Source organism: Diabrotica virgifera, chromosome 1, assembly GCF_917563875.1.
Source record: "Diabrotica virgifera virgifera chromosome 1, PGI_DIABVI_V3a".
Classification (NCBI taxonomy): Eukaryota; Metazoa; Arthropoda; class Insecta; order Coleoptera; family Chrysomelidae; genus Diabrotica; species Diabrotica virgifera.
In genome coordinates, this window is record NC_065443.1 from 123,172,440 (window position 1) to 123,242,572 (window position 70,133).

General features: G+C 33.6%; 1 protein-coding gene, 2 long non-coding RNA genes and 1 other non-coding gene across 4 annotated transcripts in view; 3 read left to right on the top strand and 1 right to left on the bottom strand.

The window, feature by feature from the left end:
- The window catches only part of LOC126880310 (uncharacterized), a 7,290-nt gene extending 6,903 nt beyond the window's left edge, over positions 1–387 (top strand). The window contains exon 2 of the long non-coding RNA XR_007696554.1: positions 62–387. This is a non-coding gene — a long non-coding RNA (uncharacterized LOC126880310). The remainder of the gene's footprint in view (positions 1–61) is intronic.
- A 20,602-nt stretch (positions 388–20,989) lies between these two features.
- LOC114327049 (60S ribosomal protein L4) lies at positions 20,990–39,013 on the top strand. The gene is made up of 7 exons (XM_050644120.1): positions 20,990–21,157; positions 21,443–21,623; positions 30,948–31,318; positions 32,029–32,128; positions 34,306–34,576; positions 38,359–38,518; positions 38,728–39,013. Exons 1-7 carry the CDS (start codon positions 21,155–21,157, stop codon positions 38,863–38,865), a joined length of 1,224 nt encoding a protein of 407 aa, XP_050500077.1. The 5' UTR covers positions 20,990–21,154; the 3' UTR covers positions 38,866–39,013.
- Positions 36,677–38,040, bottom strand: LOC126880321 (uncharacterized). Its single transcript, XR_007696558.1, has 2 exons — positions 37,828–38,040; positions 36,677–37,757 (listed from the first exon to the last, which is right to left on the bottom strand). It is a non-coding gene; the product is annotated as an uncharacterized LOC126880321 (long non-coding RNA).
- On the top strand, positions 38,590–38,659 carry LOC114327051 (small nucleolar RNA SNORD18). Its single transcript, XR_003651942.1, has one exon. It is a non-coding gene; the product is annotated as a small nucleolar RNA SNORD18 (small nucleolar RNA).
- Positions 39,014–70,133: the final 31,120 nt, after the last annotated feature.

Genomic DNA, 70,133 nt, shown 5'->3' on the forward strand with positions numbered 1-70,133 from the left:
ACATTTTTATGATTTTTTTATGGTACACAATGTAGAATTTTTATTTATGTCTTTGTTTTAGGAACAACCACCAGATATTTAAAAGGTATAAAAAGAAGAAACTGCTGGAATTTCAAAACAAATGTGTTTGACTAGTAAAGATTTGGATAAATAACAGGAGTTACTTTGGGCTATAGCTACGTGCAGATTTATTTCCTTGTGGCTTCCTATGTTAATTCTTATTAATTATACACTTAAATATGTTTTTAGTCTCAGGAAGATTTTATATTTGATTATTTTTGAATAAACATTATTATTATTATTACCTTAATTTCCATTAAATAAATTTACTGTAATCAATAAAGTAATCGTTTAATTGTTAATAAATTATCAAGTATGATTCCCAAATATTTTATTTGTTTGACACCTTCTATGGGCTGATTGTGAGATTATAGTTAAGGTACCAAAGGTATTATAAGGATAATAACACTTGAGGTCAATGGTGTATATACCGAGGGCCTTTGGCCTGAGGGATATAAGTTGACTGAAAGCGATATTATCGTTAATACCTGTGGTGCCTTCAACATTTAATGTCCGACTAAATTATTCTTTATAGGCAAAAAATTGAAGGAATTTTGAATTAATTAGTTTTCAAATAAGTACATTTACCAGCAATAGTTGTAACGTAATTGTGGTAACCATAGTTTTACTTGGGTTGTTATTTGTCAACTTGACAGTATTTAACTAGTTATTTAAATTTAATACCCTAGGGCGTAATTTTTCAAAATAATGCCCTAGAGCCTAGGGCATTATGTCATACTTAACTGACTTCGAAATCATGTCATTATTTATCAAACTGACTTCAAAATCATGTCATTATTTGTCAAATAATATACCAGTCGGACATTAATATTATTACAGTAGAACCTCGATTATCTGTCAGGGCACCGGACCAAGGGTATGACGGATAATCGAAAAGACGGTTAACAGAACATTAAAAAAAATAAAAATTCATAGTACAACTCTCAAATTTCATTTGTATGGTTTGTTTGACAATATAAGAGGGATTTATGTTCATACAATCGAATCAATTTAAAATATTCTGAAATTTGTGTTTTACTGCTGCTTCATATTTTGCGACGGCTGAATTTCTTAATCGGCATAAGGCATAAGATCATGCAATCTACTTTATTGGCTTCTTCTTGTTGAGAATACCACTCGATGAATTATTGCATATGCGATGCAGCTTCTCTAGATTATTTACGCAAATCTTTGTCAGTTACAATAGGTTCATCAGTATAGCTACAGTCAAGCTTCCTTGTGTCCAAGCATCAATATAGCTACTGTGTCAGCTTCCGAATAGGTTTGGTCCGCCTTTGTTGCCATTTCAATGAGTTCTTTATCTGTCAGCAATGGATAGCCGTTTGTGTCCTCATCACAAATCAAATTACCTTTTTTTTTATTTTTTTGCATTTAAATGATTGCTAATGTATAACTCAATACAACTTCTGTATGTACCCTGACGGTTAACAGAGGTGACGGTTAATGGAGAGACGGATAATCGAGGTTCCACTGTACATGATTTCGAAGTCAGTTATATTATAATGCCCTAGGGCGTTATTTTTCAATATTTATTTTGAAAAATAATGCCCTAGCTAGGGTATTAAATTCAAATAACTAGTTAAATACTGTCGAGTTGACACAATTACGTTACAACTGTTGCTGGTAAATGTACTTATTTAAAAACTAATTAATTCAAAATTCCTTAAATTTTTTTGCCTATAAAGAATAATTTAGTCAGACATTAAATGTTGAAGGCACCACGGGTATTAAAGATAATATCGCTTTCAGTGAATGTTTATCCCTTTAGACCCTTTTAACCCTTAAGATTGTTATCTAAAAAAAATACCAAGAAACTTTACAGAATCAATGATACTGATCTGACTGTAATTAACACATTCACAGACACACTTTAGATGTAGACACATCTTATGGAGTAAGTGGCTTCATATGCAGTTGTGTCTGTGAATGTGTTAAGAGGTAAAGATTGACGAGCTCCTGTATAGGATAATGCTACTGTTTTATGTTAAAAAAAGGTAAATTAGAATCGGACCAGGTTTTTATCGTGAGTAGATCAGAAGGTATAGTAGCAATATTTGAGTTGCTCCAAGTAATACTGGTATCATCAGCAAAAAGAAAATTTTTTCCATCAATTTTTAAACTAGGGATGTCATTAATAAACGTAAGGAAAAGTAGACGACCTGATACTGAACCTTGTGGTTTGTAGAGGACCCCACATACAATATTTTGGAGACTAGAGTCTGTATTATTTGCTCTAACCAGTTGTTTCCATCTATCCAAGTAAGATTGAAACCAATTCAAAGAAATTCTTCGAATTCCATAGAAATTTAGTTATTTTTATCAAAATTTCATGATTTACACAATCAAAAGCTTTGGCATAGTCACAAAAAACAGTGGCAGTGTGAAGATTATTGCTCAGTGCTTGATAAACCTCATGTAGTACAGAAAACATGGCATCAGCAGTACATTTATTATTTAAAAAGCCGAACTTTTGTAATAAAATGTTGTTTTCAACAAGAAAGGACATAAGTCATGCTTTTATGAGTCTCTCAATAATTTTGGAGTACCGGTAGTAATGCAATAGGTATATACTTGCAGGAATTAGATTTTTCACCACCCTTATGAAGAGGAATAATGATAGCTGTCTTTAGGTACTCTGGAAATTTACCTTTCTCAAAAGAATCATTAATTGGCGAGATGAGGGAGGACACAAGGATCTACAGATCGAGCGAGTCTCGTAAATTGCACAGCTTCGAGCCACGCTTCACGCAACCGTATTTGCGTACTTGTGTTTTGGGTTGTGTGGTCATGCTCTGGTCGATTGGAGTTATAATTTACCAAATTTAAATATAGTCGTTTCTACTGATTCATAATATGTATACTATAATATAATATATTGAAGTTTTTAAATATTGCTAATATTATTAAAGTTTTTAACATTGTATTTTAATATACTTTGTTTTATTAATAATAATATTACCTAAGTATTGCACCTTGTTCAAAAAAAGTTCAAGATAAATACCGCGGTTTTTTCATATGAAAATGCAAAGAAAAAATATACAATTTGCAGAGTATGTAAATGCTTGTTTTTTGATAAAACAATACAAATTGTATGTAGGTAGGTAGAGTAGCAAAGCATTGAGTAGTTATAGCAAAAGTAGCTACGCCATCTGAGAGACAATAAGGATGAAATTAGTTTTATATTTTCTTTTCTCATGGAGCATGCATGATGGAGAGTTTTTTAAAATACGTAACAAAGCATGTTGTTTTGTTATCTATGTTGCAAATATGTTGTTTTTTTTTTCAAATTACAAAATATGTTGTTTTCAATACAAGTACCTAATTGTTGTTATTATTTAATGAGCATTTAGAATTTTGACTAACGCTCGATTTCATAATAAAGTTAAAGTGTGTGTTACCTTAAAAAAAGCAATTGTTACAGTTAAAGAAAACTTTAAATTTAAAGTCCACTTTAACTTTATTAATATAAAATCGAGCGTAAGAAATTTTATAAACTTTGGAAAATAGCATTTCAAAAAAAGTACTGTAAGTATGCTGTATTTTTAATTTTTTCTCAAAAAATAAAACAAAACTCATTTTAAAACATATATTAAATTATAAACAAAACACTAAATAAATAATTTTTCTCAACGGTTAAAAACCACACTTAAAAGTTTTAGAAATTCACATCCCAGAATCAAGTTACTCAAATTTTCAAACACCTCACCTGACACAGTGTCTCAAGTATGATTGCACGAAGCTGTTGATGTTATATTTTTACTCACATTAACAAAGTATTCATTTAGATTTCCAGGGTCTGAAAGGAAAAATGTTTAAGCTGGGTGAATTTTATTTCGAAGATCGTTTATTATGGACTAAGTTTCTTTTGCAACACTTTTAGAGCTTCTCAGACAATTTTGATAGTACGATTTTTTAGCTGATTTTATAAGTTTTAAATAGGTTTTCCTATACTTGCTGATATATTCAGTGACAGAGCCATTGGAAAGTAAATTTCTTGATGTAGAGTAGTGAACGCATATTCATGGCTGATATGCGGATACCGGATACCTTTAGTAGTCCAGGGCCCAGAATTTGCGATGTTTTGGCTTAATTGTAATTAAAGGAAATGCTTTGTTGAACATAAGGACATGAAAGCATATTAAAAAAATCACTGAAAAGTGATAATTTTAAAATTACAGGAAAGTGCCACTCGGAGGTTAAGCAAAATTAAATTAAAACTTGTAGCTACTTTAGTTTTTTCAATTTATAAATCTAGTTTAAATTAAACTAAAAAGAAATATATCTTTTTTGTAAACAAACAAACAAACACATTTAACGGCTAAACAGCTGGCGCCGGTTGGATGATACTGCGCAGGACGAGTGTAATATCCACCACCGTCTCGGAGGTAGGTGTAGAAAAGTGTTACACTTTTTTTCCTACAGCATTTCAAAGAAACGAGTTGTACGCGTTCTACGACAGAAGTTGAGTGTATCGTGAAAAAAAGTGTAAACACTAGAAAAACAAAGAAACAAGAAAGTGTAACACTTTTACACTTTTCTTACACTTTTCAAGAACTAGTGTTACACTTAAAACAAAGGAACAGACCTATTTATTTACATCAAAATAAAAATTCCATCACATACATCACATAATTATGTCTAACAGCTGATTGTCACTCTGACCAATACGAACACAGATATCACGTGGGTAGTTCTAACCAATAAAATCGTGGAATTCATAGCGGTATTTAACCAAGGTTAATAGATTAGGGCGTAGGTTGTCTCATAACTGTAGACCAATCAAAGGCTGGCTTTTTAAAGGCGGGAATACGTCATCCGTACGACAATTTTGTGTGTGTGTGTTTATGTTTTATTGGCACTGGTTTAATCAACCAACTGGCCAGTCAATGTGTTTTGAATTCTCTCTTTTACAAAATATATGCTTAGTATCTAAATTTAAAACTATTAGTACTACTGTTTTTTTTACTCTGTTTTTTTTATTATTTTTTTTATCATATTTTTTAACATTTTTTTTATTACATTTTTTATTTTTTTTTTATTTTTTTTTTTTTTTTTTTTTTTTTTTTTTGTATATTTTTTTATCGCGCTAAGACCTAAACCCGATTCAACCTCGCGGAGGTTTAGATCTTAGTATCTTTTTATTTTATTTAATTATTTTTTTTTTTTTAATTTTTTTTTTCTTTTTTTTCTCAGAGCTTTAATTTTAAACAATTAACATGGTTGTACAAAATTTTATAAACATCTAGATTGTTTGATTGTAAAAGGTATATAAGATTAAAAGGAAATTGTACATTAACTTGAACTAGATTGGCAAAAAAGTTTGATATTTCAATAAAATGTAAAGGACATTCTAATAGCATATGTTGTAGATCAGCTAGCTCTCCACATAAACATTCATCATTATCTACAAGTCCTATTTCTCTTTTGTAGACTGGAGTCAAACAGTGATTACTTCTTATTCGACAAATAGTTTTGATAAAGCCTTTGTTGGAAACTTGATTAAACCATGTCTTGATGGGAAGTGTAGGCTGGATTTTTTTGTAATAATTTCCTTTGTCTGAATTATTGTAGGTTCCTGCCATTTCGTCCGTTTGATAGATCTCATAATAGAAATTATGTCTCCCATAGGAAGTTGATAAGTATGCAGAGTGGATTCCTTCGTTGTTGCTTTTTTAGCCAGATCATCTACTATTTCGTTGTTTTTTATACCAATGTGTGCTTTTATCCAACACAATATTATATTTTTGCCCGATTTCAAAGCTTCACTGTTCATTGCTATGATGTCACTGATGATATAATTTTCTGCAAAATTATGTACATTATATTTCAATGTCTTTACAATGCTTTGGCAGTCTGTAAATATAACATAATTGAGTTCTTTTTGATTAATACATATTTTGTATGCTTCTTTGATTGCAATGAGTTCAGCTGTGAAAATTGTCATTTTATCAGGTAATCTGTTGTTTATTTTTATACTTTTTTGTGGGTAATATATAGCATATCCAACTTTTCCTTCCATTTTTGAACCATCCGTGTATAATTTCTGATAACTCCCCCAGTTTTTTTGTACACACTGAAGGTGGTCTATTTTAGTAAGGAAGTCTGTCGCACGAATATTACTTAAATGACAGTTAACTGGAGATAAATAATCTTCATAGTTTAGCTTTCGAGACGAGCTTTGTTCAATTTGGTGTATGTCGCCAATGGAATTAGAAACGTTGAGGAAGCTTTCCACAACTAAAAGCAGTTTCTTTTTTTCCCAGTAATAATGAGTTAGGTATGAGGTGGTTAAATGAACAATTTTATTTAATAGCAGTTTATCGTTTACCGCTGTTTTAACTATAAATTTCTCACTTAGGTATTCCCTGCGTAATGAAAGTGGAGGTTCATTAATCTCACATTCCATGACCAATATAGGTGTGCTACGAAGATAACCAGTGCATAACCTAAGTGCCTTATTTTTGATCCTCTCGATTTTTTGGAGTACAGAGTTTGATGCTGAGCCATAAAAAATAGATCCATAGTCTAAGATTGATCTTATCAAATTTCTGTATAGTAATATTGATATGTTTGGATCAGCTCCCCAGTTACTGACACTTACAGTCTTCATGATATTCATTGCATTTTCCATTCTTCGTAATATGTAATTTGTGTGTTCTTTCCAATTTAATTTGGAGTCTAAAAATACGCCAAGAAATTTTATTGAAGTTTTATAAGGAATACTAGTATTATCAAATTGTAGATGGCTTTGAGGAACATATCGTTTTTTAGTAAAGGTAACAATGGTTGATTTACTCTCTGATATTGTTAAGTTATTATCGGCAGCCCATTTTTTTATAATATTCAATGTCGATTTAAGGTAGTTATTACATCTATCTATTGACTTATTTTCTGCATATATCGCAACATCATCAGCGTACTGTAGGATTTTTATGTGTTGAGGAAGTTTAGTTTCTAAGTCAGCAGTATACAGTATATATAATATAGGACTTAGGATGCTACCCTGAGGTAGTCCCAAAGATGTGTATCGGGAGTTAGATTGATCTCCATTTAATCTAACGTGAACTGCTCGATTAATGTATAAGTTAATGATGTTCCATGTTACTATCTCGGGTATTCCTATTTCCAACATTTTCGCGTATAGTATGTGAAGATTAACGTTGTCGTAAGCCCCTTTTATATCTAAGAACAAAGCACTAACTGCTTTCTTATAAGTAAAGGAACTATAAATGTCTATTAAAAAGTGGCAGAGGCTATCTTGTGTGGATTTACCTTTTCTAAAACCAAACTGACTTCTTGGTAATAGGTCGTTCTTTTCTAGCCAAAATTCCAGACGGTTTTTAATAAGTCTCTCATATGTTTTTAGTATACAGGAAGCCAGACCGATTGGACGGTAAGAATCCCAATTCTTTGATGATTTCCCTGGTTTTAAAACCGGGATAATAGTGTAAACGTGCCAATCGTCAGGAATCTTTATGCGGCGCATCCAAATTTCATTATATATATTTAGTAGTGCAGCCTTACCAATTCTTGAAAGATTTGATAGCATCGAGTAATGGATATTATCGGCACCTGGTACTGAATTTGAGTTTTTCTTCAACGCAAAGTTTAGTTCAGTGGCAGAAAATGGTTTGACTAGGAAACGGATTGGTTCTGGATAGTCGTACAGAGCATTTAGTTGTAAATCAGGAATTACTAATTCTGCAGACGGCGGTGTGATATTTTGATGGAACTCTTCTATCCACGAAGCTTCCGACAGAATAACAGGGACTTTGTTCTTTGTTTTTCTATTTTTTATTCGGTTAACTTTTGACCATACATCTTTAATAGGGACTGACCTATTTAGGGATCCGACATAATCTCTCCAGCTATTTCTTTTAGTTTGTTTAGTGATCTTCTTGACATGTGCATCATCTTTTTTATACTTAAGTAGGTTTTCATGGTTTGGATTTTCTTTGAATATACAAAAACTTTCCTGTCTTCTTCTGACTGCTTCTTCACATTCTAAATCCCACCAGTATTTTCCTCTGGAAGTCGGTTTTTTTATTTTAAATTTGGGGATGCAGTAGGATGCAGTTGTATTTATATTGTGCAAAATTTGTTCATAAGAATTTATATCTTTAAATTGAGAGAATACATCTTCCGAATACTGTTCATATAATTTCCAGTCGGCATTCTTTAAATTCCACTTTTGTGAATATGGATTATATGTATGAGTTGGTTGATCCTCTAACTCTACTCTTATAGGTGTATGGTCTGAACCAAATAGGTCTTGAAGTGTTTTCCAAGTGATCAGGTGGTTTAAGTCAGGAGTACAAATGGTCAGGTCTATTGCCGATTTCGAGAAGTTCCTAAAGAAAGTAGGAGAGCCATCATTTTTGAATATTAAATTATTATCGTCTATACAGTCCATCAAGATTTTACCTTTCATATCTGTTAGGTTGTCTAGGCCCCAGGCAATGTGGTGAGCATTAAGGTCACCTCCTATTATAAATGGTCTTTCTATAGATGTTATGAAATTGTTCCATTGTTGTAACAATAACTTGGTTCCTGGGGGAACATACATAGATATAAATGTGACAGTATATGACTTAAACTTTATTTTTATTGCTACTTTATTGACGTTTATTAAATCTACTTTCATGGTGACTTCCTCGTAATATAGGTTTGAATTTATTAAAATTGCTGAGCCACCGCCAACAGTTACTGAAAAGCGGTCGTCTCTGACAATATTGTACCCGTGAAAGTTATAATACTTTTCTGGTTTAAATCTAGTTTCTGACAATAATGCGATATCAACTTTCTGGTCTTCTAATAGGTGGATAAGGTTTTCTCTATTAGAGTTAGCCGATCTACAATTCCATTGACAAATTACCAATCTATTCATTATTATATAAGAGAGAACTTAAAACTGATTGAATTGAATTTACTAGAACTGATTTTTCTGGAATTTCAAAATTTTTGTGATTTATATTAGAGATAATACTTGTAACTATATTTGATATTAATTCTGTTAATTCTTTTGATGGTTCATGTATTTTAGATCCTTGTTCTGGATTAAATGTAGATTGATACGAAGAAGAGGTGATAATACCACCAGGTCTGTTGGACATGGGGTTTAACTTTATTATTTTTTGATGTTCCATTGTTACTTGGTCTGGTGAGGAAGAGATAGGTCGTTTGTATTTTGGTGGTTTTATTATTGTATATCTATTTGAAACTGAAGGTAGAGCGAACTGATTGGAAGATGTTTGAGACGTGGACAATTGAGTAAAGGAATATGAAGAGGATGGTGCATTCATATTTGGAGTTTGATGAGAATTTATTGAGGAATTATTGGCTGCTATAGATGCATAAGTTATCTTAGGAAAGAGTTTAATTGTTTCCTTAAAAGATAAGCTGTTTTCAGACATATAATGTTTTATTTTCTTTTGGCGATCAAATTCTGGGCATATCTCCCATTCATTAGTGAAGTGTTCACCTTCACAGGATAGACATTTTTTGTTAAACGATGATAAAGGACAAGAATCGGAAAGGTGAGATTCATGACACTTAAAACAGCGAGGATTACTTTTACACTGCTTACTCATGTGCCCATACCTATAGCAGTGGTAACAGATAATTACCTTTTGCTGGTATTTTTCAACAGTGTGTAAGACATGATTAATTACTACATACTTTGGTATATTCTGGCATTTAAAAGACACAATAACTGATTTTGTTGGATTAAATATTACTTTGTCATCTGCTACTATTTTTCTTGTTATTCGTTTCACATACTCAACCGAGAATTTGCAATGGTGATCAAATTCCTTTATTCTATTTTTAAGATATTCTTCCGATATATCTGAATCTATATCCCTTACTACACCTAGTTTAAACAATTGAAATTTTGGAATGTATGCGGTCAGATTTTTTTGAATAAGGAATTTGGAAGTAACTAAAGCATTTGCGCTACTATAATTTTTAAATGAGACCCTAACTCGGTTGCGTCCGATTGAGTCAATTTTTTTTATATAATTGTCAATTTCTGGATGTAACGTAAATAGGATCTCGCCTATTTTAACAGCGTTTAATTTTCCTGTAAAATTTAAACTGGAGTTTTCAATGAAAATGTAAAAAGATCCTAAATCAATTTTTTCGTATAAATAAACAGGCCTGGTTTTTTCTGGTTGATCTGAGTTTACTAAAGTATTTTGTTTTTCATTAATATTGTTAAGATTAATACTACTACTTATCTTATTTTGAGGCTGGTTGGGTAGAAATCCATTTAAATCTTGTAAATCACAGCTACTATCCATCGAATTCTCAATATCAGGCGGTTCGCCTCCACTAGATGACTCCATAGAGGAGTTTTCAAGTAACGTTTAACTTATGAACACTTTCAAAATGTAAACTAAATAAGGAAAAGTTTAACAAAACTAAACAAACTAAATTAGAACGGTATAAATCAAATAATCCGCCAAAAATTAATATTTTTCGGAGAGATTTCCAAATTTAAATTAACTTTGACAATTATTTTGACGTGTACGACAATTTTAAAATTGTCATAAGAGTCAATGCTAATAAAAGGTTCAAAAACTTAGGTTTGGCAATATATTTTGAGATTTTCTTGGGTATAGGTATATTAAGTGGTTCTTATATTGGTAATTATATCAATTTTTCCCTTAAAAATCAATAGTCTGCTAACAAAAAACTAGAATTCATTTAACACTTATTATGTGTGTTTTAAATGGAGAAAACAATTTAATTAGCACAAAAATCCAAAAAAATAGAAGAAAAAGTTTAAAATCAAAAATACTAATATGTAGGTACTTACTTATTATGTTTAGGTAACCTTAGGTAACTTTATTATATGTAGGTAACCCCTATCTATGAACCTTGGTATTTAACGGCTCGTGTTGACCGTCGCTAGCATTAGTAGTCAGTTGTCAGTTGTCAGTTGTAATATAAAGTAATAAAGGAATATTAAGTATTACTAATTAATTATTAATTTAACATTACACATTACATAGAAGATGTAATAATATCGAGAATGAACCCGAAGTAGAACCTTATAAACTATCCGAAATATTTTCGATCGTACCCGAATTTGAAGGCGATCAAATATTCTTACAAACTTTTCTAAATGCTTGTGATTATGCCTATAATATGTCTATGCGTGATCAAAAACAGCTATTAGTGATTCACATAAAAAATAAACTTCGCGGAAGAGCAGCGCAGCTCATAAGCTCTAGAAATCCATTATCGTATCTTGAAATCAAACAACTTCTTAATTCCCACTTTGGAGACACTAGAGACCTATCTTCTCTCATACAAGATTTACAGAGAGTCAAACAACTTCCAAATGAATCGGCTCTTACATTCCTCAATCGTGTCCAAGTCCTTAATGCAAAAATGCATGCCAATATCCAGAAATCTGGCCTCACTCCTGAAGAGAAACAAGCCCAAATCGTACTAATCGAATCAATGGCGCTCAATACATTATTGACCGGCCTCGATCCAAAAATTGCACATATTGTTCGTGCTAGTAATCCAAAAGACCTTCTTCAAGCTCAGATCCGCATCAGACGAGAGCTACAATTATCCTATTTCGAAATACAGAAAACCAATCGCCCCAATCCTCCCAGACCCAATCAAAATAATCAACCCATTAGAAGACCAAACTTTCAACCACCAAGATGCACCTTTTGTGGACGCATCCCAAGTAGCAATTTTACGACCTGCAACCAATTTTGTCCTAATGGGACGTTAAATTTGAGGACAAAATTGGTTCACAATAAGCCTTAACCAAGGACAACGTCTGTTTTTCCTATGGACCAACGTTGCTGCTAATAAGTAATATAATCTGATGATCAACCGACATCGGGAATAACGACGTCAATTATTAGGATAAGGTTTGACGTCAAGCTGACGTCGGTCTTAAACTATCTGTAGTATAAGTGCAATTAAGTGGCATACATCAACGACTACTCAACGTCGGGAATTACAACGTATTTTTTAGGATAGATGCCAACGTTTAGAGGACGTTGGTGTTTTATCGAGTATGGTAGACGTATTTTTCGGGAAGACGACAACGACAATCCAACGTTGAGAATGCCAACGTTAATTATTAGGTTAAGGTTTAACGTTAAGCTGACGTCGGGTATAACCTCTATACTACAATGTAATTTACTGGAAGACATTTAACGACTGCTCAACGTCGGGGATTACAGAGTATTTATTAGTATCGAACCCAACGTTCAGGAGACTTCGGGTGTTTTTTTCAGTAGGTATATGGTAGATTGCTGCGTGTACTTGCGGGAAGGTGAGAGCGACAATACAACGTAGGTAATTAACAATGTAGTACTTAGGTAAAGTTGTATACGTTAACCTGACGTCAAAGTTTTTTTATAAGATACCTGTAATTTACTAAAAAACGTCGACGACTATCCAACGTCGTAAAGTAAATTTAGGACGTATAAGGTATACCAATAGGTAAATTCGAGGTGTGCAAGGTAAAAATAGGTTATACTAAAGGTCGGCAGGGGTGTCCTTGTCCAAATCAGTTAAAATGTAGTGCAATTTAGGTCGCTAGTCAAATCTGCCATTAATGAAAAATCGCCATGGTTCAGCCATTTTTTGAAACATAATGTTTGGCAATTTTCTTGCTAGATTTAATGAATATTTTATTTTAATTAACGAATTTTGTTTATATATAAATCAAGGATAATTTTGTATGGGTCTAGACATAATAATATGTTTTATTAATTACGATGGTTATTTCTATTATTACCGTTTTGTTCGATTTAACCTGTAAATTTCTGAGGCGCTTTCAGTTTTTAGCAATTTTTATACCTAGTTTAACAGTACACTTCCTTGCGTTTGTAAATTTTCGACCGCATTATGCAATGAGGCAGATGATTAATAACATAATTATACAAGTCACTTAGGTTATATTCTGAATAGAGTAGGAACCTACTTAAATAAGTATCAACAGGCCGTCATGCATCTTAGTTTCTGATGATTTAATATCCTCCAAGATTATTAACCTATTTGGTAAAAATGAAGTGTGTCGGCCGTACTTCTGTGGTAGAGAATTTTATACTATTATTTTACAAGACCAAAGTCCTAAAAACTAACGTAATTTGACGATAAAATATCTCGAGCTGAGAAGTCGAGAGGGGGACGTCGAAGCAACCCGTATTTCTATTCCCCACTTAGGTGCAAATAGCGGTTTTCTGACCGTCGTCGCAACGTCGCGTATTAACGTTGGGGCATTTAATCCAACGTTAAGACGTCGTAATATTACGTCCAATTGCTTCTTGGGATTGGCCACTCAAATAACGAATGTCGCTCTAGACAAAATTCCCAAAATAATTCCCAGAATTTTAACGATACTCGAAATTTCAGTAGCTATGAAAACTTCAATAATGCCCAAAATAATGGCTTTCAGAGGCAAAACTTCAGCCCGAATAATAACTATCAAAACGCTAGATCTAACGACCAACAAAGACCTCAATTCAATCAAAATAACTCACAAATACGCCCTTCTGTAATTCATAAGAACCCAAATTTTTCGAACGATAGACAGAGAGCTCATTTCGTTAACTACGAACATGACTATGTTCATGATTATACCCCAGTTCCAATTGAAAACTATCATTACGAAGATTTCTCCGATAATAATTATTATTCACCTCCTGATTATTACAATTCATTCGATGAACAGACCGATTTAATTGATAGCCAAGACTATCAGGATTTTCTCACAGTTTCAAATCAGAACCACCCACCAGACAATGCCATTTCAATAAACGAACCTTTGTCTCAAATAAAAAATCAGATCCAAACTCTAAATTTGGACGACATGAACCCGTCTCTAAATTTTCCAGAACAGAAATTTCTCTAAGCCCTCCTCTTGCTGTAAACTCTAAAAATCCTTATTATATAACAGACGCATCAAACAAGTTTAAACTACTTATCGATACCGGTGTTTGTATCTCTATCTTTAATGAAAATACCGCGAAAAATTTCAAACCACGTTTTCCCGAAAATATGATCATACAGTTTAATACAGACCAAACAATTCATATCAACGAATCTACTTTATTCCCTTTCTAAATGGGAAACCCCCATAAAGTATTTATCTATAAGCTAGATACAGATTTTGATGGAATCTTAGGCCTCGATTTTTTTGAACATTACGAATGTGCAATAGATTTCAAGAAAAAACAACTAATCACAAATTTTCAAACATTACCTCTCTACAAAGTAGAAACTAATTCGCTTAACAATGAATCTCCTAATCAAATTAAAATAAATCCCAGATCCGAGCAAATATTTAATCTAACATGCCATCTCTCGAATACAGATGCAATTTTGCACAAAAATGAAAATGATAAAGTCCATACCCCCAACGCATTAGTACACGTGAATGAAAAAGAAAAATTTCTGACATCTATTATAGTAAACTCAAACACAATCCCCAAAATTACCGATTTTTCCGATACCGCAATAATTGAACCCTATTCAAACTACCCGATTCTAAATTTCCAGTCAAACGATATCTTAATAAATTATTGCTCTGATAAAATATACCGAAACGACAACATCAAGTCTCGACTTCCAATACAACATATTAACAAGGAAGAACGAGAACTAGTAAAAAATCTTTGCTTAAAATATAAAAACAAAAGAGCTAATCAATCTGAAAATTTCGATTAACATCCTTTCAATATCCTGCCTTACGCAATTATTTGTCCTAATAACACAAAAAACAAAACTAACGAATTTATACCGTACAAACTTATTTTTGGATATACTTCTATTAGACCACCCGAAATATTTTATAATGCGAAAACTCACGGATTTATGCCCTACGAACTCATTTTTGGATATACTTCCAATAGACCACCCGAAATATTTTATAATGCTAAAACTCACGGATTTATACCGTACGAACTCATGTTTGGGTATACTTCTGTTAGACCACCCGAAACATTTTATAATGTAAATTTGCTTATATCAAAGTACTGCTTTAGGAACTTAGGTAATCCTAAAGGAAAACCCAAATTAAAATTATTGTCCCTTTCGAAACCCAAGAAACCCGCGAAAATTCTGTTACTTTATTAAATACCAAATCCAATAGAACAATCAAAGTAAATTTTGATAAATTCATCTATCATGAATTCTCTTTCAAATTCCTTAGACTCATTTCAGTCATCCACTCCCAGTATATGTTAACCCTAATCAACAACACCATTGGAATCTACTTTTATGAAGAATTTATTTTATTTATTAAGCTCAAGAACCCTTGAATGCATAGAGCTGAGAAATTTAATTTTCCCCACAATTAGTATTAAGTTATTAAGTACATAATAATATTACATTGTACTACTATAATATAGACTATAGACAATATTACATTTATTTTTATTAAATACTTAATATTAAATATTTACAATGTACAAATTTTATTATAGTCTTTCCATACATTTTTTCTTAACTACTTGTTTCCATTGTTTTCTGTCTAAAGCTTTTTCTTTCCAATTCTCGATATTTATTACTTTTTCACAAGTCTTCATATACTCTGACATTTAATATCCTTCCTGGTCTATCTTTTCTTCTTGATGTATTGATTTTCGTGATAGTACTGTAATAAAACGAGCGATTTCGTATTTATATACGACTTTATTTATATAACTGTACAGACGAATTTATATTATACACTGAACTCATTTACAAAAACAGTTCCAATTTATAGCCCATCGTTATTTCTCGAAAATCCTGCCCATCTCTAGTTATCGTCCAGACGTTCTTAGAATTGCTCGTCTTTCCGTCCCGCTACATCGGGTCATATCTAGAAACATCGTCGTGGAATGCCTGCGTGGAGATGAGACCTGTTATACGACGGTCGGTCAAAAGTAATATTTTGTTACACTGCTCCCCTCTTAAGATCTGAGCGTCCCGATCAGCAACTCTAGATGGCCCAGGATGGCGGAACCTACAGGATTCTCCAGCTCTGCATACACCCCTAGAAAAGAAGTAACAGTCTACTGTCTTTGAAGGGTATGACATCTTCGGGTTCATGCAACACACAGTAATTCGTACGCCAGTTTCTCTGAAGATCACTTCAAGCATGCTTCTCACAATCTTCCAATCCAGATTTTCTACTGCATGGCCTATTTTTGGTAAAGCCAAATCTCTGATGTCATAATTACACACGATTTTCTTCAAATTAGTTAGAGCACGCCATATGTTCTCGTAGCTTGGCGTGTCCGTATAAGACTTCCTGGTCACCATATACAGCAAAGATCGAGGACCATCTTCCAATCGCAATACTCTTCCAATTTTATACATATTACAACACCAAACAGATCTTGCTGAACTTCTGTGGTCACGCCGAATCTAGCACTCTTTCTTTCTGCGTAATTTGACATAAATTCCTTAAAACTTGGCTGTGGTGCATCTTTCATCTCCTGTTGGAGGACTCGGGCTTCCTCTGTTTCATTTGAGCCAGCATATGGTGCAAGACGATTTATGTTAATAACTTTTGGTTTACCGTTTGGTAACTTCTTAATTCTGTATATTACGTCATTTATTTTCTTCTTAACTTCATACGGACCTTCCCATTGTCTTTGCAGTTTAGGACACAGGCCTCGACGACGTTGTGGATTATAAAGCCAGACAAGATCACCTACTTCGAAGCTTTCATTCTTGCAGCGAGAATCATATTGATCTTTCATTCTGTCACTGGCTATCTGGATGTGTTGTCGGGCAAGTTCGTGAATGTTGTTCATTCGTAACTTCAGGCGGTCTACGAATTCTTCGCCTGCAACATATTCCTCGGAAGGTCTGCAGCCAAACTCTAGGTCGCAGGGCAAACGAACTTCACGACCCAACATCAGGCAGGTTGGTGTTTGACCTGTATCATTCACGGCCGAGCGGTAGGCCATCAGGAATAAATGAATGTGTTGGTCCCAATCTCGCTGATGTTCAGATACAACTTTGGACAAGTGTTTACCCATCGTTCAGTTCATCGACCATTCCATCTGATTGAGGATGCAGGGGTGTTGTTCTGGTCTTATTGGCACCAATCAATTTACAAACGTTTTGGAAAAGAGCTGACTCAAAGTTTCGCCCTTGGTCGGAGTGGATCTCCAAGGGAACACCAAATCGGCTGAAGAATTCTTTAACAAGTACCTCTGCAACGGTAGCAGCTTCTTGATTCGGTAATGCATAGGCCTCGGTCCATTTCGTAAAATAGTCCATGGTTACCAGAATGTATTTATTTCCAGCATCGGTTTCTGGAAATGGACCTGCAATGTCGATTGCTACTCTTTCCATAGGACTTCCAACATTGTACTGTCTCATGGGTGCTCTCTTTTTACCAACTGGACCATTACCGGATGCACACAGTTCACATTTCTGGCACCATCTTCTTACATCATCTTTACAGTTCACCCAATAGAACCGTTCTCGAACCTTTTGCAGAGTCTTCGTAATACCAAAGTGTCCACCTGATGTACCGTCATGCAACTGACGCAATACTTCTGACACTTTACTTTTAGGTACAATCAACTGCAGCTTAGATTCTGTACCATCATCGTTCTCAAAGGTTCTGTACAGAAGATCATCTTTTAGTACCAGGCAATTCCATTGGCTCCAGTAGGCCTTGACTTCTGGACTACATGCACCAATGTTCTGCCAACTAGGTCTCTCACCTTGCTGCATCCAATCCAATACTCTTTTTATACATGGATCATCTTCTTGGGCGTTTTGTAACTGTTGGGGCTGCCATTGCGCATTAACTACGGTGGTTCGTCTCACGGGGCAAAATCGTTCCTCTAATTTGGCACAGTGATTACAATTTGCACTGCATGGTCGTCTCGAAAGGGCATCAGCATTTGAATGAACTCTTCCGGCCCTGTGTTCTATCTCATAATCATATTCTTGCAGTCGTTCTAACCATCTTGCCATCTGGCCCTCTGGATTACGGAATTGTATGAGCCATTTTAGAGCAGCGTGATCTGTTCGAAGAAGGAACTTTCTGCCGTACAAGTATTTATGGAAATGTTCGCAAGCCTTCACTACACCCAGCAGTTCTCTTCTCAAAATTTCAAACGACAAATGGACCCTCCTGGTATACAAAGACATGCTTCAATATTCAATCAGAGATGTTATCGACAAAAATGACAGAATCTTAGACAATTTATTAGATACCACTAAATAAAATATACCTCGAATCATTCAAATCTGAAGTCCAAACTCACATAAGTCTCCTCAAACCTCTATTTCCGTTAATCTTAAAAATACAGAAATAATGGCTGATACGAAACAATACGCTTTCCGAGAAAAACTTGAACTTATTAACGGTATAGGTTCAATATGGAAATCAATAATAATAACCGGAGACTCAGATTCGTCAGATGGCGAATATTTCAATGAATGTATAAATTTAATGAGATACCTCGCGATGAAAATCAAAATCAATATCAAATCGAAAACCTATTAAAAATTCAAATATCGGTTACCACTTCTTTCATTAAGAGTTTCAACGCGACAATCCGAAAATTACAAATAGATGAGGAAACCTTCAACAATAATATTAAAGAAATTAGAAAATTAATAATGAATATCTCTGACCAATTCAAATTCTATAATTCTCAAATCGATATGCTGAACTTTTGTGAATTGCTAATGAACAGCTATTCATTTATCGAAGATTCGTTAAATGATATAGTAAATGCTATAACTTTTGCTAGATTAAAAATATTACATAGTTCAATCATTACCCCGTTTGATTTAATTGAATCGCTTAGGCATATATCACAATCATTACAGAAAAATAATCTTCCCCTATCAATCTATACTTCAAATCTCCCTCAATATCTCGATATTATCGAATTACAGGCCTATCAATTAGACACAAGAATTGTGTTTGTCTTAAATATTCCTTTAACTGATGCAGAACAATATACTTTATATAGTCTCTATCCAATACCAATACTGGATAATCGAACAGGTTTACATTAAATTTTAACAAAAACACATAAATATATTGCGCGAAACGATGATTCTTTGTTATACCTTACAATAAATGGTCTTGAGTCATGCAAAACACTTCGAGCCAGAACCAAGATCTGTTACAATCCAATCGACAGCGACGCCGTATGCAAAGCCTAACTTCTGAAGCGACAAGAACGTCTTCCCAGAACATGCCAGACTTCCGTAGTATTTGCAAAGACCACAACGTCCAGAAGATCAGCATGAACCTTTGGCTGATAACAGTTTCTGAACCACCGCCCATTTCCATTAAATGCGAATCCAGAGAAGTCAAATCGACACCAACAGATATCATCGACACCAACCACGTGCGATGCCTTTATTGGTAGTACAAGAGTACACTCCCAGAACTTGATCAATGCTTATGACAATGTTACGTACAAAAGTCACCCAGTTCAAATTCCATTCAATTGCTTCAATCACTTTCATCACTTCCAAGATGAAAACCCAGTATCCAGCTAAGTGACTCCAGAGACAAAGAGGAGCAGATACAACTGAATAGCAACAAACAGACAGTCTGAAAGTTGCTTCCACGCATCAACTTCCATCTTAAAGGGGGAGTTGTTATATCCGCTTTTACCAACTAACCTTAATAATGAAGTACCTACTTATCTGCCATCAGCAGATATCAGGTGTCAGCCATCTGAACCGACGCATCCAGTATCAATGTCAATGTCAGCGGAATCAAACGACGTCCAAGCTTTCTTGGATAAAATATATTATCTTGTTATTTATAAGGTTTGTTCCAACACGACCGAGAACCGTCACGAAACGGTAACGCTTCTGCGCAGTAAACAAAATCCGTTCCAACAAAAATATGATCGTCCTCGAATCGCCACTGTTCCAACAAGAATTGTGATCTTTTAGTGACGGTTTCGTGATGACCATTTCAGTAATTGGGCAATAGGGTTTTTCATTGATTGTCATTTGTTTCGAGCTTCTGTCATGTATCACATAATACTGGGTGCGTTCGGACGACCACAGCGGCTGGACAGCTGAGCCAGCAGTAGCTGTCAGGCGTCACCGCTGGAAGCCAGCCGCTGAGATATTTACGGTGTATTTACTAAGCTTTCCCTATTCGCTCCGAGCGTTAACAAAGTGTCAAAGCATAATCGACCGACCTGCTCATGGTGGCGGTTTTTTGAAATTTTATAAGGACGCTTTGTGTATGTTTAAATGAGATATTTAAAAAAAATGCCGTGTCACGCTAGTGATACTATGTATTAATATAAACAGAAAATAAAAACGCACTTAATCTGATATAAATTCTTCACTTTCCAATATTGATTATCAGTTAGATTTTGTATACATAACCTCACTATCGCAGTTTATGTCAATAAATCTTTATTAACGAAAAAGAAAATATTTTTGTTGCACTATAAATTAGAGTATAAATTAATAACTAATGAATTCTAACAATTGTATTCGGTTATTATCACTACAAAATAACATATTCAAGTTTAACAAAATAATCCCATAAGACTCAATGTTAACGTTAATGCCAACGTCCTTACAAAATCTGACAGCGTGTCACGTGACTGTAAGTAGAGGGGAGACGCACGGAGCCAATCACGGCTGGATACAACCACTCAGCCGATTTCTGCTGACCGCCAGCCGCTATGGTCGTCCGAACAGCATATCTACGGCATACGTCTTTGGTTTTTATCATTGGATTACCGTCATCGGACGATAACTGGGCGATACGGTTACGAACATGCGCACAACAAGCGGTACAAGTAGTTCCGTGACGGTTTCTGGATCGTCCAAAAGTTCATGTTGGAACAAACCTAATGTATCATGAATCAAATTACAAATTTTGATTTTATATCAAAATACACTACTGAACATGCCAAACATACTACAGAAATCGGAACACGATGTAGAAACCGGAAGTGGTGGTTACGTCAAATTCGTCAACGACTTAAAACGATTGGTTTACAAGAAAGAACATCCTTTTTAATGGCGGACACATCGTTCGCTTGATGTGTGTGTGAGCTACTGTAAATAATTTATAGAATAAGAGAAAATGGTAAGTCTTCAAAGCTTATTTAAAGTGAACAGTAATTTGTTATTAAGTATTTAAAACTAAAAGATATTATAAATGCGATGTGGAAAAGTGTAAGACGTTAGTATAAAATCAAGTTAAAAAGTACCACGTGTAGGTACATTTCTAAATATGTGTAAACTGGAATGTAGAGGTTCATTATTGTTAATAATCAGCCACATTTGAAGTGCAAGTCAAATGCAGTTACTAGTACCGATGCATAATTGTATTTGTTGCCGATTTGTTGAATATTGACTTCCAATTTTTTAGTCGTTATCCACCGCTCGCCCATTAGTGAGCGTATACAATGAGAAGTCCGAGGAAGTAAAGGGTTCAAATATTTCACTTCCAGCAGTTTTCAAGGCTCCAATCAGACCCGATGTAGTCAATTTCGTTCACCAACAGGTTTCTATGAACCATCGTCAACCCTACAGCGTTAGTGACAAAGCTGGTAAGTACTGAGAACAAATAGCATATCCCATTTAAAATTAATTTATTGAGAATAAGTTTTTAGTAATATTTACATATAAATTGGTGTGAACAGCCATGTGTTTTTGAGGGTTAACTTCAGGAAATGGTTTATTTTAAAGGAAAGCTATATTTCGAAGCATTTATTTCTTTTTTCCATATTGAATATTTGATAAAGATGTTTGGATCTTACAATTTATATTTTAACACATTGGCTGCGTTTAGTAATATTTATAAACTTCGGTTGAGTGGGTTATGAGGCATATATTATGTCCCATAGTGAATCTTTGCCACAGTGCATTACGACAGTTGATGTAGCCAAGCATTAGTTTGATCTGAGATTTATTTCTCTTGTAAGGCAGTCCAGGTGTTAAAACTCATTAGGGTTAATAATATCCACATGTTTGTGGTAAAATGTCATGCCACATCGACTTGATTGAGACTTATTTTGTTTGGTGGTAGCTTGGATTATATTCATTTTACAATAGCTTTGTTCCAGCAGAATGTTGAACCGATGTTGAACTGATTCAGGATCGTACTGAGCGTGCGCTTTACATAAAACGCGTACGGTTTTATGTAAAGCGCACGCTCAGTACGATTCTGAATCAGTTCAAAATTCTGCTGGAACAAAGCTAATATTTTGCTAGAATATGCATTTGATTATAAATTGTTCTTCTCAACCATGACACTCCTTCCTTCACTTATCTTTCCCTGTATTATCAACCTTAGCATTTCATATTGCTGTCCCCTCATTATGTGTCCCAGTTATTGTAACTCTTATTTTTATTGTGTTTATTATTTCGTATTCCTTGTGAATTCCTACAATACTTTTCTTCTATGTCTATGCTATTCTATGCATCCTTCTGTAATACCATATCTGTGAGGTTTTTTGATCCAATGTAACCATACACTGGATGCATTGAAAGGTTCTTTGTTTTTGAAGTGTTCGTGAAATATCTCTGCTTGGTTAGCACACATTGGCCCAGAGGTTTCTCTCTGATATTTTCTCCAGAAACCACTTGGAAACTGCTAAATCGGGTTGTTGAAAATGCAGATACAGTGGAACCTCGATTATCCGTCAGGGCACCGGACCAAGGGTATGACGGATAATCGAAAAGACGGTTAACAGAACATTAACAAAACTTAATTGATCAAACGACTAAGTGACACAATCAATGTTCGAATTTGAATCAAATTTAATTATGCTGACACAGATATTGACTAATAATTATTGTGCTGTGCACTTTTATTTTCGGCTTGCGATTCTAAAAATAGAACTCTAAAAGCACCATATCATTTATCACGAAATGTAATCCAGAGCCCTGAATAAGAACAAAAATTATTTACATAAAAAAATGCGGTGGTGGCATAACTGCACATGTACATTTCAAGGAATTTCGTTTGGCTTATCGCAATGCTCAAACAAAATGAATTGATGACTAAATTTTTTACTTATGTAGTCAACATAACTTAATGTAGGTATGGACCCTGACGGTTAACAGAGGCGACGGTTAATAGAGAGACGGATAATCGAGGTTCCACTGTATCTGGATCTTTCAATGATTTCGATGCAGATATCTGGACCTCGAAGGTAAACTACAATGTCATTTCGAGCAACTGTGTTTAGCGTGTGTTTGCAACTTTAGAGCACTTAGGATGTTAATAAAAATCTGATATATCCCATAATTAGTTGAAAGACAATATGACTATATTTTAATGATAATATATAACCCATTTGTATAATCACAACTAATAAAATAAGTGGATTAAAGATTCAAAAAAACACCATGTCAACATAGTGTAGTTTACCTCTGAGGTCCAGATATGTTTTTACAAGAGTCAGACTGAGATATGAAATTTGGTTGTTTCATTTTGTTTTTGTTGATATCATGTATTGTTTGTTTGCCAACTTCATATATTCATGTCATGTCTAGTTTTTGGCGTAACACTCTGCAGCAGATTAGTGAATGATTCTCAGGGATCCCTTGAACACTGGGGCTATATACTGATTAGTACATATAGCCCCAGGCATTATCATACGGCTTATACTGATTTTCTGTTGAGTAATTTACAATGACGCTATTTGGATAAAAACAAAAAAAAATGCAATTTGAAGAATGGGAAATCATAGTATAGATGGATAGAGTTATTCGAAAAGGAACCAAGCGCCTATTTAGTAGTTCGGAGAAAATTACGTTAGAAGTTTAGTTTAAAAAATAAATCACTGGTGTTGGCGCTTGGTGTTCTTGTTAATAGATGTCGTTATAGTCGTTCTGGGACTTAGATATTTTTAGAATATTCAATATACTCCAGTAGAAATCGGTTGGTGGTAATTTCTTAAATATTCTCGAATTTGTCACGAATGAAAATTATGTTAGAAGTTTAGTTTAAATTATAAATCGTTGTTGTTGGCGCTTGGTGTTCTTGTTAATAGATGTCATTGGAGTCGTTCTGGGGCTTAGATATTTTTAGAATATTCAATATACTCCAGTAGAAATCGGTTGGTGGTAATTTCTTAATATTCTCGAATTTGTCGCTTGGTACCTTTTCGAATAACTATCCAGATAATCCGCAGTCCAAATGACCCTCACATGGGTTCTACTGTACTTATTTATTGTTAAGGATGTACATATTGCTAAGTACTTATTTCTAGATTAAACTTTATGTGAAATTGACTAACTTATTGCACATAATAATGTCCACATTCTTACATCATATACTTTGTATTGAATGTCCCATAAATGTGCTAGAACAATTGATAATTATAGGCGTTCCTTTCTTAATTTTATGTAAGAAAAGGGCAATATTTATCATACAGTAAACCTATGAATATTAACATTCACTCTTAGAGTATGCAGCGATGAGTGCACTAATAACCGGCAAAATAACGCAAAAGATGGAAAACATAAGGTTGCGAGATAAAAAGAGATGAAACTAGTAGAGGTTAGAAATTTAGCGATAGAAACCTTTATAAATTGAGATGATATTATTGTTTCCCACCTTTACACATATCAGACGAGTTTGGCAACTACCACTGACAGTGACAGTTTTAGTTGACATACTCCTCTAATACGTCTAAAGGTGGGAAACAATCATAAGGTTTGTTCTAGCACATAGTCAAACTAGTCAGAAACCATCAGCAAACAGTTGGTCAGTGAGAGAACATAATACAGTCACCAGTGCTATCCCCTCTACTCACGCTGGTCTGCTATTTGCTGATGGTTTCAAACCGTTTGAAACTGATGCTAGAACAAACCTAATATCATGTCAATTCTCTTGCTAAATTTCTCACCTACTAGTTTCATCCCTTTTTATCTCACAATGTTTTGTTTTTCATCTTTTGTATGATTCTCACTGTATACAATTGAAGAGTACAGTGGAAAAACAAGGAATGTCACATTTTATACATATTGAGAATAAAGGTTTAATTCTTATATCTAAAAACTACTTAATTCTTATCAGAATTCTGGCAATTCTTATTGTATTATATTAATCTATATAAACTTATTAAATTACTTATTTTTGTTCAGTGGCGTGCAGAAAATCCTGGTTTTTCGCACAAATTCTTTGAAAATTTATATAGACTGATCTTTCTGGTTATTGTCCTGAATCAGTAGGCTAGTCGATAGTACTCAGTTTTTGCTACCACATGGTGAGAAAAGCCAAAATTCATGAAAAAGTGACATTCCTGGTTTTTCCTCTGTACTCAATTTATATAAGTAAAACTATCTATTAACCTGGCACCTGCCACGTGGGGTGCTACCAGCACCCCATAATACATTTTTATCAAATATTTGGTATTTTAAGTTTGGTAACCGAGCTGTGTGTCATAGTAGCTTTCTATAATATTATATAGCATATATGTGTTAGTGTTTGAAGTGGTTAAGTCATTTATTCATGTCAATATACAAAAGTACTTACATACGTCGAAAAATAGTATACAACTTTGGTTCACAGATATAAAATACAAATATAAAAACACAAGATATAAAATACAAGTATAAAAACACAAGGCATAATATGAAATAATACACACATCAATTAAGACAGACACTTTCTGGGTTCCTAAGAATAAACAAAGTACAATTCAACAATTCACAACCCAGTTCCAAACATTAAAGTTAAAATTTAAAAATTCATCACTGCTGTAAAATGCTTGGCCTATGAGAAAATTCTTTAGTTTTTTTCTAAATTGTAAAGTTGGCAATTCAGTAATTTCAGTAGGCAACTTGTTGTAGAATGTTAAACCATATGAGTTTGGTCCGTCTCTACTTCTTTGGAGCCTGGTGTAGGGCAGTATTAAGGCATGCTTATTTCTGGTTTCATATTGGTGTACATCCTCATGTCTTTGATGACAATCTATATTTTGTTTCACATGAACAAGACTCTCCAGAATAAATAGCGAAGGCAGAGTCAGTATGTGCAGTGCAACAAATGCTTGCCGACATTCTTTCTGATAGGACAGGCCAGCAATTATCCTTACTATTCTTCTCTGAATACGAAAGACATCTTTGGCTCCAGCACTGTGACCCCATGCCAAAATTGCATAGCTGATGTGTGAATGACACAGTGCAAAATAGGCCTGTTGTAAAGTGAACTGAGATACACACTCAGAAAGTCTTCTAATCAGAAAAGTTGTAGTTCCTAACTTAGCCACAAGGGACCGTGTATGAGCCTTCCAACATAATCCTGCATCCAAGTAAACTCCCAAAAATTTTATTTGTTTGTCTGCATCTCCGGATGGAAGCTGTCTTGTTGAAAAAATCAAAGACTGGGTTTTATTGATGTTTAGAAGCAACATATTTGCTGCAAACCATTGTTCTGCATTATCTTGTGCTTGCTTTGATGCCTCTATTGCTGCCTAACAATCCCAATCTTTGCAGGTAATAGTAGTATCATCAGCAAAAAGAGTAAATGAACTGGTAAGGTCCATCTGTGGAAGATCATTAATATAAATTAGAAACAAAAGTGGTCCCAATATTGAGCCTTGAGGTAATCCAATATTTATAGCTCTCTCTGCCGACCTCACTCTACCCACCTGCACACTCTGCTTTCTATCGGAGAGATAGCTGGAGATCATTGCAATGCTACTATCTCCAAACCCATATCTCTCCAATTTCCTGAGAAGCAGTTCATGTGAAACACAATCAAAAGCTTTGCTCAGGTCACAAAATGTAGCCGACAGATAGCAACTCTGCTCAAAAGCCTCTTGAATCTTCATCACTAAGTCCATGATGGCTTTTGTCGTATTTAGACCCCTCCTAAAACCAAACTGACTATTTGTGAACAAATTTTTGGATTCAAAGTACTTAATAATCATTGCTGCCATACATTTCTCAAATACCTTTGATATTATAGGAAGGAGTGATATTGGCCTATAATTGGATGGGTCGTCATTGTCACCCTTTTTATAGATCGGTACCACCACTGCTTTTTTGAGCAGATCAGGAAAGATGCTTTCCTTAAAGCAGTGATTTATAAGTGTTGTTAATGGACCAGCAATGAGATGTTTCACTCCTTTTATTATGTTAACTGAGAATCCAAAGTAGTCTCTACTTTTCTTGTTCACCATATTTGTTAAAATGTCTCTGGTTTCAACGAGAGAAACATCTTTGAAGAAAAATTCTTCCCCAAACATGGTGACATTAAAATCCAAGGGATTGAAAAAGGAGGGTTGAATCTGGGTTTGCAAGTTACAAGCGACATTAGTGAAGAAGTCATTAAATTCATTAGGTGTAATTTTTGTTTCTAACTTACTTTTAGACTTGTTTCTGTGTTCATTGATGATATCCCACATACACTTAACTGGATTGGATGCAGTTGAAATAAGGTTATCATTGGCCTTTTGTTTAGCAGATTTTATTGCTAATTTGTAATCTTTTTTGTGATTTGCTAATAGAGTTTTCTGAGCCAATGTAGGAAACTCATCATACTGCTCCTTTAGTAAGTAGAGTGTTTCCCTCATGGACTTCAAATCATCGTTGAACCAGTTTATTAGTCGACTTTGATCTCTACGTTTTTTATAGGATTTTTCAGGAAAAGAGTGTAAGAAAGCCTTACTTAATTTATTATGAAATGCAAAGAATTTAGCTTCAGCAGACAAGTCAGAATCTTTTAGAAACTCTCATTTTAAACCTTCAACATATGAGAAAAAAGAACATTACCCTTTTGTGTAATTGGTCTGAAAACAGATCTAACAAGTGCTGGATCATTACCACTAGTAGGCACAAGAAAATCCAGAAGCTGGCCACAATGATCAGAGAGTGCAGTCTCAACAACCTCCAGATTACAGTCATGATGATCCAAACTCAGAAATATATTGTCCAGACAATTATTCCCCCTTGTAGGTTCAAAGACCAACTGGGATAGTCCAAAAGAGGAAAACAAGCTACATACTTCAACACATTCTCGAGTCGTAGACAGAAAATTCACATTGAAGTCCCCCACAACTAATAGATTACCTTTACCATGAACTATAGTCAATGCTTGCTCCATTATTTCCAGAAAAATATCCAAAGAAGCAGATGGTTTCCTGTAAACTGAAATTACATATAATTTAGATGTTTTTAAGAAAATACAACATATTTCCACGCATTTTACAACAGTCATGGCATTTACTTCATTTATTAATTTAAAATCATACATGGATTTAAGAAAAATAGCTGAACCTCCCCCTATGCTGACTCGGCAACTAGCTGCAGCCAATCTATAGTCGGTTATATGTAAGGCTTCAATCTCTCCATTTGTGTGCCAATGCTCTGTTACACAAACAATGTCACAATTTTTGTCAGCTAGGAACATTTCAAATTCATTTGTTTTATTCCTCATTGAATGTATATTTATGTGAAATAACTTTAGTTTATTCTTGTGTTTTGCACCACCATCAGGCTCTTGACACTTGGATGCAGCATCTTTTTTAAATGGAAGGTCATCTACAGCATTTGGTTTTATGACCTCATCACACTCGCTTGCTTTTACTTTTAAAAATTTCCACCTCTATTGTCAAATAAATCTTTATACCTGTTCATGTGAAATCTTTTTACCCCTACACCAGCTGGCCAGAAGTCAGGTTGATACATCTTGTCCTTGTGGTTAAAAGGAGCAGATACTACGAAACGCTTTAACATATGTTCCTGGCTAGGCAATTCTTTTACTGTGATGATAGTTTCTTCCATACCCCGTTTCTCCTTTAGGAATTTATAAATATCATCTTCTGTGGAAGTTCTTCTAATTCTGTACAAGTATAACCATACCTTACTCTGTTCTCCCAGGAAACCTGTTATTTTCATCTAGACTTATCTCTGCAGTACCAATATTTCTTTTTGTTTTCCATTTTTCCCTTCGTCTGTTTACCATTTCTACAAATCCACTATTTTCACATGACTCATTATCATTTTGCACTTCATCATTTACTCCATTATTCTCCAAATTAAAGGTTTTTCCTTCTTTTGGTTTATTTTTATTAGATTTGTTGTTGACGTTGTCAGCTGTCAACTGTTTTGGTGCAAATGATCTACTGCTTGCTACCATCTGACTGTATGTTTTATCTACTGTTTGTGTAGGCAGCATGTTCTGTGTCGACATCAAAGTGGGTTCACTTGTTGGTTCACTTTCACTTTTTTTCTCACTTTGTTGATAATTACTGTTTACAGTTTTTTGATCAGTGGTTTTTACAGTTACATTTTTTTCTAAAAAGTTGATTCTTTGCAACAGTAATCTATTGTTTTCTTTTAGAATACCATTTTTATCTTCCATCTCAGTAATCAGTCGTTTTAGCAACTTATTTTCTACCTTTAATAGATTTTGGTCGTCTTCTGGTGCTTCTACTTCATTAAGGTTCTGTTCAGTTTTTTCACAGCATTTTGTCAGGTTCTTCTCACAAACTTCTAAACCACCTCTTTTTGCGCAGCTTGGGTGGAACACATTGTAACACCATTTGCACACTACTATTTTGCACTCTTTCTTTATGCAACATTTATAATAAATTGAAAAATTATCTCCATCAACTGAACGTGCGTCTTCATTGCCCGCCATCTTGACAACTGATTATTTAGTGTCATTCTGAAATAGCTCTAAAGTCGAATTGTGGTGTCATCATCTGGCACTTTAACTTTCAAATTTTTTTTTTGTATTTTTGATAAACAGGTCAAATTTATATTTTTTATTGAAATATCTGATTTAAATTATTAATATAGACTCTATACTCACTAAATCTTAATTTTTTAGATATTTTACTTGACTTCATTGATTATGGCTTGGTACTTGCTAATTTGCTTATAACACCTTTTTCATTTTATTTTTTAACTTTTATAACATATTAGTGGCTAATAAGTTAATAAAATATGTTTATTTATATTCTTGTGGTACTCAACATATTATTTTGTTTTTTAAACAAGTAGATCACTGAAAAATTTTAAGGGGTGCTGTGAGCACCCACGTGGCAGTTGGCGCCTTGCTAAGCCACGTGGCAGGTGCCGGGTTAACAATTTTATTGTCCAATTGGTAAAATTGGTCAAAATACCCAGTGTCCACCACTTCATTTGTTATTTTAATATCAATATAACATACACTCATCATATCATTTGATTCATTGACATTGGGGACATATCGCCTAGTGAGAACAATAGTGGCGAAACTCGAAAATTAACGTTTTTGAGTTAAGTCCATCAATCGACATCTAAATATGCCCTCTTTTATGTGCAATATCGGCTAACAATTATTTAATTTCCTTATTACTAGAGGGCGCTTACAAGTCCTTATGGTATTGTGAATTTGTCAAATATTTTGATGCATTAACGACGAAAGCACACCAAACTTTATATCAACACTGGCGAATCTGTAATTACGCTGTACCTGCATGTATTTGAAATATTGGATATTTTATTAAAGATAGTACAATGTGCAATAGTGGCGAATGAGCACTTTTGTGCTCATTCAAATTAAACATCTTTAATAATGCAATAATGGGATAACGCAGAAAAAAAAATCAAAAATAAATACAATATCTATCTTTTCTTCAAATAAAATTACTTCTACTAATTGGTTTACATATCTAGAAAGCACATTATTAGAAAAATTTTGCAAAATGATTACCTATAAGTCAGTTATACTGTTTAGCAGTTTCATCAAAACTTCAAATACAATTATCTCTAAATGTTCATTTTGAAGTTTCGTCACTATTGTTCTCACCAGGCGATATTTTGGTTCTTAGAATTATATGATTGTTTGACAGTGATTGATTACATCTTTCAATCCTTTACTTCTAAAAATATGAATAATTATATGTTCTCTCTTTATTCCTCTTCAGGACATCAAACATCTGCTGAATCATGGGGTACCGGACGTGCTGTTGCTCGTATTCCCCGTGTAAGAGGAGGTGGTACCCACCGTTCTGGTCAGGGAGCTTTCGGTAACATGTGTAGAGGTGGGCGCATGTTTGCACCAACCAAGCCATGGCGGCGCTGGCACAGACGTGTAAACATCAATCAACGTCGTTATGCTTTGGCATCCGCTGTAGCTGCTAGTGGTGTGCCAGCCTTAGTTATGAGCAAAGGACATGTCATCGACCAAATCCCTGAATTGCCATTGGTTGTCAGTGACAAGGTACAAGAAATGAGCAAAACTAAACAGGCTGTCCAGTTCTTGAGGAGAATCAAGGCATGGGCTGACATTCAAAAGGTTTGTTACTATTTTTGGCAATTTATTTTATATTAATGAATTTTTTAAATTCTAAATCATCTTGATTAGCAACCCAAAAATAAGAGAGCTTGACAAAGCTTTGTAATTTTCATTTTGTTGCATTATTGTCCTTTGATTTGTCTTGAATAACTTTATTTGTATTTGATTAGTTTCATTATCTTTTATTAACTGATTTTTTCATGTTGCTCTTCTATAAAAATCAACTTTATGATATACAGTTAGGGCCAGTTTCACCAACGTCAAATAGTAGTTTATTCTATGAATAAAAGTTATTCGACGAATAAACTGACATTTCTCAATTTTAGTAACATCAAATAAGACTTATTTTAATTATTTATGAAATAAATACTTACTCGTCGAACAAATTAGTAAGTTAATCTCGCTGTAAATATTTGAGAAAGAAAATTCGTCAGTTTAACTTCAAATTATCAAAATTATATTGAAACTAAAAATATAAATGTCTAATAAATTTTTTTTGACGAATAGCTATTCATTGATTTATTTGTTGTTGGTGAAACCGGACCTTAATCATTTTAATGAAAATATACCATGATGATTTGCTTTTGGTCCGTGTTTATGAGATTTTATGATTTTTACTTTCAAAAGCGCTGATATAGATATATTTTCAATCAGAAATATATTAGAAATAGAAAAACTTTTGATTTTAGAGTAGTTATTTTTCTGATTAGGTTTACAAGAGTCAACGTTTCCGTGCTGGTAAGGGAAAAATGCGTAATAGGAGACGCATCCAACGTAAAGGACCATTGGTTGTTTACTACAAAGATCAAGGTAGGTTGTTAAATCATTTTCATGGGGTAATTTTTGACAAAAAATAAAATATTGTTGCACATAAAAATGTCCACATCTTAGTAAAAAATAAAACTGATTAAGGTGTTCTTAAAGTGTGCTAGAGTAAATGACAGCTATAGGCGTTCCTTTCTTATTTTTGTATAAGAAAAGGGCAAGGTTAGTCATACAATCTTATATACAGCGTGTCTACTTAAGTTGGAAACATATGGGAAACTTTTTTATTATTAATTTTACGAAAAATAGGTATTCTTCATAAAAAGTTCTGCATGCTCTAAAACCTAAAATTCACCCATCAGATATCAAATTTTATTAATATTATACGAGGTATGTCAAAAAATATGAAATTCGTTCAAGGGTAAAGTACCTTTATTTCTCTGAATATCGAAAAGTCTTATTATGAAAAGTTGTTTGGAATTAAAAACTAAAATCAAGTATGCAATTAGATGCTTCTAATAAAAAAAAATATATTCCAAATTTTTCTCAAATTTATGAATACTTCATTTTTATTTATTACAGATATGATAACTCTTTTATTATTACTTTTACAAAAAAAAAGGTATTCTTTATAAAAAGCTCTGTATGTCCTAAGACGTAAGATGCAACCATCAGATATCACATTTTATTAAATTTATACGAGATATGTCAAAAAATATAAATTTCACTCAGGAGTAAAGTACCTTTATTTTTCACAATATTGAAAATTGTTATTAAAAACAGTTGTTTAGAATTAAAAACTATGTTTCAATATGCAATTACATTCTTCTAGTTGAAATATTGTGAAATATAAATGTACTAATATTCATGAGCGAAATTCATATTTTTGACACACCTCGTATAAAATAAATAAAAGTTGATATATCCTGGTTTTAGCTTAGATTTTAGACCATGCAGAGCTTTTTATGTTGGGTATTCATAAATTTGAGAAAAAATTAAAATATTTTTTTTTCAATTAGAAGCATGTAATTGCATATTTGATTTTAGTTGTTAATTCCAAACAACTTTTCAATAATATTTTTTGACATACCTTGTATAATATTAATAAAATTTGATATCTGATGGTTGAATTTTAGGTTTTAGAGCATGCAGAATTTTTTATGAAGAACACCTTTTTTTCGTAAAATTAATAAAAAAAGTTTCCCATATGTTTCCAACTTAAGTAGACACGCTGTATAATGTTCTTGAATTCTTACGTGGAGCATAGAGTTTCAGTGAAAACGTGCCATTTGGTTCTATTTTGAGCTAAGGCCTTCACCTCATTCCAAGACTTTCCATGGTCCCTTATCTCGTCCATGATGGATCTTCTCCAAGTTTGTGTTGGGTAACCTCTTTTTCTTTTTGCTTGGGGATTTCACTGTAGGCCTGTCTTTGCAATACTGGAACTATTTTTTTTGGAATGTGTGACAGATCCAACCCCGCTTTCTGGATTTATATTTCATTTTCTACCCTCTTTTGTAGGGGTCAGGTGTAGTAGATCTTCGTTTCTGATGTTTGGTCAGAAAATACAAACAATTCTTCGTAGACAGTCTGTAAGGGTAAGAAAGTTGTCACTTTCCAGGTACATCCGTCGAGTAGAACAGACATGACATATGACTGGGATATTTGGATCTTTATCCTTGTAGTATACTTGCTAGACCTCTTCAGCATGCTGAATGCTCGTTGAACTTTTCGTATCTTCGTACAAATATCATCTTCTGTATCTCCATTTATTATTATGACAATCCAATGTGTATCTATTTCCTGCAGCACTCCCTTGTTACATTTTTTTTTTGTGTTTCATTGCACTGTCCAAATTTTCACTAGTAATCTTCTATCCCTATCGGTTGGACACTTCCACTGTTACAATAATGCTTAAGCTCACAACACTGTAGACTGCCAGATCTAATTCTTCTGCAAAAGTCTCCTAATGTGTCGAAGACTAGCCTCTCCCTGTTGGTCCTGGCAAATAAATAAAACTGGTCTGTACTAAGTACTCACGCTCATAAGACTGTTACTGTAGTCTTTATTACTATGATGAAAACACCTTAAATATAGACATTCACAGAGCATTGGGTTCTGAAAAATCATGATTGGTAAAATAATCTGAGTAATCTTATCACATTTAATAAACAAATATGTACATATAAAAGAATTTCTAGAACTGTATTTTTTTTTCTCAGGTCTTCGTCGTGCTTTCCGTAACATCCCAGGCATTGACCTCATTAGCGTACAGAAGTTAAATTTGTTGAAACTTGCTCCTGGTGGTCATGTAGGTCGCTTTGTTATTTGGACTGAATCAGCTTTCCAACGTTTAGATAAATTGTTCGGCACATGGAAAACAGCATCATTGGAAAAGAAGGGTTACAATCTACCCCAGCCTAAAATGGCCAACACTGATCTATCTAGATTGTTGAAGGCTGATGAAATCAAAGCTGTATTACGTGCTCCTCAGTAAGTAGAATAATCAATGATACAAATCAAGTTAGATATTTTTAAAACGAGGCTTATGTGAAGGGCAAGGAGTTCAAAATTTTTCAAATGTTTCAAATTTTTTTTGTTTCATTTTTGTATTATGGCGTAGGGATGTGGCGACCCCATCGCCCAGAATACAACTTTTTTTGTCATAGAAATAAAACAATTAAATATTGTTCTATTTCATGTCAAGAAAAGTTTTAGTTCTGCAATCAGCCGTTCAGTAATGGATAACAATCTTAGAAAGTAGATTACCTATTTTCTAAGTAGGTTATTCGTTACCCCTAACATGTATACAAACAATTAAATATTACAAAACTTACATACGAGAACCTAGTTTGCACTGTTCACAATAGGCATTATTTTCTATATTGCCTATTTGTCTCCATGAATATGAGTTGGAATCTTCGAACTTACAGTGGAATATATTCTGTTCAACACAGCCAGAAAAATTCAACGTGATGGTACCTTGATAATTGACAAATTTATTGGCCTGCTTGTGGTAGTTTTCCATGCAGTTATTTTTTTTATTTTTATCATATCGTGTTAGTAATCACATATGGTTTGGTAAAATAATTACTGATTGTGCAGACTGTTCTCAAAATGGTTCTGATAAATTTAGAGTTTCAAGGGATCAAAAAAATTCAGAACATCAATGAATTGTTTAAAAATCTAATGATTTTGTTTAGAGTTCCGTGAGGGCTCTAGATGTTTTCATTAGTAATGATTTTTTTTACCAGTGTAGAAGTTATTAGGCAGTAACCACGATGCAAATAAATGCTATTGTATGTTGCCTAAAGGAATTGGGTGTACAAAAAAGCAGACCCTATGATCAGGCAATATAGGCTTTCACCATCTAGGTTTTTGTAATGTTATATTGGTTTTTGTGCATATAGGCTGCCGTTTGAAATTATTTGTTCCTGTGGCAAAAATCAGAGATAATTTTAGACCATAGCTTATGAGCCCAAAAATGGTATACACCTTTGTAAGGCCCTGGCCTGCTGGTTTTCTTATTCAGCAGCTGTGGTGGCTTAGAACTACTCAGAAGGCCTTGCAGATCTGAGAAAAAACAGGTCTGGATAGGCGGACTGAAAAAATGAGTGAAGGCATTAGAAGCGGGCTTAGGCAGTGGCTCGTGAAAGCGGGCCTATGTCTGTGTTTTGCGCTTCTGCCCCACTATCATTTGGTTTCAGGCGTATAGGCTACCGTTTGCAATTATTTGTTCCGATGTTTCAACTGTGTTTGTTCTATATATCGGAGAGAAATAATTTCAGACCATGGCTAATCACGCCAGAAACTACATACCTCTGCATCCTCAGTCTGCTGGAAAAGGTCTCCCTCTCCAGCAGCTGGGGTGCAGTGATTAATCAGAAGGCCTTGCAGTCTGATAAAAACAGATCTGGATAGGCGGACTGAAAAAATGAGTGGACATAAGAGGCATGCTCAGGCTGTGACTCACCCATGTGAGTCTATGCCTGTGTCTTGCACTTTTGCCCCACTATCATTTGGTTTCAGGCGTATAGGCTGCCGTTTGAAATTATTTCTTCTGATGTTTCAACTATGTTCTATAGATCAGACAGAAATAATTTCAGACCATGGCTAATCACGCCAGAAACTACATTCCTCTGCGTCCTCAGCCTGCTGGAAAAGGTCTCCCTCTCCAGCAGCTGGGGTGCAGTGATTACTCAGAAGGCCTTGCAGTCTGATAAAAACAGATCTGGATAGGCGGACTGAAAAAACAAGTGCGGACATAAGAGGCAGGCTTGGCTGTGGCTTGCACATGCAAACCTATGCCTGGGCCTTGCACTTTTGCCCCACTTTCATTTTAAGGGATATCTGTCCCTAACATCAGTGAATTGGTGTTGGTTCCACTTGGAACACATTTGGGCTCCACTCGGAGGTTCATTGTGTACCTAAGGATCTAAGTTCGTAATGGTTCGGGGCAGTTTTGTTGCAAAACTCATCACTACCCCTGCCACTACAACTTACCACTGACAATTTCACTATAAAAATGAGAACATCGCCTAAATTTTGGGCGAATATTGCTTTTTTGTACTAAATTATACGCATTTCTTCCTACTTGGTATTGTAGTGTTAGTTATCACAGAATACCTTAGTAGTCAAAAATTGTATTTACACTTTAGTGCATAAGTAATAGCAATATTAGCCAGTAGATACGGCATTTTCTCAATCCATTTAATATTCATCCACACGATGTTTAAATGTGAGTATATGCTCGCAAATATTTTGCTAATCTTTGTCGCACTGTTTATATCATTTTTCATTCTGTCTTTACTGTGTTAGTTATCATGGAAAGATCAGTTGAAAAGTGGTATTTTGTACAGGATATAAGGGAGGCGAAATGTTTGTGTGAAAAGGTATATTAACGGTTAGTCATCAGATGACTACCGGAAGTATAAACGGGAGTTCAGCACAGATAGGTCCTCTGTTAACCGCTCACTGTTTGTCCGGCAAATACATGAGGACTGGACTATGCTTACTCCTGTCATCATAAGACTGGACTGTTAGTAGTCCAGTCTAAACTTAAAGGTTTGATGCATGTTGCTAAGTATCTTAGTAACTTGTAACAACCTATTTTATCCACTATATTTTATGGGAAGAAACCACAATTGTAATCACAAATAGTTTATTTTTGATATTTTGACTTACAGCTGAGAAACAGAAATAAACAAATTTATGTTCTGAAAAAGATTTCTCAGTTGGAGTTTAAAATATAAAAATAAATTTTCTGATAATATAATTTTGATTTATTCCCAAAAAATGTAGCAGTTGAACCCCTTGTGTAAGTGAAGGGTTGAAGAGTGGTTTTCTCCACTCTTCTTGACCTCCATACACTGGGGCTAGTCAACACATTGTGGAGGTAGTGTGAACATGTAGACGAAACTGTCGAGCATTCCATGTGAGTGTCCGGGAGTTATCGTCAATATGAGAGTATGTGTTTGGTGAGCCCTGGCCTACACCTCCCACATAAGGGAGATGTCACCTGGTGACTTGTTCACTTTCTCTAAATGGGAGGATGGACAAACTTGTTCACCTTCTATAAATGGGAGGATGGACAAACTTGTTCACCTTCTATAAATGGGAGGATGGACAAACTTGTTCACCTTCTATAAATGGGAGGATGGACAAACTTGTTCACCTTCTATAAATAGGAGGATGGACAAACTTGTTCACCTTCTATAAATGGGAGAATGGACAAACTTGTTCACCTTCTATAAATGGGAGGATGGACAAACTTGTTCACCTTCTATAAATGGGAGGATGGACAAACTTGTTCACCTTCTATAAATGGGAGGATGAACAATGAGCTAAGGATGACAACTCCCTGGGAGGATGCACATTGGGTCACTTGTGGCCTAAGTGCTGTGGGACTTGATTCGCCTTCACTACTCTACAAATACAGATATTCAATCTAAACAAGCATAGTAAATAGTTGTAGTATTGCTCTAAGACTTATATTTAATTTAGTTCATTACAGTTTTGATGAAATAATTTATATACAATCAATATTGAGTTAGTAAATTCAGGTACTACACAAAAGCCTCAGTTTTGAAAATTATTTCAATTTTCTTGATTTATCAATATTACTATGATGAAAACACCTTAATAGACATTCACAGAGCATTGGGTTCTGAAAGACCATGATTGGTAAAATAATCTGAGTAATATTTTAACATCAAGAAATTTCTAGAATCATCTTTTAATACGATCTAACCATGTATTCTTCTTTTCATTGCCAGAAAGAAGGTTGTACGTCGTGTACGTCGTCTCAATCCATTGACCAACGCTAAGGCCATGCTTAAGTTGAATCCATATGCTGCTGTACTCAAACGTGAAGCCATTTTGAAGAATCAAAAGAGACAGTTAAACAGGGAAGAACTTTTGGCCAAGAAACGTGGTGTAAGTATAATAAATTTTAAATTTATTGTTGCAATTGTAATTTATAAAAGGTGTACGTACTACTTGATTTATTGCTATGATGATATTTTTTGGTCCGTGTTTATGAAGTCTTATGATTTTACCATAACCACCTCTGATGTAACTATATATAATATTTAGGTATCATAAAATTGATGAACTTCTATAAAACTGATTTTTTTATATTCTAGATTACCGTGAGTGCCGACAACGTCGTGATTAGATCCAGAAAATTGCAAGAAAGGAGAAGGGCACAAATCTTGAAAGATAAGAAATCAAAGCCTAAGAAGGCCAAGAAGGCTCCAGCCAAGGCCGCAGGAAAGAAATAAACGGACTGCTACGGTTTTTGCGTATTGTTAAGTTTTATGCACTTTGACTGTGGTAATCCGAGTTATATATAAAATAAAAATATAAAAATTGATATACTGTGCTAGTTTTTTTTTATCTGTGTGAAAAAATAAAAATATTTTACTTTTATATTGTGTTTGGATCGCCACTGAAGATGAGATTTTAGCTAAACTAAGAATAATTTCAGATACTGAGCATTTGTAATCAGGATTGGTTACAGTAAAGAATTGGTTACAGGAGAAGAGACGACAAGCGTTCATAAGTGACCTTGAGGGTTTCTGTTATATCTATTACCATACTTATGGATGAAATTACCTATGACTTTTCTTCCTGATATGTCAGGAAAGTGTTCATTGGAAATTTCATGACTCCAGAGGGTGCTGTGGATATATTTGTAAATCAGAGTAAATACGCATTCAGGACGGGTTTTTAGAATTTTGCTTGGATAGTCTTAAAGAGTTTGCGTTATTTTGCTGGTTATTAGCGCGCTCATAACTGTAAATAGAGAAAAAGTAATAGCATAATAACCGAGTGCTAAAATACAGATTACAATGCTGCCTAAAAATCTGCTCGCAAGAATCTGTATTGTTTTGTAGTTCGATTCTCTGACAACTATCCCAGTCATTCCATATTGCATGAGTCATAATTCCAATATCTGCTAACGTACACTTTTTGCATATTTTGAACCATCTTTTATAGTCTACAGCAGCGGTTCTCAATCTTTTTGTGTCATGTACCACCAAATGCTTTTTATTACTTTTGGTACCACTTAACTGAAATACAAATCTAACTAGGTGATCTAATTAACTATAATAGTGGTGCTGATTTTGGCTGCTGAACTCCACAGACGCAGGTTTTAGCATCAAAAATAACAACAATGTGGTGGCGAAGCTTAATCATTTATTGTATATGGATGATTTGAAATTAATGGCTTCCACTCGAAACCAACTAGATGAGATGCTAAAAACTGTAGAAACTTTTTCTAATGATATTAGCATGCACTTCGGACTAGACAAGTGCCGTATTTTAAATATAGTTTGCGTTTTGTGTACCACCTCAAAAAATGAAATGTACCACCAGTGGTACATGTACCACAGATTGAGAACCGCTGGTCTACAGATTTTAAATAGTCGTAATTTTTTAGATGTTATGTTCGTTTTGTACCTAAAACCGCCAGCTCCCGACTAAATTTGACAGTAACGTTAAGAATTTTTTGCCAAAACCCACCAGCCCCTAACATTCTGAAGATTTCAATATGGCTGTTACAGTTCAAAACTGAATATTGTCCGTAATTTGCTTTTATTAATTAAAATAATGCAAGAAATAACTAAAGTTGAAAAAGCATTTCCTAAAAAAAAGAAAAAAGGAAGTCATTAAATTTACCTGTAGTTATAGCCAAAATTCGCTAATTCCAGCCCAAAGTTACGTAAATCAGGGTTATCAACAAAATATAATAATTACATTCCCTAATGGAATTAGACAAGACGCAACCAGTTGCTCGTTTTCGACTTATAAGCAATTTAAAATTGAAAAAAACGAAAAATGGCGATTTTTAAGGCTTAATAACTAAGGTTAAAAGTTATTATGATGAAAGTCAGAAATTGATCAAATAAAAGTTTAAAGCCCGCCCTACAAGATCGTGAAGAAATTTTTGTCATTATTTTATCACTAAGCTGTTTTTTTAAGTAAAAATGATGAGCGTCATGCACGTATTAAAACGATCAACTTTGGAGAAAAATTACAAGAGACCTTTTTTATCCATAATGGTCCAAAAAACCTAAAAAAGATTGTCTGGACCAAAAATATTTATTTTCACAACTTTATTAAAAAAAAATTGTTAAAAAAAATTTGGACCAGTTTTCGCGTGGGCGACTTGAACCTTATTCTGGGGTTTCTCACAAATGTGATTATGTAAAAAAAATCTGGGAATATTTTTTCCAACGAACCCGTCGTTTTCGCCTTGTCTAAATAACTGCAATTCATTTAGACATGTGCTCTGAAATAATAAAAATAGTTTTTTTGCTTTTACTGAAAATATGTTACATGTGGAGTTAGCGGATATTAGAATTATACGACTCATATGGCTGTGAAACAATGACAAATAGCACATTTAAGAGCAGGTATTGTACCCTCGGAGATCCGTGGAAAAATAACAAAATTCAGTTGGAAACACTGTAAATGTTGATAGTAACATATCCTTTTTAAGATAAACACAACTGTAATTTAGTCCAAACAAATTAATATATTTTTTTTGCCAACAAAAATGAGATTTTTCAACTAAATAATGTTTCACAATATATGATGTGCAAAATAATTTTTAATTGGGTTCTGCTAATGGGCTTGCTCTTTTTGTCATTAAAGTAAAAAAAACTTGAAATTTCACTCATTAAATCAATATTGTCCGGTTATCGTCATAATTATTTTATCTGTACTAATTAATATCCGTCGAGTAATTCTGAATGATTAATAGGTTTGTTAAAACATTTTATCTGTAGCCGCTTTTGGAATATCTTAAAAATATCGAATTTCATTGATAAAATGCACATATCCCACCGATCTTCGCTTCGACCATACTCCTTTTTCTGGGAGATCTGAAGTTAGAGCTAAGAGTAAGGTTTGCTAGGTGCTATATTTTTTCGACTTTGTTTTACGGAATGGAAGCTTGAATGCGGCATCAATGAAAAACCTGAAATCATTCCTAGTTGTGGGTGTATAGAAGAATTTTCTGAAAATATGGACAGAACGTCGCAAAGAGATTCCGAGAAAGATGAATAAAGAAATTGAAGTCTTCAATATGTACAATCAAAACTAGAAAATTGAAATATCTCAAGACATATTTACATGTGTTGAGAGATACAACTTACTCCCAACTCGTTATGCAGGGAAAGATCCAAGAAAATAGAAGCATAGGCAGACGTAGAATATCATGGTACGGACGTACATCAAATATACTTTTCAGAGCAGCCGTCTCTACAGTCAGAATAGCTGTGATGATTGCCGACCTCCGTCGCGGAGATGGCACTTGAAGATTTTTTTCCTACTCGGTCGTCCGTTTCGTACATCGTGCCATCTTAAAATTTACGTTGTATTTGACACAAATTTGATCGTGTGCGTTGAACTTTTTGTTGATGTGGACCGTGCGCCGCATGGATTTATGCAAAAATATTTTCGTGACAAACAACGCACGCTATCCGTCGTTCTGTCGGTTTTTCAGTCTACTTAAAAGAATTTTTCGCCGCACAGTAGTGTTAATGTGGACTTGATTATCCACTTATCGTTAAGTGGATTCGGCGGTACAACACAAAATAAATATGTACTTCGTAAAAATACTTGACCAGATTTAAATTTGTGCGGCAAATATTTATTTCTGTATTTTATAACAAAACATAAATTTTTATTGATGTGGATCCGCCTTTAAACTCTCAAATCATGGTTCGTTATTTGTTTACATCTTCTGCAGCTCTAAAGCAATGGTTTATTGGGGCTCCGACCAAGGGCGGTCATATATCTTAATTCAGGGGGGGGGGGCCATTTTGTACAATTAGATATTAGCTCTCAATTTCAATACAGACACAAAACGCAGAATGGGATGTTTTATATATTGAAAAGAGAAAATAACAATAACTCGAATGAAATGAAATTATAAACAAAAAACTAATACTCTACATGACGAACTCTATGTTTCGGCTCACTCCACTTTTAGCGAAACGTTCTATTATATTGTCTTCGTTAATAACAATGTCCTTGTGGACATGCATTAGTGCAAGGCCAGTTAACCGTTCTTCACCCATATTGGCCCTCAGCCAACTCTTAAGTCTTCTCAGTCCTGAAAAACTCCTCTCTGCAGATGCAACACTTACTGGAAGAGTACACAATATTTTTAAAATTTTATTAATGATTGGATACATCATTTCATCACATTGTATGAGAGCATTTAGATCATCGCTCGGAATTTCCGATTCTTTGCTGTGTTTCCATCTCATTTTCCATAAATGTAGCTCTGCAATAAAAGTTGACTTCAGCACGTCTCTAACTGTCTCAAACAAACTTCCATATTTTGCAATCAAAATTTCTACGGCGGAATGGATGTCATCTTCATTTGAATGAATTAATATAGCAGGAACACATATTTGCAGATTAAATACATCCATGGTTTCTTGCTGGAAACGACACTCAATGTCGGAAATGATACTTTCAAGTAAAGGAATATATATCGTTATTCGAAAGTATTCTGTGGAGGAATGAATATCTGGATTAGGTCGATTTTTCATGAATTTATTCACTCTTGGAATACATAAATCTATATTCAAATTTTCTAGACATTGCATTATTTCTTTAAGCAAAGCATTGAAATTTGTTTCTGCATTGTTGCGTTTGTCTTTCAAAACAAGCAGCCCACATAACAATGATGTTCGCATCATGTTCTAAGCATATCCTACCAACATTCGTCGAAGTATATCCTTTTTAGTATATGCGTAGTACAAGCATAGCATGTACCATAAAAAACATTTTAAATTTCATGTTCTTTGCATGTGCCTCAAAGAATATTCTTGCACCGAATATACTGAGCACATTCGGGTACGTAGTATCTCGGAATGTTCGTAAAAGTTTATTCTTAGAATATACCTTAATCGAATATTCTTAGTATATGCGTAAGTATATGCAAAAGTATATGCTTAACACATACTTGTATATACTTTTAAAATATCTTAAAAAGAATATACTGTATGTACCTATAGGAAGAAGAATAATGTTAGCCTATAGATTATCAACTTCGCGTTAAGAATAATTAATCAAATTTATGTATTTTGGTAGGTACTAGTGAACTATCTAATTCATTTTTTTTAACCGTTTTAATTGTATGGTAAAAAGTTTAAAACTTAATTCTATTGAAGAAAAATGAGAAATTCTCGTTTCGTTTTCAGTTGAAATGAATATACCATTTTGATATGAGTTTATACCATAAGTATTTTTACCTATAATTTTCGGGAATCCGGAAACGGCCATTCATTGTCATTCTGACCCTTGCAGTGCATTTTATACCTGCACAAGGGAAGGGGGTAGGTAACAAAAGAGCAAAATATGAAAATAGTTTCCAGTACAGTTATGCATTTATGTCTACGCTGTAAGGTAGGACCAAGTATTTCTAGCTACAAGGACTAAAACATTTTTAAGAACATAAAAAGCAGTTTGAAAATAATAAATTGATATTGGTACTTCAATATTTCCTAAATACCTAGTAAGTAAAAGTATGTATAATGTATATAGATACCTATAAATTTTAGTAATTTACACACATATTATATATATTTGGCTATTATATAATTATATAAGCAGCATTTTTATTTTGATGTGCACATAATAACTAAATATAACTTATATTTTATATATAGGCTACTTACCCATATAATATTTATTATACATAGGTACCTATATAACTAACTAAAGTTTATATATTTTATACTTACTTTTTACGTAATATTGTAGAATGTAATAACTACATTCTCATATGCAATTAGAATATGTAAATATAATATATTAGTAGAACCAAAGAATACTTAGTATTCTTTGGTAGAACCTATAGGATGAGATTGGGTGATGTTGAAAACATACTTCTGCGAAATACAGCACATCCTTGGAATATTCTTCCCATATACTAAAAATATGTGCGATAGTACATTCTAAGTATATACATAGAAGGTATATAGCACTTCCTTGGAATATTCTTCCCATATACGAAAAATATGTGCGATAGTACATTCTAAGTATATAACTAGAAGGTATATAGCACTTCCTTGGAATATTCTTCCCATATACTAAAAATATGTGCGATAGTACATTCTAAGTATATAAATAGAAGGTTTATAGCACCTCCTTAGAATCTTCTAAAAAGTATGTTCTTGGTATATACTGAAAAGAAGTGCGGTAGTACATTCTAAGTATATACATAGAACGTTTAAGTACTGTAATGTAGTATATACTCAGTATATGCTCTGCACATTCGCAATGGTAATTACGCATATTCTAAGTATATACTTTTTCTGAAAAGTATGTTCTATGAATCTACTAAGAACATGAAATTGTTATGTGGGAGCGTATTTAGAACAGCATTCTGTGTAGAGCTTATAGCCAAATTTTTTGTTTGCAATAATGTGCTCAGAGGTAACGTTATTGCGAGTACTTCATTTAGACAAAACAAAGTGATAATAAAGCTGCAATTTGATGAGATCGCAAGTATATGCGTCCTAGCTTTACTGGAAGATTCTCTTTCGTTCCATTCGGAAATCAAATTCAAAGCTTGCAAAATTTTTTCAATCGATGCTTTAAACTGCAGAACGGAGTCGTGCCGTTCTACCCATCGCGTTTCACACAATCCAGAGAGCTGATCACCCAATGTTTGTTTGAGGACATAATTGCGTTTAGAAGAGGCTTTGAAAAAAGATATTATTTCCTTCATTACCCCTACAGCATTTCTCACACATTGAACGTTTGATGATTTCGACAAACTCAAATTTAAAGCATGATTGAAACATGGACATCGTACAGCTATATTCATTTCTTTTTGAATTTCTTGGACGGCTCCTTGTTGTTTTGATGTCATTACGCTGCATCCGTCTGTACAAATTCCTACACAATTTTCCAATGGTAAACGAAATTTTTGAACTTGTTTTATCACTGATTTTCCTAAAATAGTACCATTCAAAACCGGTTCCAACGTATCGGGACTGAGCTCATAGTTCTCAGAATGACAATCTATGAATGACACAAAATCCTCCCGCACGTTGTTACCTTCTAAGTATCTAATAACAATCGACATTTGGGAAACATGTGCTATGTCAGTAGTTTCGTCAAACATAATGCTGTAATATTTAGCATCACTAATTTTTTTCACGATAACAGACAAAATTTCGTCTTCAATCAACATTCAATCAACTCATTTTGCGTTCTTTTGCTAATATATGTGGCACGTGACGACGTGTTTCTTAAATGCTCTTCTAAAGTTTTGTCTTCTGCTTCGATTCTGAATCGAAGAAGCTCTCGGAAGTTTCCCTCATTATTTGTCACATTGCTTTCTTCTAATAATGGCCCGTCATCTCTATGGCCACGGAAAGGTATACATTGTTTGGCTAAAAAAATTATAGATCGAATGATTGGTTTGAGCCGATTTCGATTATCCTCTATCTGCCTGGCTCGAGCACTATCTATCAAATTTCTTATATCTAAAGATCGGTTTTCGTAACATTTTATAAAATTATCGCTCGATAAAACCGCTTCAATGTGATATCGATTTGTATTATGTTTATCTAGCACACCATCCATTCCAAATAATTTTGCAAATTTTGTAACTGGTGTGGTAACCAAACTTTGCAAACTTGTTGCTTTATTTTTACCACCTGAATTTGCGAAGATAGCACAGTGCTTACAAAAAAGTCCTTTCTTCAAGTCCGAAAACGCAATCCAGTTATATTTTTGGAGATGATCGTATCTCAAGTACCGCTTAACTAACTTGTTATTTTTGTTATGTTCAGAAAATGGAAATGAGTAGTTTTTTTCCGGAACCCACGTATTTTTCAAATAATTATATTTTTGAAAGTCTCCCAAACCACTCAAACCATCAACAACTCGACCAATGTCGTAGTTACTAACTTCATTGGACTTTTCTACAGCGACTTGCTTTAGAGTATTTTCATTATTAACTGATGTTTGTAATGTTGATACTGTTGTAAGTCGTTCTGGCACTACGAGATTATGTTGAGAAGACGATGAGGAAGATGACCGGGATGACCCATTATCACCCACATCTTTAATTACTTTCTTCGGAACAACAGAAAAATACGAATTCAACGTATTCGTATTGTTTGCCCTCTTCATTTTCTGAAAAAAAAGAACATTTGTGATTCCGGCCAAACGAGAGATGGATATGCCCAGGTTTTTTAATTTGAGCCTAATAATAATTTGCAGTCACTTTTCGTTCAAATCGGAATCTATTAACTTTTGTATTTCGAAATAGCATCCTATATAGCGAACATCTGGGCTGGACGAGAGAAAACTGCAGAGTATTATTTACTCATTGCTGATGTATTCGTTCCGTTAGCAAACAGAAAATTATTCCTAACCTATCTATGGATTTTTACTCACCTGTCACCCTGGAATAAAATGATGATTACAATCCGGCAATATATATAGTGCACTGCACCTATGTCACCTCTATAACTACGATACGATAGTGTATATCGGGTAGACGATAGATACTTCAGAACGTTCAAATTTCTACACAATACACAACGATATAACTTCCATAAAAAAATATGTACATAGGCATTCTTATGTTTCTGTTTCTACACTGGACGTCGCCGGTGTCGGGATTCGCGCGGGAGGCGATGCACTTGCATTGGCGTAACCAGAGTTGAAGAGACAGGCATTATGATTAATTATCATTATTACAGATTGCAGTATCTAGGTATTTCAAAATCCGTATGTGAATCCATTCAAAATAATTAATTTACAGAGTAAATAATTTAAAATATATTAACATAACATTATCCTGTGTTACTAGACAAGTTTATTTAAGGTGCATTGCCACCTTTGGGGGGGGGGGGCATGGCCCCCATGGCCCCCCCTTATGACCGCCCTTGGCTCCGACTTCTTTTGTGATGTCCACAATTTTGTTGTTCTTCCCCGGGTTCTCACTCTTTATACCGTTTCTTGCAATTTTAGCTTCTCTAGACCATAAGTTTATGAACTTCCTTGTTCCTAAGGACCAGTGTTCAGATCCTTATAAAAATGGAGAAGACATGATTTTATTTACAAGTCTCATTTTTGTAGGTTTGGTGATGTGACTTTCATATTTTGGTGAGCTTTGTCATTGCTCTCTTGGCGATTGTAGATTTCTTGGAGAATCCTCCAGAGTTGGTTACGAGGGTGAGGGTACTCAGATATACAAATTGATTCACCAACTTGATGGCATTGATTTTGACAACTTCTGCTTGGTTGTTGTTTCTAGTTTCTTCTATCTGTGATCATAACTTTTGTTTTGGATTTATTGGAAGAACTCCAGCTTCAAAACTCGCTCGTTCTACTCGCTCTAGCAGCTCTGTCAATTCTTTCAAGGATTCAGCGAAAAGCGTTGTATCATTTGCGTATCTTAGTTGTTAATACTTATGCCCCCAATGGATATGCTCTCTTCCCAATCTGAGATTACTTAGTGCATAACGGCTTCTGTTTCTAATGTTTTGGGAAAGGCCAGGTGGTAGAAGGTCTCTAGAACGGCTTAGAAAAAGGTGGAAAGATGCAGTCAGAGAAGCAGAGAACATCTGGGGAAAATGGGAGTGAGACAATGGGAAATAGTGGCATAGGACCGACAAACAAGGAAGACAATAGTAAACGCGGCAAATACTCTGAAGAGCTGTAACGCCATTGATGATGATGATAAACGGTTTCTGCATAGACGTTACCATGCAACCTTTTAGTAAAATTTTTACTAACCCCAAACTATTTTGACGGTTCTCCATGCAGCCTCACTTTTGCTGAGTTTTCTACGTACAGGTCTTCTAGTAATTCGATTAGGTGTTTTGAAGCCTTGTGATATTTCCACAGTTTGTCCCATCTGTTGGTAGAAAGGAACTGGTAATCACTGTTGCAGTCCTTGCCTGGGTAAGTTTTTGTGTCCTTTATGAAGGTTTTGAAACTGGTTTTAATCAGGATGTAGTCAATTTGGGATCGAAGAGTACTCCTTAAGAACCAAATAAATTAGTTACGTATTAGTTTACTATGAATAGACACTATTAATAATTACGAACTTAATATGTCTATATGGATATATGTATTTATAGATTCTTAACTTCATCTCCTAGTTAAATGTGTTTCTATTTGCTAATTCTATTTCTATTTCCTGCTAATCTATTTGCTCTTTGTTCTTGATATCTCTTTCTTCTTTTTCAATATCTTCACAGCTGGACAGGGTAATCCCTTGGTACTTTTTTTCTTTCCATTATTTGTTTAATGCTAACTAACTCCATCGACTTGAGTTGAAATCGTTTTCCTCCTGTAATAAATCTGTGAACTAGTCTTATGAAGGCCAAGTATACCTAATCGATCATATTAATGTATTGCATCGTCTGCTTAAGAGGAAACAGTAGCGATCGACAGGTAGTCAAAACGCGTTCCAAGATTGCGGCTGTAATTTTGAATATTTTTTCGAGATATTTGGCACACGTATTCGTAATAAAGAATGGCGGTACAGAGCCCAATTTGAAAAATATATTAATATGTGGAAATTACTCTGTAATTAAATACAATATTAAAAAAACGAGCCTGTATTGTCCTTTTCATGATCATTTTTCAGTGCGTAACAAATGATAGGAAAAAGGGTAAGTCCGTGATAATACACATTTATGACATTTATTCTAACATGAAATTTTAGTTAAATCTGACAGTTGTCACATTTTATTTTCAATTTCGAATAAAAACAAATCAAATGTGTTTCTTGCATAATTTATAAAATGGTATTTTCTTTGATTTGTATAGTCTTATAAATTATACAGATTTTATTTGTAATATTATTATCTGATTAAAAAAAATATATTTTTTATTATGGCGCCATCTATCGACAACTAGAATAACTAGAATAAATGTTATAAAAATGTCACCGACGAAATGTAATCACCGACGTGCCTTTTTTCTGTCACATACAATTTAATGCGTTAGAAAGAAATCGAAAAACTGTGACGCACTGAAAGATGATCATGAGAAATACTTTACCGCCATTAAGAACAAAAAAATACACTTTCTTCAAATAAACTTTTTTATCCAATGCCTAGATTTTGTGTCATTTTGGAACTACTAATAAAATAAAAAAAATTAGTAGTTCCAAAATGACACAAAATCTAGGCATCGGATAAAAAAGTTTATTTGAAGAAAGTGTATTTTTTTGTTCTTCTTAATGGCGGTACAGGCTCGTTTTTTAATATTGTATTTAATTACAGAGTAATTTCCACATATTAATATATTTTTCAAATTGGGCTCTGTACCGCCATTCTTTATTATATTACGAATACGTGTGCCAAATATCTCGAAAAAATATTCAAAATTACAGCCGCAATCTTGGAACGCGTTTTGGCTACCTGTTGATCGCTACTGTATCACCTTAACAGAAAATTTTAATTTGGTAGTTCCCCATTCTGGGTCATCTATTTTTATTGACGCTTTGTATGACTTCATCCATGATTAGATTGAATAGCATAGGACTTAGTGAATCACCCTTCTTATTCCAGTGTTTGTATCCATATAGGTCCGTAATAAGTTGTACATCTACTTTGACTTTCATCTTATTGTTTTGATAAACGTTTTCAATTGTTGTATAATACCCAGCGGGATCTCTTTATTATACAAGAGACGTATTATTTAATTTAGTATAACATCAGGGCTTAGACAAAGAGACCCTTTATCACCATTGCTATTCAATTTGGCTTTAGAATACGCAATAAGTAAAATATCGTCTGAACTAACAGGGGGATTCGCAAATCGAGGATCAAAACTATTGTTGGCCTTTGCCGATGATCTAGATGCAGTCGCTCATTCTACAAGAGACATAAGAGAGGTGTTTTCACAGCTCGAGGAGGAAACAGGTAACCTGGGCCTTCGAATAAATGAAGAGAAGACGAAATATATGCTGGTGACCAAAAATCCAAGACCAAGAGTTAGGCAGAACGTAACTATTAATGACCACAACTTTGAAGTAGGTAGTAAAAGAGTTTAAATATCTGGGAGCAGTAATCACAGAGTACAATCACATAGAAAAAAAAATCTCAGCAAGAATAGCTGCGGGAAATAGAGCATTATACTCCCTATCATCATTATTAAGATCTAATAGCTGCTGAAAGGACAATCTAAATTAAGACTGTACATGTCAATTATTCGCCCAGTTGTTACATATGGGAGGGAAACACAGTGCCGGCGCTAGGGTATAAGGTGCCCGCCTGCAAAACTAGCACAGGCGCCCCCCTCCACACACATTCTTATGGGCGCCATATAAAAAATTTTTAGGGTGGGGCCAGACATGAAGATGTTGCACATTACATTTTGTATACTTTGGATGACAATATACAGTTTAAAGCACCCGAAAAGCTAGGGGGTGGCACGGCCTCCCTGACAGCGTGCCTGCATGGGCGCTCATGCAGATACTCGTACAACCCCAGCCTTGGGGACAAGGGGACATTATGTGTGTTTTAATGAAACAGTGAGACCCACATTTCCGAAGATCAAACCGGTCACTGACCTACCTATCTGACCGTCCATAACCTCGGAGTGGTATCTATCTGACCCCCAAGCTATAACAACAACCCATCCCATCGCAGTACATAACGAATGAGGAGGCTTTGTACTGAACGTTTCCTTGGATGCCCTGGGTAATGGGACATCCTCTGTATTACTTTATGTGGTTCAACCATCTGATTTTAGGGGTAGCTAGAAGAGCTTTTCTCCATATTAATGACTTGATTTTGGACTTGTGTCCTAAAAATGTGTGTTACAGGCAGCGAGGCATCGACTTAGTCGGTGTTCCCCTATCCGCAAATGTCACCGGTAAATAAAGTTCGGTTACAGTTTTATTGGATCCATGATCTGACAGAATAACTTCATTTTAATTTTTTTAAGAAATTGGCTAAGAGAACTAAGATTGTTTTTGTCATTTCTTCTTTTTCGGCTTTTCTTCTTTCGGTTCGTGCCCCAGATAATTTTTTTTGAATCCATTTTTATTTAACTAAATAAAAATAATAACTTTAAAACCTCAAGATCATGTTTCTGCAGTAATGTGAAACCGTAATTTAATAATAGTACTGAGTACTTAAATATAATGTTATATTAGTTGAATGCAACACTTTTTAAAGATTCTTTAACTGCAGAGTACAACTGACAAACTATTCTGTATTAGTATAGGTATAATTACATGAAATAATACTAAATCTAAATCTAAAAATCTCTAAACTAAACTTTATGTAAAATGTTTATTTTAAATATTATGTTTTTATTTATTAAATAAGTACATAATGCTTAAATTACACAGGCGGCAAGAAAACAGTATCACAATCGTGTTTATTTTACTAAATAGAAATCATTCATTTCCTCTCATAACTACTGATACAAAACTTACAACTTGCAAGAAATTTGAAGAAAATAAGCAAAGCATTCTCATTTAGAGCAAAGTTGTTAGGTTGAAATATAATATCTTTGACCAATGAATTATATTACTACATGGTAAGAATTCTATGCGGCATTGCATATTTTTGTATATTTTACATGTGTGATATGCAAAACTAACAAACACTGATTAGGGTATTATGACGAATTTAAACCACATTTAAAAAAAAATGAATTGTTCTATTTTAGTATTTTGCATAACACCAGCAGAAAAAAAGCTCATTCTGGCGCCCCCCAAACAGGGGCGCCCGCCTGCAGTGCATCCCTTGCAGGCCCGTTATCTCCGGCCCTGGGGAAACATGGACTCTACATCAGCGAGAAATAAATAAATTGCTGATATTTGAAAGAAAAGTCCTCAGAATGATATTTGGTCCTCAAAGAGATGAATTGACAGGAGAGTGGAGAAGGCGCCGCAATGCTGAATTGGTGACTCTATATGGTACTGAAAACATCGTCAGACATATAAAAGCTAATCGGATAAGATGGGCAGGTCATGTAGTAAGATCAGAGGAAGACAGAGTGCTAAAGACAGTGTTCTTCGAGAGACCAGACGGTAGAAGATCAGTGGGCCGTCCCAGAAAAAGATGGAAGGATGATGTTGAAACCGATCTATCTAGGATTGGGGTACAACAATGGCAAATCGAAGCGCAAAATCGCAGACGATGGAGGGCCATGGTGGATGCGGCGAGGACTCACCTCGAGTTGTAAAGCCAGTCAAGAAGAAGAAGAAGTATTATTTACATCTTTAAGTCTGACTGTCGAATGCCTTTTTTAAGTCGATTAAACATGGGAATTCGGGTCTATTCTATTATATTCGAATGCATTCTCTGTAATATGTTTTATGACGAATATTGAATCTGCACATATCATTATTAGTTCTTGCAAAAATTTAGTTGTTAAGTTACAGAGGGTAGTAGTTATAGCAAATTGATTCCACTGCAGTTTTCTGGTTGTTTTTTATCGCTATTTTTGAATTCCTGCACACAATAAAATACCTGCATTATTCAGGTATTTTATTGTGTCTTATAATCTTGTTAATTAAATGTTTTCGGCTGATCCCTTATTGTCGTATTATATTTAAACATTGTTAAAGCGCGTTAACATTGTTTAGATACAGGAATCACTTGATTTGTGAACTGAAAAGGACTCATATCTGTGATATGTAGTCTTAATTAAGTTTTGTATATGAAGGTATAGGTTTAAAAGATGGAAACAATCGACAGCTTCAATAAAAAAGCTCTGGAAAGAATATAGAGAGAAAACTTACAAGACCCAGACAGAATTGAGCAATCAAAAATTAGTTATAATAATTATTTAAATTTGTGCATTAGAAAAGTATATGAATATATTTATAATGCAAGTACTCTTATCTTCAAGACCTTATTAAAAAGTGAACATTTTTTGAAATTAATCTTTAAGTAGTTGCATTTATATTTCTGCTAAAGCGGTTTAGATGTTCTCTCACCCTAACATTATTGTTAATATACTTGATTTATATACTTGATAATGATAATAGTTTAATACTTGATTAACGGAGTTTGAAATTATTCAAATTAAACCGATATATAGTTGCTATAAAATATTTGTTGATACAATAATTTCCACAAATTGTTTTTTTTTATTTAATGGCATAGACTGACGTTAGTCATTCAGCCAGTTGCAACAAAGACTATACAATCCTATCCCTAATACAAAAATAAACACAATCAATATACTAATACAATAAATAACACAATACAATAATAATACAATAAAAACAATAATGGATTTCTGATAAACTGATATAACATTTATGATAAAAAGATGCAAATCTGAACATATATCATAAAAAATTTCACTCCCGCGTACAAATCTTATAGGACTGTGTGTGTATCTGACAAGAAATCTATAATCTATATAAAAGAAAGTCGAGGTTATGTTAGTTACACCATTTATAACTCGAGAACGACTGAACAGATTTTTATGAAATTTTACACGTATATTCGAGCGGACTGGGAATAGGATAATATGGAGTTTCATAGCCGTACGTCATAAGGGGGGTTGCCCCCTGATATATTTTTTTAATTTTTGGAAAAACCGTTTTTTGCTATTTTTATGAGATGTAGAAGCAAAAGATACATATAATCCTACAGACCGTTATTTTTTAATAGCCATTTAAATATTTTACATCTATAAGAAAGTCGAGGTTATGTTAGTTACACCATTTATAACTCGAGAACGACTGAACAGATTTTTATGAAATTTTACAAGTATATTCGAGCGGACTGGGAATAGGATAATATGGAGTTTCATACCCGTACGTCATAAGGGGGTTGCCCCCCCTTATATATTTTTTTAATATTTGGAAAAACCGTTTTTTACTATTTTTATGAGATGTAGAAGCAAAAGATACATACAATCCTAAATTTTCAATTTTCTATCTCAGATTGTTATTTTTTAATAGCCATTTAAATATTTTACATCTATATAAATATACAGAGTGAGTCTGTAATTTGGAATAAATTAAATATCTCAAATACTAATTGTTTTTTTGAAAAATGCTCAGACCCGTCGATTAGTATTTCAAATTGTCCTTTTTGACATGCAATTATAATGTATACAGGGTGTCCCAATTTAGAGATATGACGTCATCGTTGATTTTCTTAAATGGCAACACTGTCATTTTGATAGCTATTTTGATAGGGTGTGTAAAGTTATACACAACTGCAAAATATCAAATTTTTATTCTCTACCATTTACAAGATAATAGAAAATAACAAAGTTATATCTGTAATTTGAATAAATTCAATAATTAAAATATTAATTGTTTTTTTGAAAAATGCTCAGACCCGTCGATTAGTATTTTAAACTGTCATTTTTGACATACAATAATAATTTATACAGGGTGTCCCAATTTAGAGATATGACGTCATCGTTGATTTTCTTAAATGGCAATACTGTCATTTTGATATGGTGTGTAAAGTTATACACAACTGCAAAATTTCAAATTTTGTTCCCTATCATTTACAAGAAAATAAAAAAGAGCAAAGTTATGAAAAACACGTAATCAAATAATAATTGAATTCAATTATTCCAATTAAGCAAATACTCATAATGTTGGCCCTCAATTATTGTCAAATTGTCAATGGGCAACGTTATGAGCATTTGCTTATTTGAAATAATTAAATTCAATTATTATTTGATTACTTGTTTTTCATAACTTTGTTATTTTTTATTATATTGTAAATGATAGGGAACAAAAATTTGAAATTTTGCAGTTGTGTATAACTTTAAACACCCTATCAAAATAACTATCAAAATGACAGTGTTGCCATTTAAGAAACTCAACGATGACGTCATATCTCTAAATTGGGACACGCTGTGTACATTATTATTGTATGCCAAAAATGACAATTTGAAATACTAATCGACGGGTCTGAGCATTTTTCAAAAAAACAATTAGTATTTTAATTATTGAATTTATTTCAAATTACAGACATAACTTGGTTATTTTCTATTATCTTGTAAATGGTAGAGAATAAAAATTTGATATTTTGCAGTTGTGTATAACTTTACACACCCTATCAAAATAGCTATCAAAATGACAGTGTTGCCATTTAAGAAAATCAACGATGACGTCATATCTCTAAATTGGGACACCCTGTATACATTATTATTGTATGTCAAAAAGGACAATTTGAAATACTAATCGACGAGTCTGAGCATTTTTCAAAAAAACAATTAGTATTTGAGATATTGAATTTATTCCAAATTACAGACTCTCTCTGTATAAAAGAAAGTCGAGGTTCTGTTAGTTACACCACTTATAACTCGAGAACGACTGAACAGATTTTTATGAAATTTTACACGTATATTCGAGCGGAGTGGGAATAGGATAATATGGAGTTTCATACCCGTACGTCATAAGGGGGGTTGCCCCCCTGATATATTTTTTTAATTTTTGGAAAAACCGTTTTTTACTATTTTTATGAGATGTAGAAGCAAAAGATACATACAATCCTAAATTTTCAATTTTCTATCTCAGACCGTTATTTTTTAATAGCCATTTAAATATTTTACATCTATATACATCGCTCCCTTAGTATTAAAAGGGCACATCTCGAAAATCGTTACTTTTGGGAAAACGAGATTAAAGATTAAGCAACTTCATCGTTTACATTTACTTACCTATAACATTTTTATTTGAAAAGATAGATAAATAAAAATCTAGGTATACAATTTACAGTATTTGTACTCTATAATGGATAATCGAAATATTACAAAAAAAAAATAATTTAATTAAAAAAAAACGTTTCAAAAAATCTCTCCCAAGATAGGCCCCTCTCCCACTAAATTTCTTTAAATTTTGAAGGCATCTTACGAATTAAGCCTTTTAATGATTAAATATACACTATTTTTTAAGTTACAAATCTAAATATGGCTGTGTAATAATAATGTTTAACTACTTTCAATGATAAAAGTGCCTCTTGTAAAGGAATTAATAAAACATTAAATCGTAAAAGATTAACAAAAAATAACTTTATTCTCAAAAACCAAAAAGTAATAGGCATGTAGCATACAAATCCAATAACAAAAACTATAACACTCTTTTTGGGACAGTCATATAAAAAAACCAGAATTGTCTTAACGTTTATAATGTAACACAAGACTAAAATAGTTCTAACAAAAAATTACTGAATTTACTAGACAAAAAAATTAACTAATTTTCTCAACATAAAATCATTCTTCTTTTGTGCGAGCGCTTAAGATCTATCATATTCATTTTTTACAATCAGTCGTGTTTGAATAGAATAGAATAGCTAACGACTGGAATAGTAGCTAAAGAACTATGAAATATAAAATAGCCAGCAGGTTTAAGTTTTAAGTAATAGTCATAAATCATTTCAAAAATAAAACAAAGTATTAAAAATTACAATTAGAAAACAGTTACATTAACATATTATAGTAACAGGCATGATAAGGGTCAATAAGTCTCTTAGAAATTAATTCTTTGAGATCCTGTTTCTTATTTAAACTTAACTCAAATGGCGCACTATAAACTGTTTTGATAGATATTTCTTTATTATCCAACATTTTCTTTCTTTTGTTTCTAACATTTATTTGTTTAAACGCGTCTTTGTATGATGTCTTATATTGAAAAAAGAATGGGTTCTCTTTCGTAAATTTCATAACTTTGATGTGATTCCATACGATGGTATTCTTCTCTTCGTCAACGTTGAAATTATATCCCCACTTGACTTGTAAATCTTTCAAGTCGTAAAAGAAATCATGATTCAAAGTATGAACGATAAAAGGTTTCCCCGTTTTCCTAGCTCTCTGAATTGCGGTGGTGTATTGAAGTGTTGTTAATATTGGACCAGCTTTTAAATCTCTCGATATTTGTTTCTGTATCAGCATGTGTACATTGTCGGCTTCATTTTGCGTATGACCTTTTATAAGGAATTTGTGAGTTATGCCCTTTAAGTTTTTTTATAGTAGTGACTGCAAACATGTATAAAGAAGCTATGTATTTATTTTTGTTTTGGCCACAACAATTATCTGTTACAAATGTTACGTTAACTTCATGTTCACCTGCATCCTCACAAACCTTTAAAAAGTCTAAAACGCAACTTCCAATCTCCACTGCACCTCTTTTTCCTTGGGTCTCATCCCAGAAATAGCAATGCACGTCACCATAGCCTTTAAAATCGTCTTCATTCTCTGGTAATTTATTTAACACAGTCAAAGTAAAGTTGTAGCTATTCAATTTGGATTTATAATAAAACGATTATGTTTCTCCATTGGGACTTTGCATTATCGCTTGAACATCGTAGCAAACGCATAAATTATATTTGTCAAGAGTCATTCTATCATTCTTTTTTTCTGCTCGGCTTAATTCCTTTTCTTCTAGGTGAGTATCATATTTGACTTTGAGAGCAAGCCTCTGATCAGCAGAAGAGTTGTTATACTGTAAACAAAGATCGCATTGATCTTTCTTGGGTTGAAAAAAACCCAAATTAAAATGGGTAGTAAAAATCTCATAAAACACATGAAACTTTCCAGAATCTTGGGAATTATTCTTCTGTTTTTCTTGAAAGTCTCTAAACAAGTCAGTAATACTTTTCGATCCACTTATGAACTCTCTTGAGGTCGACGCTCTTAAATAATGCGATTCAATTCGTGGTATTAGATTGATAAATCTAATGATATCTTCTTTCAGATTGTCATCCACGCGTCTATGACTATTATGTTTGCCTCTTCTATCTTCTTCAACAGAATTGCAATTGTTAGTTTTATATCTTACTGTGCGAATCATTTTACTTGTTATTCCCAACGTATTGATAAAAAATGTTTTGCAGACTCTGATTTTGGCGTTATCATCGTACAAGTAGAAAGCAGCATTTGGTGCTCTGGGATGTTGAGCGTTTGAATACTTATATTTAGGTTCAACTAAAGCCATTCTTGCTTTTATAAACATACGCTGTAATTGCAAATCTCCTAGTGCCCAAAAACATTTGAAATGTTGAAGTCTTTTAGCCTCATCAAAATTTTCGCTGCATTTCAATCTGCATTTCTGATTGCATGGACTCTTCATTTGACGCGCAGGAACAACGTTTCTAGTCTTAGTAGAAATGTATTGTTCTCCTGCATTTCGTTTTATCTTTTGGTTATTTTGCTTCCATTTAGTAGGATCAGCTTTACGTTTCTTCGATCTCCTGGGCGATGTTGCAACTACTTCAGAAGTACCATCATCAGAGGAACTTGAAGATGAGCTTGGCGAACGTTTTCTACCTTGATGTTCATTATAAGTGGGATCATTGTCACTAATATCAGCATCACTCTCTTCTGAATTCATTGGCGATATACGGTAATGTACAGCTGGAGTTCGTGGTGTTAAAATTACGGGTTCTAGTATTGAAGGTGAAGTAGTTCTAGATGATAAAGACTGAGGCTGGGCTTCAATTTCTTTACCTTTTAAGATATGGGAAACAAATCGTCCTTGTTCCAGTGAACAACATCGAGAGGAAGAGCTGCTGCTAGAAGATGACGAACTGCTACTGTTGACGCTAGAAGACGAAATGGAACTACTAGATGACGATCTCGACGAACGTTTTGATGTTGAACTTAAAGGGATGTTCTCTTTTTCTTCATTGCTGACCTAAAAATGCAAAATAATATGTAAGTAGTTTATACATGTTAGTAAATTATAAACTTACGTTTGGGTCCTTATCGCAACTGTTTTCCCATTCATCAGGTAGATGTGAAACATTAAGAAGGTTCATAATTCTTCGCGATCGTGATGACATATTTCTTCAATTTTTTTGCAATGTATCTGTAAGAGGTTAAGATATGGTTACCCTCTTATTTAATACTTGTTAGTACATAAAATAATAACAATAATTAAGGCCTTAGTACCAAAAAACTTTGTAGTTTATGGACACAACTAAGAAACTCGTTGAATTATTTTAGTATTACAAGGATTTAACTTTCAATGATATTGTAAATCAAACAGATATTTTTGTAATAACAAGAATCCTTTAGATATAGTTCCAAAAATCATACAATAGTTTTAGTAATATAAAGAACTCTTTTTAAATAAACCCATAAATTTTCGGAAGTTTTAGAAATATACAGCATTTAATCTTAATGTGCCTTTATAAAACAAAAAATATAAAACAACACGTACCTCAAGTTTTGTAATAGAAGGGCTCAACTCGTAATGAGAGCGCTCACTAACACACCTGCTTCGACAGACATCGGCACCTTACTGAATGGGTCTATCTCGCGGGAAGATGTGTTGACGGAGAGGGGAGTACGAAAGGGTCACATTATATCGGGACTTGCTTTATATTCTCCGTTTTCAATTTCTGTCAAGGCCAAGTTGTAGTACTAGTAGTTTTGTGCCTATTTATGCCAAAAACTCAGAAACGCTAATTTTCGAGATGTGCCCTTTTAATACTAAGGGTGCGACATATATAAAAGAAAGTCGAGGTTATGTTAGTTACACCATTTATAATTATGATTTTTATGAAATTTTACAAGTATATTTGAGCGGACTGGGAATAGGATAATATGGAGTTTCATACCCGTATGTCATAAGGGGGTTGCCCCCCTTATATATTTTTTTAATTTATGGAAAAACCGTTTTTTACTATTTTTATGAGATGTAAAAGCAAAAGATACATACAATCCTAAATTTTCAATTTTCTATCTCAGACCGTTATTTTTTAATAGCCATTTAAATATTTTACATCTATATATATAAAAGAAAGTCGAGGTTATGTTAGTTACACCATTCATAACTCGAGAACGACTGAACAGATTTTTATGAAATTTTACAGGTATATTCGAGCGGACTGGGAATAGGATAATATGGAGTTTCATACCCGTACGTCATAACGGGGGTTGCCCTCCTGATATATTTTTTAATTTTTGGAAAAACCGTTTTTTACTATTTTTATGAGATGTAGAAGCAAAAGATACATACAATCCTAAATTTTCAATTTTCTATCTCAGACCGTTATTTTTTAATAGCCATTTAAATATTTTACATCTATATACAAAAGAAAGTCGAGGTTATGTTAGTTACACCATTTATAACTCGAGAACGACTGAACAGATTTTTATGAAATTTTACAGGTATATTCGAGCGGACTGGGAATAGGATAATATGGAGTTTCATACCCGTACGTCATAAGGGGGGTTGCCCCCTGATATATTTTTTTAATTTTTGGAAAAACCGTTTTTTACTATTTTTATGAGATGTAGAACCAAAAGATACATACAATCCTAAATTTTCAATTTTCTATCTCAGACCGTTATTTTTTAATAGCCATTTAAATATTTTACATCTATATATAAAAGAAAGTCGAGGTTATGTTAGTTACACCATTTATAACTCGAGAACGACTGAACAGATTTTTATGAAATTTTACAAGTATATTCGAGCGGACTGGGAATAGGATAATATGGAGTTTCATACCCGTACGTCATAAGGGGGGTTGCCCCCTCTGATATATTTTTTTTAATTTTTGGAAAAACCGTTTTTTACTATTTTTATGAGATGTAGAAGTAAAAGATACATACAATCCTAAATTTTCAATTTTCTATCTCAGACCGTTATTTTTTAATAGCCATTTAAATATTTTACATCTATATTATAAAAGAAAGTCGAGGTTATGTTAGTTACACCATTTATAACTCGAGAACGACTGAACAGATTTTTATGAAATTTTACAAGTATATTCGAGCGGACCGGGAATAGGATAATATGGAGTTTCATACCCGTACGTCATAAGGGGGGTTGCCCCCCCTTATATATTTTTTTAATTTTTGGAAAAACCGTTTTTTACTATTTTTATGAGATGTAGAAGCAAAAGATACATACAATCCTAAATTTTCAATTTTCTCTCTCAGATTGTTATTTTTTAATAGCCATTTAGATATTTTACATCTATATATTTATATAAAAGAAAGTCGAGGTTCTGTTAGTTACACCATTTATAACTCGAGAACGACTGAACAGATTTTTATGAAATTTTACACGTATATTCGGGCGGACTGGGAATAGGATAATATGGAGTTTCATACTCGTACGTCATAAGGGGGGTTGCCCCCCCTGATATATTTTTTTAATTTTTGGAAAAACAGTTTTTTACTATTTTTATGAGATGTAGAAGCAAAAGATGCATAAAATCCTAAATTTTCAATTTTCTATCTCAGACCGGTATTTTTTAATAGCCATTTAAATATTTTACATCTATATAAAAATTCTCCGATCGCAGTGTTTGTTACCATACTCCTCCGAAACGACTTGATCGATTTTTATGAAATTTTGCAGGTATATTCGACTGGACTGGGAGTAGGTTGCTGTCTATATTTCATACCCGTACGTCATTAGGAGGTTGCCCATGACGCCGTAACTCTCACAATAATGACGTGAAAAATATGAAATTAAGTAGGTAGACTCCTTGCTAATTCCGAGCAGAACCGTACTAAAATTTTTTCTCTAGCACAATCGTTGTCCGAAATACAATATCTCAAGCCGTAGCAATATTCTGAGGACAGAAGAAGAACGAGCGACAAATTTCATAGAAGAGAAGTGGAACAGTTTAAACTTTGGGACTCGAATTGGGCAAAATATGAATTTTTTAATATTGCCAAATTTTCAAAAAATATCTCTAAACGGAACCGTAAGCAGGAGAAAAATTCTGAGCCCACGAAATGAACAAGCAGCAAATTATAAAATTTTATTTAATTTTAATTCATTTTGTTTAATTTTATTTAATTTAAGTATTTTGTTTATTTTCATTTATTTTATTTTATTTCATTTTATTTCATTTTATTAATTTTTATTAGACTATATTTAATTTTATTATTATTTTTTAATTTATTTATTATTTTTATTTAATTTTTTTTAGCTTTAATTGTTTTTAAGTTAATATGATTTTATTCAGTTTTATTTGTTTTTATTTACGTTTATTCAATGTCATTTAATTTTAATTTACTTCATTTACTTTTTTTTTAATTTTATTTAATCAACACCTATAGACTTGGAATCTCCCCGAACCCAATCATAAATAGAGGGTTGTTTTGAATGAGGATATGATAAAGCTGTTATATTCATTATAAGATAAACAAATTTAAGATTGTAACTGTTGCACTACAAATTTTATTTTGTTACTTCTAACTAAACTTTATTATTTCAAACATCATGTGTAATTAATTAAAAACAATAATAAAACCTCATTCACATCGAGCGTTTTTTGTTTATGAATTACGAATTCCCTTTGTTTATTTTAAGTTTATTGCATACAAAAGTTTGTTTTTATCTATTGAGGCAGTACGAAGTCTGCCGGGTCAGCTAGTGTTATTATATATTTGTTGTGAGCCTGTAGCCCACAAATTGTTAAAAAACCTAAATAAACCGTTATTTTCTTTTATTAAAAAAAATGTTAACGACCCAAAAGCATGTTCCTAACATAACTTTGGCGTTACTATGGTTGCCTATAGTAACAATTCTGTCCACCAATCAAAACCCCTAATTTTAAATTTGAATAGTTTCGTGTGATTTCGATTTCCGATCCAGCAGGCTTCGCCGGCTAAGCCCGCAAAAAATATTACTATTTCATAGAAAAGCCGTTGTTTTGTACACGTCGAAATTGGTGAGTATTTTTTTATTATTTGTAAAGTATTTTCTATTGTTTAGGTGTTACAAAATTGGCAAAAAAAACATATAAATATGATTTGATTTATTAAAATCGGCAGGAGCCCACAACCGTGACATAATTTGTTTTCTCTAAACTTCTTAACATTTTGTGTTTACAAGTTATAAATTTGTCTACTGTATTTTCATTATATTGTTTTCTTGTAAATACGATGCATACAAGCTAAATTTAAATTATTATTTTAAAATTTCTCGTCTTGTTCTATCGAGTCTTTTATTATTTGTCTGCGAATTATTATTTTCACTTTTCTCGTCTTGTTCTATCGCGTCTGTTGTTAAAATATCAGGGTCGTCGTTGCCAATTTCTGTTTGCGATAAAATATGGATAAAATATTTCAATCAAATACCTTCTATTTTGTGTCTTCTTCTTTAATTAAAGAAGTATATTGATCCGCGATAGTTTATTGTTGTATAGTTTATTATTTTGCATCGCGCTGGTTAAAGTAGTATAGGTTTATATAAACATTTTGATTTTTAATATGGCAGACCTCGAGTTTTGGGAGGAATTTCTCAATTTATACAAATTGTATACAGGGTGTCCCATAATTAATTGGACATTAGCTAATGGGTGATAGAAGGATAGAAGACATCAAAATACTAAGATTTAACCAAAATCGCTTAAATAAAATATATGGCTCCTTCCTTATATACTGAGTTACAGGGTGTTTTATTTAAAAATTTAAAAACTATTTTTGCTCAGTATTTTAAGACTATTCGACGTATCCTCTTCATACGTGACAGAAAGTGTAGGTATTACACATCCTGTGAAATTATGATAAATAAACGTTTTTGGCTACTACCAGTGGAGTACGACAGGGACAGCGAAAGGTTGATCCTTCCCAAATTCTGCGCCACTGGCGGAATTTCCATTTTAGCGCAATTTTTCGATTCTCCAATACTCTTTATGTAAATAACGTACTCTTTACTCGTAACGATAAAGCCATTTTTCGAGATATTTGAAGTTAAACATGTAACGGCACAGATATTTTGATTAATGTATTGTGCCGCTTAATTTTAAACTTCAAATATCTCTAAAACTATTGACTTTATCATTACGAGTGAAGAGTACGTTATTAACATATAGAGAATATTGGAGAATCGAAAAATTGCGGTAAAATGGCAATTTCTCCAGTGGCGTAGAATTTGGGAAGGGTCAACCATTCATCGCTGTCTCCTGTCGTACGCCACTGGTAGTAGCCAGAAACCTTTATTTATCATAATTTCACAGGTGTACCTATACTACTTACACTTTCTGCCAAGTATGAAAAGGATACGTCGAATAGTTCTAAAACAGTGAGCAAAAATAGTCTTTAAATTTTTAAGTAAGGAGCCATATTTTATTTAAGCGATTTTGGTTAAATCTTAATATTTTGATGTCTTCTATCACCTATTACCTAATGTCAAATTAATTATGGAACAGCCTGTACATGTTTATGGAACTCAACTGGAAGTGCAAAGAATATTCAAATATATAATACCTACAACTTAGGGAGTCGGCAATAACAATTTTTTATCCTAATAATGATCGCCATTTTGTCATGAAGAAAATACACAATAAATAGTTAATAATAATGAATCATTCATTCGTAAATAATTTTTAAAATCATTTGGTTCGTGCACTTTTAATTCTTGGAGTAGGTAAATTTGTCACTGTATACAGGGTGTCCAGAAACTCTACCGACAAACGAAGACAGGAGATTCCTCAGATAATTTTAAGACAATTTAACCCAATTCACCTAGTCCGAAAATGCTTCTTCAGCACTAATTTATTACGTTCAATTTTTTTTATCCCTCACTCTGTATAATTTTGACATTAAAATTTTTATTCTCCTATTAGTTTTACTTAAAAAAGGTATACTTCTTTCATCTCCCTAAACTCAACCGTTTTCGAGATAAACGCATTTTAAATCTGCGATACACCATCATTTTCGCATAATATCTTTGTAGTTACACCCGAAAAATAACTTAAAACCATAATAATTGTGCCGGTTCTCAAATTTATGTCATTGCATCGCAAATTCCATTTGAAGAAATTTGCGATACATTTTTGGATAATTTTATGGTCTTAAGTTTTTTTCGGGTGTAACTACAATGATATTATGCTAAAAATGATGGTGTATCGCAGATTTAAAATGCGTTTATCTCGAAAACGGTTGCGTTTAGGGAGATGAAAGAAGTATACCTTTTTTTAAGTAAAACTAATAGGAGAATAAAAATTTTAATGTCAAAATTATACAGAGTGAGGGATAAAAAAAATTGAACGTAATAAATGAGTGCTGAAAGGCGTATGTGGCGCCCTCTGGGCAATACATAATTTTTGGTAGGGAATTTAGTTTTCTCGACCCAAAAAACCCCCACATACCAAATTTCATGTTGTTATCTCATACCTGTCAGGAAATATTCAATAATAAATAAAAAAAAGTTTACCCTAATAGCACACGACGTCCAATGGACGTCCAAAATAGGTCCATTTTTGGTCCTAACGTCCATGGACTATAAATGGACGTCCTTTGGACGTCCCATGTTGGACGTCCTTCGGAAGGAATAAATATGGACGTCCTTTGGACGTCCGACGTTGGACGTCCTTCGGACGGAATAAAAATGGACGTCCTTTGGACGTCCGACGTTGGACGTCCTTCGGAAGGAATAAATATGGACGTCCTTTGGACGTCCGACGTTGGACGTCCTTCGGACGGAATAAAAATGGACGTCCTTTGGACGTCCGACGTTGGACGTCCTTCGGAAGGAATAAATATGGACGTCCGACGTTGGACGTCCTTCGGAAGGAATAAATATGGACGTCCTTTGGACGTCCGACGTTGGACATTCTTCGGACGGAATAAAAATGGACGTCCGACGTTGGACGTCCTTCGGATGGAACAAATATGGACGTATATATACTGGACGAAATACGGACAATTCCCTAATAGCACACGACGTCATTTGGACGTCCAAAATAGGTCCATTTTTGGTCCTAACGTCCATGGACTATAAACGGACGTCCCATGTTGGACGTCCTTCGGAAGGAATAAATATGGACGTCCTTCGGACGGAATAAATATGGACGTCCTTTGGACGTCCGACTTTGGACGTCCATACTGGACGAAATACGGACGTTTTATGAACGCTTATATTGGACACATTATACCAATTACGAGATCAAATAGCAAAATAATTCAATAAAATATTAACTTGCGTTAACTTTACGTTAATGAAATACAGTCAAACCTGTCACTAACGGCCACTAAAATGAAAGAACTATTGGCCGATATAGAAAAGTGGTCGTTATTGCCAGTTTTTGTAGCCTAGATATACAGTACAACCTGTGTTACTGGCCACCTGTACTAACGGCCAGTTTAAAAATTCCCCAAACCAATTATATCTAGACTACAAAAACTGGCAATACCGGTCACCTTTCTATATCGGCCAATAGCTTTTTCATTTTTAGCGGCCGTTACTGACAGGTTTTACTGTAATTAGTGTGGGGAATTTTTAAACTGGCCGTTAGTACAGGTGGCCGGTGTTGGCAGGGGGCCGGTAACACAAGTTTTACTGTAGTTTAAATCGATTAGATCGAAAGATTAAATCTTAATTCAAAATTGTATATTAAATTATTACAATTATAAAACTATATAGTTTAATATCCAAAACATGTTTTGATTTCATGTAATGTAATGAAAATCTTATTTGTAAATTATTGGTTACAATGTTTAACAACAGGAAATATTCAAGAATAAATAAAATAAAAGTTTCCCCTAACAACAAAACATTCCAGAAATTCTACTATCAAAGTTCTATTCCGTGAACATCTGATTAAATTATGGCTGGAAAGTTACCACAAGATATTCTATGAAAAGAGTACAATGTCCTCCTGGAGGGGTAAAATTTTCCATACTCTAAAGAGAGGCCATTTACTATTCAATTTGCGTTCATTTTCAAATTTGCCGCGCGAGTATCTATGTAGCGTCGCGTGGTCATTGGTCATCAAGTCATCAATTATTTCATTTTCATCATAAGATAACCTAAAAATTTAGTAAAAATTTTGATTGGAAAAAAATGCATCGATAAGGGGGTGAAAAATGGAAATTAGTGGCTTTTTTTGCTGTACTCAACTGTACTGTTTAGTATGCTAGTCTTGGCTATGGCTGGATCTCTTAAACAATTATGTAAGTATTATAAAATCCGTTTTCAATTTTCTTTATGAAACGAATCATTTATGCATGTATTATTACCTGTAAATATTTTGATTTTTAATTGTAAAGAATAGAAAAATTACCGTTCATTTCAATTTTTTTTAGAATCAGCTGAAAGTGGTCTACAAAAAACCAGATATAACCAAAATAAAGATATAAAAAGTGTATTGGCTAATTGGAAGAAACAACATTGTCCATGCATAATAAGTTATTACTTTATAAACAAATATTAATACCTAGGAATGGAACCTGGATATAATCATCAAGAAGATAGCAGGAATCCCGACAAACAACTTAAATAAGTACAAGAATATTGAGGAAATCCTCCTCGATACTACTGGGCAAACTAGAAGATTGAAGAGGACAAAGCCTTTTGAACTAGTTTGAGTGATAGGTGATAGTGAAAAGCAGAGCATAGTGCGTGATGTGGCTGTGTATGTTAGAATAGTGCACGATCTTGTTAGATTAGATAAGAGACGCTATCGGGTAAGCTCTTCATTTTAAGAAACATTAGTAATTTAGGTTAAATTAAAATTGCTCATTGGTCAGTTATGACCAGATTGCTTTTTTTATGTTTGGCAAAAAGGGCGTAAGTCAGAATTGCACATTGCTAATGTTTTGATGATTTCTGGACCAGCAAAAAACTGTTGTAGACGTAAACTGTATGTACCAATAAAAAGAGCCGATTTTTCTGGTCCAGAAATCATCAAAACATTATCGATGTGCATTTCTGACTTAAGCCCTTTTTCCCAAACATCAGAGAATTGTAATGTACAAATTCTCCTATTTGATTTTTCATGAATTTTGTAGGAGACGAAAAACCATTTTTAGGATCATCTCCTGCTTTCACATGTAAATTTTGACATGTCTTGTAGTAAATAGATAGTTGAATTTACTACAAAACATGTCAAAAAATATATGAAAACAGGAGGTAACCATAAAAAAGTTTTTAGTCTCTCTTACAAAACTCATGAAAAAACAAATCGGAGGTATGTCACATCAGTGACTATATCCAGGGAATGTCTAAAAAATATACTTTGATGTCCCAAGAACCAAATATAACCTTTATATATATACAGGGTGTAACAAAAATACAGGTCATAAATTTAATCACATATCCTGGGACCAAAAATAGTTTGATTGGACCTAACTTACCTTAGTACAAATGTGCACAAAAGAAAAGTTACAGCCCTTTGAAGTTATATATTAATAGCACCAAGGGCCTTAGAGGCCCATGGCTTGAAAAGTTTGTTTTTTCTTCATTTTCACGTTTCTTTATGTACTGAGATCTTCTCTGGCTTGATATGTGATTTTTCTCCATTCCTTCCTCTTATTCATTTTTCTTTTCTGACCCTGTAACACCATTCTTTCCAAATCTTTTTCGACCTCTTGCTTCCATCTATTTTCCGGTCTTCCTCTTCTCTTTCTTGAAGCTATAGTGTAGTTTAGTACCCTTTTCGGAGTCCTCGTTTTTGGCATCCTTTCAATGTGACCTCGTGATTTAAGTCTCTGTGCCTTTATCACTCATTTGAAGTTACAAAATGAAAAGTGATTTTTTCCAATGTATCGAAAACAATGTGCTTTTGTGCACGTTTCAATTTAATTATTATTGTAGTACCTACCATTTAAACAACGTTTTAAAAACTTTTTTGCCTCTTATTGCTTTTTCGAAAAGTCAATTTTTATCGAAATATTGTGAATATTTGTCAAATCCACCACATATTTGTATATGGTTAAGTACGATTATGGAGACTTGGTAATAATATGCAAACTTATTTATGCTTTACATTTTTAGGTATATTTTGAACCATATTAAAAAAGAAGCCAGACTCGATAAAATGTGCCTTATCGAAAAAATACAAAGAGGCAAAAAAGTTTTGAAAACACTCTGTTTAACTAATGGTACCTCAGTAATAGTTTAATTGGAACATACAACATTTGGGGGGTTTAAAGGAACAAAACCCCCATAAAATTTTTACGTGGACATATTAAAAAAGAAGTCGCAACTCGATAAAAACTGCCTTATCTGAAAAATACTAAGAAACAAAAATATTGAATTTAACTAATGGTACCACAATAATAAAATTGAATTGGAACATACACAAAAGTTTGGGAGGATTTAAGGGATCAAAACCCCCATAAAATTTTTATGGGGTGCACAAATTTCACCATAATTTTTCTTTAAGATATTCCTGCCATAATAATGCCACATGTCACATGTCCATTTTCAATAAAAAATCGCTAATAGTTTTCGATATAATCGAAAAAATCCATTTTCATTTTGTAATTTCAAAGGGCTGTAACTTTTTATGTGCATATTTGTACAAGGTAAGTTAGGTTCATTTGAACTATTTTTGGTCCCAGAATAATGTGATTTAATTTATGACCTGTATTTTTGTTACACCCTGTATATACAGCCCATTATGCACCACCTTAAAAATTGGGCATTTTTGATGTCTCGAATTTCCTAAACCTGTTGTTGCATCTAAGTGATTTTTTTTATAATATTCTAGCCTAGGCCCTAGAATATGTTACCTCCTTATGCTTGTCATGCACAGGGAGCTATACTGTAATATATATTATATCACATTACTATAGAGAGCGATATGATATAATATACATATATTACAGCATGACAAGCTTAAGGAGGTAA

Excerpts from the sequence above, each read along its gene's own strand:
- LOC114327049 (XM_050644120.1), top strand. Across the intron at positions 34,577-38,358 it reads GCTGTATTACGTGCTCCTCA|AAAGAAGGTTGTACGTCGTG; the intron begins GTAAGTAGAATA and ends TTTCATTGCCAG. Across the intron at positions 38,519-38,727 it reads TTTTGGCCAAGAAACGTGGT|ATTACCGTGAGTGCCGACAA; the intron begins GTAAGTATAATA and ends TTTATATTCTAG.